Consider the following 72,089-nt stretch of genomic DNA (forward strand, 5'->3'; position numbering starts at 1 on the left):
GCCTTTACTGCGACAACCATCGGCATCTTCAGTGGCCATGGTAGTCTCTGCTGGTTACCCAGCGGGTCTTTAACCGCAGACGGCAAAAATTCCAAATCAGTCTCCCCTGCTATTTCGTGAGCGATAGCTGTGTGCAGTCACTGCACACGAATCAAAGATTTTAGCAGTGTTAACATAAGGGAGACACTTTCACTGTTAAGAAAGGGCAGATGAACTCAATGTTCAACCTAGTAATGTGCATGCTTTACATTCCTGCCAGACTATTTAAGTTTTTCCTAATTAGAGGGTGCTCATGATGTGTGAGCAACACTTGCAAATAAGGACGAAGCGAAAAAACTTCATATAGCCGACGCACATGCTCCCGTCACTGCCTATGAGTACCCGATATACAACCATTTATTTTGATACTATCCATGGCTGCTCATATCACTACCTTGTAATTTAGCAGCAAAACTGTCACTGTATTCAAGGCTATAATGCAGATCGAAGTTTTTCGATAAAGGATTAACCTGAAAACTTTTGGTAAAATATCCTTACTTTACGTAGGCTCACGTAGCCCTGTATTTGTTCTGAAGTTTATAATTACTGGCTGTATTCAGTAAGTAATTAATTTCAATTGCTGTTCTGCCAGCGGATTCTATTCTACAATTTTTAGTTCAGGTATACTCTTGTTGAACATATGTGCGAGCTTCGGCTCGTTCTCTTACTCAGAGAGAAAAAGCGACTGTATTGCCGGAAGTAATTCCGAGAGGATTGCGATGATCATTGTTTTATGCTGGTTTTAACAGCGCTTCACAAGGTGATAGAGTGTTTTTACCAGAGCTCGCTTTTGTTTAATGGCGGCGGTTTCTGCAAAATACCAAGGTAGTTAGTTTGGTGTAGGATACCAGACGTGTTATTACCCTTGTGGTGTCAACGATATCGCATCTTAGGCGCGCACCCAGACAGTTAGAGATCAGAAAAGTCACGTTCACGTCCTAGACCAAGCTATGCCAGGACCAATCTACTACTTCAAAAGAGGTCGCTCATCAAAGGCTTCCTTCGCCACGAGGGGAGAGGAAGGCCTGTAACATCTCCAGCGACGGGAGGACTTTTCTCGCACAATTTTTATGAAGGCTATGATCATCGGTTTCTTTAGAAGACAATATCGTAGAGACAATAACTCCAGGGGGTGACCGGTACTTATCGACTTACTGGAGCCTGGTAGTTGTATTTAAAACGAAACCATAATATCTGGTTGAAAAGTCCTAATGGTAAGTGTCCATGGTGTCTCCATTGGTTGTTTGGCTCACAGGTAGCGGGTTTCTCGTCTATGTGAACGCATACAGGGCTCTATTTACTGGAAGTACTGACTTATCGATCACACTCTCCATGCGCGGCACACTGCATACGAGATCATCACGCTAGTCAACGTGAAAAAAAGCTGCGGCAATAAATAGTACCCTGCCCATTATATGTCCCACGTAGACAGGGAAACCCGCTACCTGTGAGCCAATAAACAACTCATGGAGACACATCCGGCAATGATCATTACGAGTTTCCAGACATATATTATGGCTTCTTCATAAATCTAGCTTAAAGTGGTTCAGTCAGTTTATAAATACCGACCGTGTGTTTGCGACATTGAATTTGCGATATTCATGCATTTCAATCAATACATGTGACAAAAATAGTCTCGAGAACAATTTTCGGTAAGCGAACTTGAGCGGCAGCGAGAGTGCGATTCGTAAGGGTGCGTTGAGCGACCGTCTCGCTTTCTTTTTCCTGCAGCAGCGTCACATGTCGGACCAGAGGCGTCGCCTGCTGAACATCAGGCCCGTAGGAGAGGACACCATACACTGGTGCTGGCTCTGCGACAGGAGATTCCACCTTCCGAGCCGTCTAATTGTCCACCAGATATACCAGCATGACTTTGACGGCGAGCCCCGGCCCATCAAAGTGCCATGTCCCATCTGCTACCGCTTGTGCAGGATTGAGACCATTATAGGCCTGCACTTGAGAACCCACATTGGCGAGCGGCGCTGAGTTCGCCAGCGGCACCACTGCCCATGCCCACAAGCGCCTCCACCGCAACCGCGGTAATTTCCAGTGCGGTTTTTGTAGGAAGCTCTTCGCGCTCAAGAGCAAGAGGGACGACCACTGCCGCCTGGAACACCTCCGCCAGCTGAAGCGTCAGCGCTCTTAGACCAGCTTCTAGGCCTGCAATGGCCAGACACAAAACCGCGTCCAACAGCCTTCGATGCTTGGGGCATTAAGGAAAAGGAGCGGGTTTAAATAAAAAAGTGGGCTTCTTTGCATAAATATGCCTCCGTTGGTTTTGCATGGCTTTTCAGCCATTGGTTTTTTTACGTTCAGGCATGAGAAGGTAAACAGTGGGTAGTCATTAGGATACCAACGGACAGGAAATTGTCTGTTCGCTTGCAAAGGCATGAAAGGTGAGCATTGTGAATGTTACCTGTCTCTTAGGGAGATGTAGTCAACGACCAAATGAGCTCGGGATTAGGATATCTGCGCGGAGTAAAAATTATAGTGCCTAAAAAGGGATAGGTGACTTATACGGAACGCGAGGGTTGCTCCTCCGTTTCATGCCTCTCGTAGGTGGCGCTGTTCTCTGCAGTGCAAAGTAGTGAGCGCGCCAGGCGCTGGCCCAGGCTGGCCGCATGGCAGATTCAGGCTAGGCCGCGCGTGATAAAGGTTTGTATTAAACAAAGCTCCTGGTGTGTGTTTCAGCGCCAATTATTATTAAGTGTGAGGGAGAACTTGTTGCCCCAAAGTTAACGCAACACAATCGTTCGGAAGGAATGTCGCATTCGCTTGCGATGGCCCAGCTTTTTGAAGCTGCAGAACAAGCTCTGATCTCCTGTCGCTGCTTCAACGGTAGGACCCTGATTGCGACCTGAAGCACTGATGATTCGATCGTTATTTTAAGAGCGCAAGCACTAATGCGATGGGTGACACTTTTTAGCAAAACCATCCATTGGCCAATCTTGAGGTCGTTCGCAACTGGCCTAGTGCGAGAGCTCCGTCCCGCGCCAATGCCCGATCATCGTCGCCTTCTATGTGGCACTAATCCGGTGGTTCTGACCCGATCAAAACCGTTTGTTTCTAGCCCGCAGCTGGCGTAGGGCGATTGCTCCGTCACTTTTGTTGTTGGACTCTGGTGGAATGGCACATACCCAGAGTGGGTAATCGGCGATCGTATTTTGCAGATTCAAACATTAGGAACGCATCGATGCACTTAAGTTTGACGTAGGAGAAAGTTTCAGTAGGTAGGGGAAAAAACTTAGGAAATTTTTACTAAGAAAAGAATCTCCCTGACGTAATTATGTAACTATGAACATAATTGCACACTGGTTTTTGAACCTATCTCCTGGCGCTAGTCCCACATGAGAGAATAACCGGAATAGAATGTGGAATTCCTAATCGGGCGAGGGGAATCTCTAGATCACACTTCGTAGGAAAGCAAACCGCAGACAGGAGAGAAGTTGATCAAGTGAATCAATTTCACCACGTGATTCACAGTCGTTCCAGCGTGAGTCCCGATCAGCACAAATACAGATTTAATTCTGGTATTCTGGACCCCAAGAGGGTCATGGGCACCCCGCATTGCCTTCACCGGCATAAGCGGACACTCCTAGGGAATGCCAAGTGCAGAAAGTCCGCTGTAACAAAAAGAGGCTGATGACTCAAGGAATGCAGTTGCAGAAAACATTGAAATCGGGTTCCTGCCAAATGCTCAGTGTTTCTATTTAATGGCACAACATGCTCGCAAACGGCAGAGTTTGCTAAAAAAAACCGACATCACAATAGCGTAAATGCCGCAATGAGTAGATGCCATTGAAGAGGCACTTCTTTAATATGTGGTGGAATGAAAAATCATAGGGAACGGATCAGCAGAGCGGCCCCACGAGCCGCAGAGCGCAGTCAAGACAGGAAGGCAATCAGAAAGCATAATGATGTGATGTAATGCCCGCTCATCGTCGCCTTCTATGCAGCACAACTCCATGCCTTCGTACTGATTCGAATGTAGCAATTATTCTCAGTATTTCAAACTTTTAAGCGTGCATTTAACCTAGAGCGTCACCAGCCACGCTTAAGTTGTGCCCTCCGTATACTATAGCTTGAGCTTGCAGGAAGTGTTACATCTCTGGTTTCCGCAGCTCTCCTTTCGCAAGACGCCTGATTAATTTCTAGCTTGCTGAGGAACCTACGCTTTGGACGCGCTGTTGCGTGTGCCTCTTTTCCAGTACAGGATGCACTGAAACTTTTCATGCCGCAGTTTTTCTCAGGACGCTTCCAGTTTCCTTAGATCCCTCCATTTTTCCCAAAATCCTTTGTAAGGAAGAAGAGACTCTACCTCTGGAAGGTCTTCAAAAATTTTTTTCACTGGTTAAGCTCGATCGATCGATTCTTTTGATTTGGATCGCTTGCACAAAAACCATCGCAGAAATCCGCGTGTCCTCGACACATTGATGGCTATTTTTTCAAGCCAGAGATTATGCTACTACAACGGACACACAGTAAAGGATGTGATGTAATCATACGCAACGATTCGTTTTCTGGACCAATAGCCGCTTAGAAATTCCCAACTGTGAACATAACAAACAACAGAAAGGTCAGACAGAAGAGGCAAAGTTGTCTGAAACAGCGCCTACGTCCTGTGTGGTCTGTAAGATCATCACGTGAAGAGGCACTGAGTTCGCAACGCTCCAGTTTCAGGGGGCGGCCGCATATCTGCGTTTAATTTAGACTGCCTTTTCTAGGGTGCTTTATATTGTAGTGGTTCGCCGAAACATTTCCGTAAACTGCTGACACCGCGTCGCTGATAAGCGCAGGTCTATCACGGAGAATACTGACTGTTGCGCCGCTGATCACAGGTCCCTGAAGTGCCGGACAATATACGTCAAAATGAAGCGCACAAAGAGCTGATTTCCCGTTGAGAACTTTGTCTGCCTGTAGGACGGCTCGACCACGTTTCAAAACGTTTGGCTTACTTTGGAACAGAAAAGAAACTAGCACGCTGATATGGCTTCCTTCACGATATTCAACCCGGCGTACGGTCGCGGACAGAATATGGACCACGCTTCGGCGGCCAAATTCCTCTGATGCGTTACCTAATAAAAAGAAATTTATTTTTCATGCATATGTAAGTAAAATTAACTTTTATCTTTCCACATTAAGGCTGCAAGCATATACATTTCTGTTGTACAACGCGACTGAAAAGTCTGAACGCGGAAGCGTGGTCTATATGTTATCCTGTGTGCACTTGTACGAAGAACGGGGCGTAATGTAGAGAGTCTGCCTCGCATTATTTACCCGAGGATCTATTTTACTTGTGCATTGTCCGGAACTCAATCATGCGTGGTTACAAGCACTCCTCCACCACACAACAAACGCCACAAAAAGCACATACGTAAAACGTCGAGCCGAGCAGACGACAGGCACACACGCGCACGCATGCGGACCGCGGTGTGGAAAGCTATCGAATTAATTATTTATTTATTAATTCATTAATAATAATTGCCTGATTGACAGACGGACGATCAGGTGGGCGGGCGGACGTACGGACGGATGGACGGATAGACGGATGGATCGGTAGATGGCCTCAATCGAAATACGGCCGCCTCCATCGACATAGACCCGCGATTCTGTCCTGCGTTCCGCGGGCATCGCCAGCTGGGGAGGGAGCTTGACAAAAAAATGGCTTTTGTGGAATGGAAATTACGAATTAATTTTCTCACACCCCGGTCGACACCCGAACCACACTGTTCGGCTTTTCGATAAGAGAGAATGAGGTGCCGTAGTGCAGGGCTCCGGAGTAATTTCGACCACCTGTAAATCTTTAGCCTGCACTGACATCGCACAGCACACAAGAGCCTTTGCATTTCGCCTCTATCGAAACGCGGCCACCGCGGCTGATATTCGAACAAGGCACCTCTGGCTCAGTAGCCGAGCACCCTTACCACTGAGCCACGGCAGCGGGTGCCAGCCTGGACACATACTCCGCTTTGTGACAAACTGCTTTTATCTGAAGGAAAGGCACAATAGCTGTCACGCTTCTTAGTCACCACCTAATCCGCGTCTTGTCAGAAAAACAAAATAAAAATTGTAGAGGACACTTAATCTTCGCCTTAAGCGTATGATGCGATAGTAGTTGGTTATGCTTTTCATTCAAAGCCTACAACGTTGTCAACACCAACGTCAATGAGCCCTACGAACACAGGCGGCCTATCACTCCAGTGCGGCGTTTCTGCCGCAACATTGTCAGCGCCAATGCAGGCAGCGCGCATCTCTCTTTCCGCCCCAGATACCTCAAAGTGCGATTGAGTTAACTGACCCTGGGAGGCAGATATGCGCCTCTCCCTTCCTCAGACCACAAATTACCCCGACGCAAATTTTTTACTCACTCCCCGCGTACACGGTGCTGGTTCGAGTCCCTTTCGCAAGCTAGGCCCTAACCTGACTAATAAGTTTATGGTGCACGAAACGCTGAATCGTATGACACATACACTATGCGGAAAACGGTTAGCACGATACGATTTTTTTACGCAGCCGCAGGTTATTTTCGACATGTGGCGCCGACTACACTGATGGTTTTTCCACCGAACGAGTTGTATACGCTGTCGCGTAAAATTTATCTCAGTTCTGAGTGGAGGAAAGGCGCATAGCTAGTTCACTTTGTCGCTGGGCGCCTGAAGCGAGCCGCAAACGGCGAATGAAACACTTCAGTTATCAAGCTTTTAATCGGCGTATGACACGCTTGGCAGACGGTTGCCTTGTTCGCTCCTGTGCTGCGCGATATCAGTGCATGGTAAATATTCCCATTTGGCCGAAATTATCCCGGAGACCTCTACTAAGGCACATCTATCTTCCTTTTTTTTTCTCTCTCCTTAATTTCTTTCCTTACGGCGTGGTTTTGGAGTCCTCCTAGGTAAGTAATCACTTACTGCGTCATTTCCTTTCCTCAAAAACCAATTTTCAGTTTTCATTTAAACCGCCCGGCCTAGGCTTCTGACTGCATCGGCAAAGTCCGTGATTGTGGCTAAAAGCGCTGCGCATAAAAAGTTTTTTTGGTGAAGGGAACGACATAAAACAGGCAACAAAGCGGAGGCTGTGAAACTAGCGCGTCCGCGAATCCACACTAGTCCGCTACGTGTCATTCATTCTTCTTGAAACTCCGGTGTGTGTTTGGATGAAAAAAGTTAGTCTGTATTAGCTCAATAATCCAAGATAAAACGTGGCAGCGACTGTGTCTCAGCTTGAGCCAGTGGGCAGGGTCGTGCACAGCCTTTTCATTCTTCCTTCAGTCGCAACAACAGCAGCAACAGGGGCGATTCAACCGTGTTTCAGAGCTTTCTGTAGGGCTCTTTCATTTCACTAGTCAATGGGTGTGCTACTTCTGCCTTTCGTGCCTTCAGAATGCAGGTGGCAAACGAAGTCTTCATCATCATAAAACTTCATTATCATTGCGAGACAGCGTTAGAAAAACTTTATTAGAACGAACGTTTCATTTGGTTTATCCGGGTTTAACGTCCCAAAGCGCTCAGGATATGAGGGGTGCTGTAGTGAAGGGCTCTGGTAATTTTGAAAACCTAAGACTTCGGGGCGCTCAGGGCCTTGGGTCCCTACACAACGCCACTGCATTAAAGTGTTTATGTTCCTTCGAACCCCAATACGGGCATCCCGGTCGGTATAGCGATGGTTTCCACGACCGGGTCAGCGCAGCGCAACAGAATTTCTCAGTCCTCCCAGGTTTACCATGCTCTGGGCCTCGCGGCGAAGGGTCCTGCGAGGAAAAAGGAGATGTAGAGTAGAAAAAAATAGGTTAGCGACGGAGTACACAGCACGAATTGAGGAAAAGGCGTTGATAGTGAGAAAATAGGAAAGTAGAGGGGAGGTAGATAGGTAGGTGAAAACTTTTCTGATGAGCCTTATGGATGAGTAACTGCCTAGAGTTGGTCTGGCTCTTGATCCCGGGAGGTGGCCAACAGTCGATGACGTGCGGCGACCTCTCCAGCCCACTCTACCAGCCGCCTTTGTGAGGCTGGTTCGGAGCTGGAGACCGCGATCTCCCAACCCTCTTTGTCCGGGAGATTCCAGCGAGATGGTGGTTGGAATTCTTGGCAGCGATATAAAATGTGGTCAAAGTTGGCTCTCGGAGCCCCACAAAGAGAGAATTCGGGTCTATATTGGCCTGGGTGGATAAGTGCTAAAAGAGCCGGTGGAGGGAATGTGCGAGCCTGGAGCTGTCTCCCGGTAGTTTGTTGTTCTTTCGAGAGGGAGATGTGTGGTGGGGGATAGAAGTCCTTGCTCCCTATAATGGAGGGTTATTTCATGATAGGTGACGAGCCGGTCCCTAGCGCTACCCCGGTCTACAGTGTACCCTACTAGGTTGATGTACGCTCGAGCAAGAGAGTGGGCCACTTCGTTGCCGGGGTTGCCTGCGTGGGCTGGCACCCAAACAATTTGAACTTATCGGGATTCTGTGGAGCGAGAATTCAGAATTTTTGGGTGGTAGAATGAATCTGTCCCCGTGAAAAATTCGTGATTGCTGTTTTAGTGTCACTCAGAATGAGTGTGGCAGCAGAGGAGAAAATGGCAAACGCTATGGCTGCTTCTTCGGCTTCAAGTGAGGTTGTTGCCTTAATCCAGCACAAGGCTATGTGTTTGAGGTCCTGCGATGCTACAGTGATGGCGTAGGCCGAATTGTTGGTGCACTCTGCCACGTCCACATAGACCGCGTCTTTGTCGTTTGCATGAGCTTTGTGTAAAGCCTTGGCACGAGCTTCGCGTCTGGCCTGATTGTGAACTGGGTGTACGTTTTTGGGTAGAGAGTGAACTATGAGTCTGTCCCTGAGGTGTGTTGGAATGGCATGGGTGTTGTTGCGGGGTGGACCTGTTGGCTGAATGTTTAGAGAGGAGAGAATGTGTCTACCTGTGTTTGTGGAGGAGAGTCTGTCAATCGGAGCCGTGCGATGAGCTTCAGTTAGTTCTTGTAGTGCATTGCGTACTCCCCGCGATGGCGTAGAGGTAGAGCATCCGCCTCGCGTGCAAGAGGACCGGGGTTCGACTCCTGGTGCCGCGCAATTCTCCACCGGGTTTCAAAAAAAATGGAATTGCATACCAAGGCCTGGAGTGCAGCCTGATCTCGGTGACCAGAACCGACAACGCCCTCTCTTACCAGAGCAGGATTTGGCCACCCTGGTGTAGTACTTGGCCACAACCTTCTACGATCAAACCAATTAACCCTCGGCCCTCAGTCCCCAGCGGCTGCGGAGAAATTGACCACGGCGGCGGTCAGACCTGTGACGCAGCGGAGGGTGCTAAGAATCTCTGGCTCTGGCGCCGTTGGAATCTGAACCTGGCAACGTTTAACGCTAGAACTTTACCTAGTGAGGCTAGCCTAGCAGTGCTGTTCGAGGAACTAGCGAGAATTAAATGGGATGTGATAGAGCTTAGCGAAGTTATAGGAGGACAGGTGAGGCGCATACAGTACTAAAGGACGGACACATACTGTGCTATCGCGGATTAGAGGATAGACGAGAACTAGGAGTGGGATTCCTCATTAATAAGGATATAGCTGGCAACGCAGAGGAGCTCTATAGTATTAACGAGAGGATAGCAGCTATAGTAACTAGGCTGAATAGGAGGCACAAGCTGAAAGTGGTGCAGGCCTACGCACCCACATCTAGCCATGATGACCAGACCGTTGAAACTTTCTATGAGAACTTAGAATCGGCAATGAATAAAGTAAAATCCCAGTACAGATGGGCGACTTCAATGCGAAGGTGGCAATAAGCAGGCTGACGACCACGCGGTAGGTGACTATGGGATAGAATCTAGAAATAGCAGGGGAGAGTTAGTCGAATTCGCGGATAGAAATAATTTACGGATCATGAATACCTTCTTCCGCAAACGAGAAAACAGGAAGTGGACCTGGAAGAGCCCCAATGGTGAAACTAAAAATGAAATCGACTTCATACTATGCGCTAAACCTCGCATCATTCAGGATGTGGCCGTCCTCGGAAAAGTGCGTTGTAGCGACCACAGAATGGTAAGGTCTAGAATTAGCTTAGACCTCGCGCTGCAAAACAGATATTCGGCTTCAACTGAGGAAGTCGATCTCGCTGTTCATACAATGCAGGATAATCTGACATCAATAATTACGGAGTGCGCAGTAGAAGTAGGCGGCAGGACAGTTCGACAGGATACCGGGAAGCTATCTCAGGTGACGAAAGATCTGATTAAGAAGCGCCAAAGCATGAGGGCGTCTTCTAACCCTACCGACCGAATAGAACTGACAGAGCTATCGAAATTAATAAATAAGCGCAAGGTAGCCGACATAAGGAAGTTTAATATGGAGAGACTCGAGCATGCTATAAAGAACGGAGGTAGCCTAAAAGCAGTGAAGATGAAACTAGCCATAGGTAAAAACCAGAGGTACGCATTAAGAGACAAGCAGGGCAATATCATTAGCAATATGGATAAAATAGTTAACGTAGCCGAAGAGTTCTACACAGCTCTGCACAGTAGCCAATGTAATCAGAGCGTTAATGAGAAAGACAGCAGTGCACAGCAATGCGTCATCCCGCCAGTAACGAAAGATGAAGTAAAGAAAGCCTTAGAAGCAATGAAAAGGGGAAAGCAGCTGGGGAGGATCAGGTAACAGCAGATCTGTTGAAGGAGGGAGGAGACATCGTGCTAGAAAAACTAGCCACCCTGTATACGCAATGCCTTATGACCTCGACTGTACCAGAAGCTTGAAAAAAAGCAAACATTATCTTAATTCATAAAAAGGAAGACGCCAAGGACTTGAAAAATCACAGGCCGATCAGCTTACTATCCGTTGCCTGCAAAGTATTTACTAAGGTAATCGCTAATAGAGTCAGGGCAACGTTAGACTTTAATCAACCAAATGATCCGGCAGGCTTTCGTAAAGGATATTCAACAATAGATCATATTCACACTATCAATCAGGTGATAGAGAAATGCGCAGAATATACCCAACCTCTATATATAGCTTTCATTGATTACGAGAAAGTATTCGACTCACTGGAAACCTCATACAGTACAGGCATTGTCATACAGGCATTGCGTAATCAGAGGGTAGAAGAGCGTTATGTCAAAATACTGGAAGATATATATATAGCAACTGCACAGCTACTATAGTCCTCCATAAAGTCAGCAATAAAATTCCAATAAGGAAGGGCGTCAGGCAAGGAGACATGATCTCGCCAATGCTGTTCACCGCATGTTTACAGGAGGTATTTCGAGGCCTGAATTTGGAACAGTTGGGAATAAGTATAAATGAAGAATACCTAAATAATCTGCGATTCGCTGATGACATTGCCTTGCTGAGTCACTCAGGAGGTAAACTGCATATCATGATCAATGAGTTAGACAGGCAAAGCAGATCGATGGGTCTAGAAATTAACATGCAGAAAACCAAGGTAATATTCAATAGTCTAGCAAGGGAACAAAAGTTCACAATTGGCAGCGAGAGCCTAGAAGTTGTGACGGAATACGCCTACTTAGGGCAGGTAGTGACAGCTTATCCGGATCATGAGAGGGAGATAACTAGAAGGATAAGAATGGGGTGGAGCGCATATGGCAAATTCTTGCAGATCATGAGTGGCAGTTTACCAATTTCCCTCAAGAGGAAAGTGTACAACAGCTTTGTCTTACCGGTACTCACCTATGGGGAAGAGACGTGGAGGCTAACGAAAAGAGTTCAACTTAAGTTAAGGACAACGCAGCGAGCTATAGAAAGAAAAATGAGTGGTGTAACGTTAAGAGACCAGAAGCGGGCAGAGTGGGTGAGGGAAGAAACGCGAGTTACTGACATCCTAGTCGAAATCAAGAGAAAGTAATGGGCTTGGGCAGGGCATGTAATGCGAAGGCAAGATAACCGCTGGTCCTTAAGGGTGACGGAGTGGATTCCAAGAGAAAGTAAGTGTAGCAGGGGGCGGCAGAAGGTTAGGTGGGCGGATGAGATTAAGAAGTTTGCAGGCAGAGGAGGGATGCAGCCGGCAAAGGATAGGGTTAATTGGAGAGACATGGGAGAGGCCTTTGCCCTGCAGTGGGTGTAGTAAGGCTGATGATGATGATGATGGTGTACTCCCATGCGCTGGAGATAGGTGGTAGGAGCTCGTTGTGGAAGATTTAAGGCTGACTTGTATGCCTGTCTTGTTAGTGCATCAACCTTCTACTCTTCCGCCTTTGTGAGGAAGAGGTAGGGAAGGGAGTAAACCATCCGACTAATCACGAATTCCTGCACTAGCTGCCTCAGGTCATGTTCACACACGTCTCGGTGTTTGTTGGCTATTCATCTAATCAGTCGTATGGTTTGATATGTCCTGATTGTTTGTTTGGAGATGGTCTCCGTGTTGCGTCCATTGTTTTGTGACAACATGCCTAGGATGCGTATCTTCTGAACCTCTGGCACTGGTAGACCATTGATCTCGACGTGTATGGAGGTGTTTTCCTTCCTGTTGAAGTTCAGGGTCGGGTGGAGTAGCAAGAGTTCATACTTAGCAGAGGAGCATGCAAGGACTATAAAGGCTGCGCACTCCGCTACCGCGTCCGCACCTGCTTGAAGGGCTTCTTCCATGGTCCCAACATCGCCCATGGTGGTCCATAAGGCAATGTAGTCTGCATAGAAGTAGTGGGAGAGGTTTGGGATGCGCTCTACCTTGCGAGCCATGGGAATGAGAGTGGTGATGAAAAGAAGGGGAGATGGGAGATGGTGCGTAATTTGCGCCAAAGCGTTGCCTGTCGATTGCTATGGACTTGTTCGAGTGAAGGCATAGTTGACACGGAATTTGAAGATTTATAGCAGGCGCGATGGGGGAGGGCGGAGGTTGGGTTCATGGGAAGAATACAGAGCTCTTCATACTCCTCTGGGTAATAATTAACTCCGAGGCTAACCGCATAAATGTGGCTCAGATTGGCGACTGCTTAGATTTGTAGCTGCACGCGGCCTCATAGCGCGATTAAGGTGGCCACTGAGCCAGTTACTCTAGGTACTCAGAGGGAAGATGCAAAAGAATTTAAGCCTACATCCCACCAAAGAATGGACATTGCTGCCGTGAACTACGCTAGTTTCCTGTCTGGTAGTATATACGCGCGGCGCGAGTGGACCTGATGTAATGCCAACGTTACTCAGCAGATCTTATCTAGCGCGAGGAATTCGCAACACAGTTTGATGTTTTCATAATGGAAAAAGTCGTCTGAATTCGGGACGCACGACTGCCCCGCAGAATTGACGTACAAGACGTTCGTCTAAAAAAAGCTGCGCACATACTCTTCCATCAAGTGGGGAAGATAGAACTTGATACTTTCGGCTAAATCAGACCTGCTGCTGCAGTCGCTCCGCCATCTCAATCTGTAGAAGGCGCAATGCCGCACTGAATTCCAGCGTATGATGAGTGCAACTACAGATGATAATTAAAATAGACATATTATACGGCAGGCTTAACGGAATCGCTTGTAACCGAACGCCTTATTTTCTTTAAAAGGTCCTTAAAAGGAAACAAAATAAAATAAACTATGGCTCCAATCCACGCTGTGAAAGGGGTTCGACAGCGAAGCTCTAAACGGCACTCAATTACCCACTGCGACGTCACTTGAAAACTCACACATGTGGCTCTACAAAGAGAGAAACGAGACACAAGTGAAATGTACTTATATTACCGTTTATTCACGACATTTATGACTGCTTTTGGATCCGTATGATATACACTGAGATTTTCAGTTCTAACTGTAAAGATATTATTTTCTAAGGTTAAATCAATGTATGAACCATGCATGGTAGTTGACTGAGTTGCATTGGTGAAGCGGTGTTCCCATTCTTCTCACCCGATCATCCATCATGTTGTTTTGATGTTTGTTTTACGTTTTTCCATAATGAGAACGAGTACTAAGCTGATGCCATATGCATGTTTTCAAAGGAGATTTACCCTTTCTATGTTTTTAATTTCAGTTTTTCTTTAATGTTCTTTTACATCACGACTGCTTTATGATCAATATGATACACGAGCTCTATGCTGTTGGGTACTTTTCCATTTGGACTAGTATTCCATTTTTAGCCTGGCGTTTTTTGCTAACAACGCCGACGACACGAAAACTTCTTTGCACGGTAGAGGTACCCAGCTTCGCTATAATATAGGCTGTTGTTTTCGCATTACATTGCAGGTAGGCTTTTCAAACAGGCTCCATCTCTTTCCATAGCCCGAGAAAAGTAAAAAAAAGAAAATTAGCTTTCAGGAAAGGTAATTGCGCAGTAACTGTCACACTTTTCGATTGATACTCGAAGCGCGCCATAAGAGAAGGAATAAATTAGGGAGTGAAAAAAGACAGCACGATAGGGGCGCCGTAGTAGAGGGCTGCGAAATTACAATGAAAACCTGGGGATCTTTAACGTGCATTGGCATCGTAGAGCACACGGGCGCCTTTTGCGTTTCGCCTTCATCGAAACTCGGCCGCCTCTATCGACAATAATAATAACAATAATTGGTTTTTGGGGAAAGGAAATGGCGCAGTATCTGTCTCATATATCTTTGGACACCTGAACCGCGCCGTAAGGGAAGGGATAAAGGAGGGAGTGAAAGAAGAAAGGCAGAATAGGTGCCGTAGTGGAGGGCTCCGGAATAATTTCGACCACCTGGGGATCTTTAACGTGCACTGACATCGCACAGCACACGGGTGCCTTAGCGTTTCGCCTCCATCGAAACGCAGCCGCCGCGGTCGGGTTCGAACCCGGGAACTCCGGATCAGTAGTCGAGCGCCCTAACCACTGAGCCACCGCGGCGGGGCCCTCTATGGACACAGACCCGCGATTCGGTAATACGTCCCTCGGGCATCTCCAGGTGGGGAGGGAGCTTATAAAAAAGGCGTTTGAAGAAAGAAAATGGACCATTAATTGTCTCACATCCCGGTCGACACCCGAACCAGGCTGTTCGGCTGTCCGGTAAGAAAGTGAGAAAGAGGTGCCGTAGTGGAGGGCTCCGGAATTACATGATGGTAAATGAACGTGAGGTTTGACGTCCCCTGAACCTGCACAAGCGCTAAGAGAGATGCCGCAGGTGAGAGCACCCAGCTACTCAGACCCGCTAGGGATTTTTATTCTGCACTCACATCGCACACCACAGGGGCGTTTTTGCATTCAACCTGGATGAGATGTGGCGTCCGACCACATGGGGATCTTTAACGTACACTAACATCGTACACCACACAGGGCCTTTTGCGTTTCGCCTCCATCGAAACGCGGACTCCACGGTCAGGTTCCCCGGGTTGAGAGTGCAGCCGCCGAAGACGTGTGCAGCAGGCAGACAAATTGTGTTCGTCGAGAAATTTTTAATTGCTCGTTTAGAGTCACTGAGAATCGTGCGTGTGCGGGGATCTGCGATGGCCAGCGCGATCGCGAACTCTTCGGCAATGGTGGGGAAGTGTGTGCGCACTGTGGGAGCGTTGATGAGGGTGGTGGTTGGCGTGGCTACGCAGGCCATGTAAGTGTTAGAGTTACATTTCGCCACGTCCACATACATGGCGTGTTCCTCGGTGGAGTAAGTGTCCAGAGCCTGGGCCTTGAGTTGGAGGTGCGTATCGTGGCGGCCTGGCAACATGTTCTTGGCCATGGGTTCGACGATCAGCCGATTCTATACTCCAGTTGAAAGAGGACAAGTGGGGTGGGAATCACCAGTAGTTTTGAGGTTAAATCGGTCGAGAATGTAACGACCGCGTTGGATGCGAGAAAGGAGGTGTATCTGGGCAGTAATGCGTGCTTCGATAAGCTCTATGAGGGTGTTTAAAACCCCGAGCTGGAGCAGACGCTGCGTGCTTGCGAGCTGGAGCAGACCCATTGCCGCATTGTGCGCCGAGCGGATGACGCTGTTTACCGCCTCTTCATATTGGTGGCGCAGGTGGTAATAGGGGAATCAGTAGATAATCCTACTAAGAAGGAAGGATCGTGTGAGCCGGCAGAGGTCGTCTCCCGCATGCCTCTGCGGCGAGTGGCGATGCGGCGGATGAGGCCGTTGATAGGGTGGGCGGTGGTTCGTGCGCGTTGGATGGCTTCAAAGTTCTTGGTGTGTTTCTGCACCAGCATACTTAACACGCGGATGGTCTCCATGGGTGGCTGCACTTTCGAACGCACTGCAAGACAAGTGTGGGTACCTGCGCTCGCGGGAAACTGGGAACGAAGGGTCCGTCCGTTTGCAGACAACCCCTCGAACCCAGATTCTCGCACCGAGGCCCCCCTATCCTATGCGGGAATCACCAACTTCTACAAGGAGACAAGGCGCGTGTACCCGCCTCCCAACCCCGACCTCGACCGAGAGCAAGCCACCATGCTTCGCAGACTGCACACGAATTCGATTCTCAGTCATTCTAGACTATATCTCATCACTAACGGGTAATATGACGCCGTCTGTCCTAATTGCGACCTCGCACTGTTCGCCACTCAGGCACACATCCTCTGGGGATGTGAGGGTAACCCAACTCCACAAACAGTACTGCCAGTTCCCTTCTTACAGGGTTGCATCCAGCTTTTTGCAAGACCAGACAAGACACAACTCCCACTCATCTCGTCGGCTCAAAACGCCGCCCCCCCTGGGGCCACACTTAGCCCACCTTCTCTAACTCCCAACCCCAAAGTGGCCAATAAAGTTGTACTCTCCCTCGCTCTCTCGAACCCAGGTTCTCCGGCTCATTAGCCGACGCGCTAACCACTCAGCCACCACGCCGGGGTGGTCCGTCGAGCGGAGTAGGGTATCCCATTCTCGCAGCTGATCGGCAGCTCCGCGGGCCCCGCGGGGGAGGGTCCGTCGACCATTCAATGAGAATGTGGGTGACCGTAGAGATCGGCGTGCATGCATTGTATACAGGAAGATGTGTATTATCCCGGGCGGGTGTGGAAGATTAAATAGGGGAGGGAAAGGTGCGTGTGTGGTGGCGGTGAAAATAATAATTTTTGGGGGGGAAAGGCAATGGCGCAGTATCTACCTCGTATATCGTTGGGCACCTGAACCGCACCCTAAGGGAAGGGATAAAAGAGGGAGTGCAAGAAGAAAGGAAAAAAGAGGTGCCGTAGTGGAGGGCTCCGGAATAATTTCGACCACCTGGGGATCTTTAACGTGCAGGGACATCGCACAGCACACGGGCGCCTTAGCGTTTTGCCTTCATAAAAACGCAGCCGCCACGGTGGGGTTCGAACCCGGGAACTCCGGATCAGTAGCCGAGCGCTCTAACTACTGAGCCACCGCGACGGGTTGGTGGCGGTGAAAAACTTAATTTCTTGCGGAGCCCTTATAGTTAAAAATTTCAGAGGTAGGCTGGCTCCTGGTTATGTGTGGTGGCTGGCAGCCCGTGCCTGACGGTGACCTTCTCCGCCCGCTGCACCAGCCTCAGCTTCGAGACCGGGTAGGAGCTAGAGACCACGTCCTCCCACCGATCCGAGTCGGCGAGGGCCCATTGGGCCGGTGTTGGTGGTGGTGAAATCTTTTATTAAAGTGAAGGCCTAATGAGGAAAAATACGCAGCAGCATTGCGGGCGTCCTTCAGGCTGCTGGTTGTGGCATCCAGGCGGTGCCTTGTCGTGGCTTCTGTCAAGGTCAACAGCCGAAGTTGGAGATCCGGCTAGGTGCTGGACAAAGCAGCCTCCCACTGCTGCGGGTTGGTTAGGCACGAAGAGACAGGGGGCAAGTGTGCTGGGCAGGAGAATAAGATATGGGCGCAGTCAGTTCTTGGGCTGTCACATAAGCAGCAGGCAGGCAAGTACGTTCCGGGGGGAGGAGGTCAAGACGTGCGCGAGTACGAAAGGTGTGTGCCTGAAAGTGGCGCCACAAGCGTTGGCGGTGTTGGCAAACGGATTTGTGCGGAGCGGGAAAAGTGAACCGAGAGAGGCGGTTGTGCAAGGTAGTTTCATGCTATGTGAGGAGCGCGTATCCATTCCCGGCGGGGCGGGCTTGTTTGGTCACTCGATTCGCGAGTGATGGAATAAGCCGCCTCGTTGCCGGTGGTTGCCGTTGTCGGCAGATCAGCAAGTGTTGGAATGGGGCTCTCGGGGCTCCACAGACGGAACATTGGGAGTGTGAGTAGAAGGGGGAAAAAGCGCGATTATCGCTGGCGAGAGGAATGTGTGAGCCTGGAGCTGTCGCCAGGTCGTCTGTTGTTTTGTCAGCGATGTATGTGGCTGGGGGTAAAGTCGATGTTTTTTACAGTAGTGTAGCGTGATGTCGCGATATGTGATCAACCGGTCTCTCGCGCTCCCTGTCTTCGGTAGGCGCCGCTCTGTTCAAGTACGCTCAATGAGCGTAATGGCCCGCTTCGTTACCGAGATTATCCGAATGGACCGGTACCCAGGCTATTTGGATGGGGCGAGGTGCTTGGGGGTTGGAGAAGAGAATTTTATAGGCGGCAGCATGTACCTCCCTGCGTGCAAAATTTTGAAGAGAGGTTTTCGAATCGCTCAGTATAAAACTGGCAGTGGAAAGCGATATCGCTAAAGCTTCTTCGGCTTCTATTGAGGTGTTTGCCTTGATCGAGCCTGATGTCGTGTGTTGTAGGTTTCTGGAGAGTACGCAGAGGGTTGGGAGTAGGGTCCGTGCGTCACGTCTTTTTTATGCGTCCTCGCCTGTTTGTGCGCTTCAAATTTTTGGATATGACTGCGTCAGCTCGCAGAATAAGTGCATGCCGTCCCGGAAGAGCCTACTGCCGATTCCGCCGCCGCCGATTGATGGGAACGAGGGCGTGCTCAGGGGCGTCTTTGCTGACTAGGTTCCAAGAGTGCGAAGGCACCCAGATCAGCTCCAGATGGCGGGCTCCCTCACAGCGTATCGAATGTTTCGCAGCACGGTACTGTACTGAGATCCTACGCTCCGCTACGTAGTGTGGTCTCCGGGCCACCAAGGCCTACCAGGAAATGAGGCTGCAGACGCGGGCACCCGCGCACTCACTTCCCGGGCCCCTGGCGGCGACCTAACCAATTCGCATCTGGACAACAAACCCATTATAAAACGTTGTGGTAGAAATACGGCAGTGGGGCATTGGCTACAGCAGGACTTCATTGGCTTCATTGGCGTTGGTGTTGACAATGTTCTAGAGTCCGTTGATTTCGTGGAAAGAAAAGGCGAATAACTGGCTACCTGGGTCAGTGGATGCCGCAGTCGTGCTTTGAGGTACGTGGTTGTCATTTCCTACTGCAAACATTTGTGCTTGCGCAAAATAATCCGTGCCGAGCAATGCTAAATCGTCTGCCAATTTTACTACACGATTTGCTTTCCAGAATAACCATATATTTCGTCATTCGGCCGCTGACTACTACAACGCTCTATCCCATCCCGGCTCAGGGTGGTGGTGGTGGTGAAAACATTTATTCAGAACGGACAGGAGGTGTTTGGATCAGCCCGGAAGGGACCGATCCTTACAGGCTGCGTATCAGGGGAGCTTAAAGGGGCTCTGAAACGCCTTCCGAGGAGAGCACATTAACTCACTTAATCACTGCTCTGTGTTGCCATGAAAACCAGAGCCAAATATTACTCTTCTGCACGCAGCAGACGACCCACAATAACACGTCAAAGTTGGCGAGCCCTTCCCGGCGACTTTTTTATGCTCGCACCCTCCTCCGTCCCCCGCATCTGCGTAGACAGGATGAGAGGTGGCCATTGGTTAGATGATTCTTTCAGACTTCAGGCAGCTACCGTGACCGCGGCCTATAAGCCGCTTATCTCCGGCGAGACGAGAAGCTCCGCTCCCAGAGGGGTTGGCGAAGGAGCGCCTTCCTTCCAGCGTGTAAAAAGTGACGAGAGGAGAGGGAAAAGCGCGAAGACGCTGAAATTCAAATTTTAACTACACATAACTAAGCTTCTACAAATCGCATTTAAAAAATTCTTGCTGGACACTATTCGTGAAGCGGCGTGCTTCAGTATAGCAGGCATATCGCAACTTTATTAGAGCCCCCTTCACGGCCCCTTTAAATACAAACAATGCCCGTGCGGTGTGCGATGTCAGTGCACGTTCTTCCTTCTAGGACTCTTTCTTTCATCTCTTCACAAAGCGGCTACAACTCGCCGCGGTTTCCCATTGGCTGGCGCTCGGCTGCCGCGGCGGCCACGTTTCGCTGAACGAGAAACGCAAATGGCGCCCGAGTGCTTTGCGAACACAGTGCACATTAAAGATTCAAGGGTTGTCGAAATTTGTACCCTTCCACTAAGGCCCCTTTTGCTCTTTGTCATCTCTTCATTGAGAGCCTGGTTGAGATGTACATGGAGAAGTGAGACAATAACTGCGCCATTTCCTTTCCTATAAAACTACAAATCTTTCATGTCACAACCACTTCAAGATAGATGAAGAGGAGGATAGAAAGGCAGGGATTTTAACCAGAAAGGGGTTCTGGTTGGCTACCCTGCACTGGAGAAGAGGAATTAGGGGACTAAAACGAGGAAGAAAGAACGAGAAAAAGGCATAACACACTTCAAACTGGGAGTTTAACACAATAGCTAAGGCAGGCAACACTGTCTAAGGACACGGCGTATGTACCTCTGATGCACTTGGCCTCGACACTGTATTGTGGCAGCTAATCATAAGCCTGCACGCTGCAGGTGTACCTCCCGACCCAGTCTGGAACAGGTGCGGACAGAAGTAACTTGGGTGCCTAGATGCCAGCACCGCCCTTCAGGGTGGAGACAACTTCAACGGCGCCGCCACATTGAATAACACGGAGTGAACGGCGCTAGCGTTTGTAACGGTGCCGTTCATACTCTGGGAGCGCTTCAGAGTGCTTTGACTAGAACAGTCTCTTTGATCCCTATCGCACTGAGCATTTTTTTACTCATAATAGCCATTTTCACATCCGATGGTCGAAGAGGTATTTGTACGTCTCAATTTTAGGGCCCCGTGGTCGAGGCTGAACAATAATTATGTCGTCTGTTGGTTCGAAAAATGCGCTATTATTTTAAAGATCCATTGCCCAGCAGGTGGCTCCGCTCCAGGCGAGTGGAAAACATTTTCTTTTTTTAATGAAAATTGAGTAATTGAAATAATAATTGGGTTTTGGCCACAGGAAATGGCGCAGTACCTGTCTCATGTCGTTGGACACCTGAACCGCGCCGTAAGAGAAGGAATAAAGGAGGGAGTAAAAGAAGAAAGGCAGAAAAAGGTGCCGTAGTGGAGCGATTCGGGATAATTTCGACCACCTGGGGATCTTTAAAGTGCACTGACATCGCACAACACACGGGTGCCTTAGCGTTTCGCCTCCATCGAAACGGAGCAGCCGCGGTCGGGTTCGAACCCGGGAACTCCGGATCAGTAGCCGACCGCTCTAACAACTGAGCCACAGCGTGCTTTTTGGTTTCTATGTCCTCCGCTTTAATAAAAGCCGCGCGTGATGAGCGGCTCGCGCGCTGCGGTTGTTCTCGGTTTCGTCGTTCAGGCTGGTTCCGTTTGTTGTGCTCGCAAAGACTGACATCGGTCTTCCTTTTTAATCTTTAAAAGGGTAACTGTGAGTTGCTCGCCTGTTTATTGCTCACAGGGGTGCATGATATCTGTTTACAGGCAGGGAACTGTTATATAAAAACGATGCCACCGTATACCAGCATTGCCACTCCGCCTGCATTTTCTTTTTCGAGGCCCGCGAAAACTGATTGCCCATCGTTGGCGATAGGATAAAGGATTACTGCAAGTTTTTCTCTCATTTCATTTTTCTGACAGGCGCACAAGCACCGAGCTAGTGCTCTTGCGTGCGCTCATATGTAGACTTCGCTTGTGCCATGAACATGCCCACCGGTTGCTCTGCTGCGATTCCTCAGTTTGTGAACCCCAATTCTGCATATAGTTTTCATTGTATTAATGCTATTCAAGCCCATGTGCGCTCAGAAATAAACCATTCATATATACCTGCACAAAAAAGGTGAGTTTGAGGTCATTAAATAGCTACAGTAATTCTATTCTTAAAATTTCAAGACTGAAATAAAAGTAATCGACATTGATAACAATTGGTTTTGGAGGGAAAGGAAATGGCGCAGTACCTGTCTCATATATCGTTGGACACCTGAACCGCGCCGTAAGGGAAGGGTAAAGGAGGGAGTGAAAGAAGAAAGGAAGAGAGAGGTGCCGTACGTAGTGGAGGGCTCCGGAATAATTTCGACCACCTGGGGATCTTTAACGTGCACTGACATCGCACAGCACACGGGCGCCTTAGCGTTTTTCCTCCATAAAAACGCAGCCGCCGCGGTCGGGTTCGAAAAGTCATGTTTTGTGAAAAGAATCGGTCAGAAACGGCTTAGTTATAAAAACTGCACTTTTGAAAGATGCCTGTGAAAATTTAAAAAAAAATTCAAATTGGTTTTTGGGGAAAGGAAATAGCGCAGTATCTGTCTCATATATCGTTGGACACTTGAACCGCGCCGTAAGCGGAGGGATAAAGGAGGGACTGAGAGACGAAAGGAAAAAAGAGGTGCCGTAGTGGAGGGCTATGGGACAATTTCGACCACCTGGGGACCTTTAACGTGCACTGACTTCGCATAGCGCACGGGTGCGTTTGCGTTTCGACTGCATCGAAACGCTGCCGCCGCGGTCGGGTTCGGACCCGAGTACTCCGGATCAGCGTGCAATTCCTATTCTGCCTGAAAAATTGGGTGGTGATGGGATTGGCCTTTGGAATAATAACTGCTACCTAAAAATTGAGATTAATTACTGCTCCGAGTGCCGGGGGAGGAGAAGACAACGCATGCCTGTAAGCGTTGACCAGGAGCACATTGCGACAAACAGCCCGACATGATTCGGTGGACATGACAAGCTCGTCAGTCATGAGGTCGAACACTCTCAAACAAGTAGACCTACCAGTGAGTCGTCCGCAGCAACTGTGCCTCGAACAACGCAAGCACAGCTGCTTGCACCGAGCAACGGCACCCGCCCGCCGTGATTCAAAATGGCATCGCAGCGAGAAAGAGGCGGCGTGTGTGCAGTCAAAGGATGGCAACTCCCTGACCGGCAGCGCTGGCACCGAGGCACCCTAGCGCTATCTGTTGGTGCATTGGCGTACATTGCGAGGAGGAGGGAGTGGTTTTAGTGGGCGCCGCCTGATGGCCCTACGTGGCAGAGTGTTTAGTGTGCTCGTCTCCCACTACAGACCCCCTGGTTCGATTACCCAACTCGACCAATTTTTTTACTCTGCTTTATTTATTAATGCTTCATGGATTTTTCGCTCATGGCCAACGCCGCCGACGACGACACCGGCTTTTCTGCGACACAGGGCCCTGAACGTTGTCACGTTAAAATTTTTTTTGTTTTTAGGAAAGGCACAACTGCCACGCTTCTCTGTCGTTATTTGAACCGCGTCGGGACAGAAAAATGAAATAAAAAAACGCTTAAGCTTCGCCTTTAGGAGTGAAACGCCACAGCGCGTTGATACGCTGCCACGGAATGCCATCGCCCGTACCGGTGTTCCGGAGTTTGGATAACTGTCGCGGCGGCCACGTTTTGATGTAGGCGAAAGGCGAAGGCGGCCGTGTGCTGTGCGATGTCAGGGAACGTTAAAGATCCCCAGACGCCTCCACTACGACCCCTGTTAAGGCGTAAGCCTGTAATGGCTCATACTGTCGTCCATTCGCGCAGTGTCACACGTTTAACTCGGGAACTTAGAGAGATAGCAGAAAAAACGCTTGGTTCAGATAGAGGAGGAAAAAATGAACCTAGAAGCCAATTTTGGTGACGGCAGAGAAATGTTTAAACAATTATAGGCAGAGATGCCCATATTGCGTCGAAATAGCGCGGACGTCGATATAGCCACAGGAACGGTGTGACGTCACATCCACGGAAAGTCGTCACGGCATACTGAAAGTTGTCACAGAATGGTCGGTAAAACGTCGGATTTGTGTCAAATTAGAAGGAAATATGTGTAATTAAGTGCAGTAATACTTAAGATCTCCGAAGGATGTATAATTTGGGTATCGATCTAGCCACGAGAACGGTGTGACGTCCCATCTACTGAAAGTCGTCATGGCATAGTGAAAATTGTTACAGAACGGCCGGAACAACGTCGTATATTTGTGTCAAATTAGATGTAAAAATGTGTAATTAAGCGTAATTGACACTTAATATCCCCTAAAGATGTATAATTTGGGTATCGATATAGCCACGGGAACGCTGTGACATGCGACAAGCGGTGGAACTATCTGGAAATCTGACATTGATTGACACGTGCTGCAGTGTGCGTAATCGAGAGTCGGAGAAAAAAAGGGCAAAGACCATCTATGGCCACGCATCGTGCTATGCAAAAACGACAGCAGTTGCCCTTGGGCTGGCGTTGTCTCAAGATGCCCCCTCGCCACGCTGTATTTTCAGTGGAATATTCTGTGTCTTTCGGCTCTCAACACTTTAGTTGGCAAAATGTCTCACAAATTTTTTACTCTCTTTTTTTCATGGACGGCCGAACGGTGCGTTTCGGGTGTCGACCGAGATGTGAGACAAATACAGCACCATTTGTTTCCTCGAAATCCATTTTTTTTTCTCTTAAGCTTCCTCCCCACTTCGTGATTTCTCAGGGGAGCGCAAAACATTGATGCACACCCGCGATTCGGTCCTGCGTCCCGCGGGCATAATAATAATAATAATTGGTTTTTGGGGAAAGGAAATGGCGCAGTACCTGTCTCATATATCGTTGGACACCTGAACCGCGCCGTAAGGGAAGGGATAAAGGAGGGAGTGAAAGAAGAAAGGTTGAGAGAGGTGCCGTAGTGGAGGGCTCCGGAATAATTTCGACCACCTGGGGATCTTTAACGTGCGCTGACATCGCACAGCACACGGGCACCTTAGCGTTTTTCCTCCATAAAAACGCAGCCGCTGCGGCCGGAGTTCCCGGGTTCGAACCCGACCGCGGCGGCTGCGTTTTTATGGAGGAAAAACGCTAAGGCGCCCGTGTGCTGTGCGATGTCAGCGCACGTTAAAGATCCCCAGGTGGTCGAAATTATTCCGGAGCCCTCCACTACGGCACCTCTATCATCCTTTCTTCGTTCACTCCCTCCTTAATCCCTTCCCTTACGGCGCGGTTCAGGTGTCCAACGATATATGAGACAGATACTGCATCATTCCGGGCGTCCTCGCCGTCCGGGTAAACATGCGGCGGAATGTGGTGGCAGTGGACGCGGGGAGCAGCGATGCTCTCCAGGACCTGCTAGCCACAGCCGTCATTCGCGGCGTGCCGGTCTGCGCCAAGGAGCCTCCTCCTCGGAACCGAAGCTCCGGCCTGGTCTTCGGTGTGGACGGGCGCAGGACGGCGGAGGAGCTGCTAGCGGCGTCGGAGTGAACGGTGCCGATGGTATCGGCGTCTCTGTCGGGCAGCACACTCGCTCTACGTTTTGCGGCGCCGACACCATCGGCGTTCATCACCATATTCAAGCGCAGGCTCATGGTCCGCCTTTGCGGCCCCCGGCCACTCCAGTGTGCCAAGTGCGCCAGCCTGGGACATGCCACTGAGGTGTGCCGCGGTCCTGCCCGATTCACGCGCTGCGGCGGGCCGCACGAACCTGGTACCTGCGCGAGCAAGCCCCGCTGCATTAACTGCGGGGGGCGGCAGCAGCCATTGACCCAGCGTGCCCGCACTGGCAGCGAGAGCGTCACGTGGCCACTTTAATGGCAATTCCATGGCGCCGATGCCCAGGCGGGTTGTCCGAGCCGTCGTCCAGGCTGAAATAGCGGCCCCAGCACAGCAACATCAGCAGACGCCGCGCGTGCTTTCTCACGCGCAGGCCGTCAGGTGAGCACCCCAGCAGCAGCAGCAGCAGCCACCGAAGCAACGGCAGCGCCGGCAGCGGCAGCAGCGATCCGGTTGCCCGGTGTCCTGTACAGCGCGGCCCGAGCCTGCGGCCGCTGCTCATGGCCAGCCCCCTGACGCACGGGACGCGGAGATCGCGCGCCTGAAGCTGGCGTTGCGCGGCCTCAGCGCACTTTTCCTGGAGGGCACCGATGGACACCGGGCTTGCTTAGAATCAGTGGGTGCTCCCGCACAGATAAGCCAGCACGATGGCTAGCCGCCGGACTCCCTCCCGCATACCATCCATCCTGCAGAAGAACGTGCGCTCACTTGCGGCGCGGTACGCCGAAATGCGAGTTTGCTTGCACAGGATTCGCCGGAAGTTATCGCGCTGCATGAGACGTACGCACGTTCACATGACGGGGAGCCCCAGATGCGGCTACCTGGCTACATTGGCGACCACTCAGCCACCCCGTGCGAGGAACCCACCTGTGCCGCAGTGCCCTGCTCTGACACATCTCATCGCCTCGGGAAATCAAGGTGCGCGATATACGTGCGGCAGGACGTCCAGCACACCCTCGTCGGCTCGGCGGCGGCGACATCTGACGCCCAGGAGTGCGTGGTGGTGACAGGGCGCGTCGGTGGTGTTGACACGTCGGTGGCCAGTGTTTATGTGCGTCCAGCTGTCGCGTGGAACGGGCTGTGTTTTCGTGCTGTGTCTTCGTGCTGTGCCCCGCGCCAAATCATCTGTGGTGATTTTAACGCCCACCATAGTGCGTGGGGCAGTGTGCGCCACTCCGCGCGTGGAGACGACCTGCACGACGCAGGAACGCAGCTGGGACTCACCCCCTTGAACACCGGCGAGCCCACCTTTCGACGAGGCGGAACAACCGGCTCCTGCATCTACGTTGTCTTCGCATCCAGAGGCATCGAGGCGACATGGCGCCGATCACCATCTCTCTAGGGCTCGGATCATTAGTCCTTGCTAATCGAACCCACTGCGTTGGAGGCGCGCCCCAAACGTGACAACTCCATTACCAAGTGGAGTGCGTTCAGGCGGCCGGTCGACGAGGCGGCGGCAACTGGCGCAGATTTCTTTTCAAGTCTAGCCCGAAGCGCTCTCGCTGCCACCCAACGAGCAGAGGTAAGGGCAGTGCAGCCCAAACCTGATACACTCTAAAAAAAGAGGTGTAAAAAAGGGGTAACAAAGGGGTAACTTCGAATTTTACCCCTTCTCGGCAGGCATGGAATAACTTTGCACCCTTGAAATACCTGCTGCGAGACGTTTAGTCTGTTTCGTGAAAGTTGCACCTTTATCATCCCTTTTTTTTCAGAACTGTGTTTCGTTTTTTATGCCAAATATGGCGGAAAAAAATGCTTCTTGGGATTTCTCCTAGAGGGCACTTTGGGTATAGTGACTGAAATATTGGAGGTCAAAGGAATACTGCGGCATTGTTTGCACTTGCGCAGTATCTCCATGTTAGCGGGTTCTTTTTACTGAAAAGCGCAGTTTTCTTTTTTCTTAAGAAGTATAAACTTTGAAGCACGGATGTTCTAGTTGATCAAAAAGACATCTTTTATCTATGTTGAAGTTAGAGCAAGATGTCTTATAAGAAGGAAAAGCTTTGTATAGAAGCTTTGCTGTTTTTTCTCCTCCAAGAGTTGCTCATCATAACTTACCACTCTAGGTGTAATTTTCCCTTTAGCAACAAAACTGAAAACATTGACAATGACGAATCTTTTTTTATGGTGCAATGCTCAAAGAGGCAGCCAGAAGAAATACATGTATGTGATGTCAGGATTGATTTCCGCACCTTCGTTTTTTAAACTTGCATGGATCAAGGTTTTTGTAATTCTTCATTTCTCAAATACGAGGTAGCACATTTTTTTTGCTTATAGCTTTAAGATGGTGCCGTGACCAACGTTGTTTGTAAATCACGTCGGATGAGGGCAGTTGCATGAATGCGTCCTTGAAGCAAGTTGTTCTTAAGCGGTGAGCACCCTCAGCGATGTAAAGCTGGACCCTCGTGGTAGTACGCGGGACGCGTTTTTACTCCGACGTAAGCGCGCGCGGCACGGCGACGTCACGCTGGCCACAGCGAGACCCGGCCTGACCGCCGACGCATTCGGCGGGTTCGGCGCACCTCGACCACACCAGCGGCAACTTGGAGTGTGTTTCGATTTCGGTCCGAGCGCGTCAGTATCCGCCGGCCCGGCCAGACCGGTTCCGCCTCTCGTCGAGGCGGCATTTTCCCGTTTTCCAAAAATGATGGGAACCGTCTGGAGTTCAAGTTTGCACAGATTAAGGTGAATACCCCTCTCCATTTATGAAAAGTTACAATGGAGGGCGACTGACTCATCTCTCTTCACACTACCCCGGTTCTGGGTAGAGTAGGAAGTGAAAACCAGTCTGTGAACGAGGGTGTCTGTCGGAGAGCAACTTCTTTTAAGTCCGTTTTTCTGGAATTTTGAAAGTTGAAACCGAAAATTCTTCTTCACGTGAATACAACCTTTTAATTTCCTGCTCTGCCAACAGAGGGAATGTGAGTCAATCGCCTTCCATTTTATTCTTTTTATAAAAGGAGAGAGAGTGACGGCCCTTAATCTCAGTGAACCTGAAGCCCCACAGGTTACCACCAACTTTCGAGATCGAGTGTAAAGGGTGGTTCACATGCAAGCGATTCGGCGAATAGAGCAAACAGCGGCGCGGCGCTACGAAGCGTTTCGCGAGCTTTCGGTTCACATTCGTCGCCACTGCGCGTTTCCCACCGCTGCAGTGGCTAGAATTCTAGCCACAGCACACCTACAGTGAACTAGAAGTTTAACTGTTGTACAACCGCTGCGAAAACCAATGTTGCTGGCAAAAGATATGCGCTTGCAACCGGTTTTGGTGCCCTGCAAACACAAAAAATCATAATATATCAGCACAAATTTTTTGTTTATTATCGTTGTTTATTTGAATAAATATAAATCTTTCGTTTTAAGCATTCAACACCACTTTATATAATTTCTTTTTTTAAACAGCACAAACACTGGCCTATGCGCATGCTTTCTTTCACGACGTCTTTACTGGTCACGTGGCAACGCCGAGCCGTCAATGGTTGAGATGCGGTGCTGCCGCGTCGCCGCCGCGGAAATTTCCAACTTGCCCGAACCTCGCCGCTCCAGCCGCTGGAGCTTCCTACGCCACTTGAGAGAGGGTGTATGCGCCGCGGCGGCGGGTTTCGCGAGCGGTTCGCTTACATGTGAAAAGGGCAGTCGCTGAAGGGTACTCTGTTGCACCGTTGTACCTGTTTCGACCTGCTCCTCGCGTTCGTAGCCGTGCTTTGCACACAAAAGAAGAGAGAGCGAGTATTGTGGATAAGCTAGAGACTAGTGCTGGTACAGGAACGGAACTTGTCGCCCTATAGAGTCAGTGGAAATTTTGGATTCACTGGAATATTTGGCTACTGATTGTGTCCTTTCAACAACTCGCCTCTCATACAGATAAATATAGCATCTTCCCTCTTCCTTTTCGAATAATAATGCGGAAATGTGAACAAGGGTTTTCGTTTGAAAAATGTGTGCTATATTGCAGAGGGTGTTACTATGTATTCTGCAAGTTGTCAACTGACCACTTGTGGATACCAGTAAATCTTTTCCGGAAAGCATGTTTTCCAACTAAAAGGTCTCGAACCCAAACGACACACTCACATTCTTCTTGAGAAGTAAAACTCCGGATGGTCGCGCGATGTCTGCGGCAGAGGGTAGGCAGGGAGAGGAAAATGCCTTCGTCGCCGTTCCGTGGTGTGTGGCTTGTTCATTGTTCGGGCTACAGGTGCCGAGGGGTGAATGGAGGAAGTTAGAGCTCCGGAAGTTAAAGCGCAGGCGCGATGAATTTTAGCGCCAGGTACAAAAAGCAGTCCAGCCAGCAATATGGCGGTGCGTGCAAACGTGCATAGCAAGAAGGAAAAGAGAAAGAAGGGCTTTAGGAGGAAAGAAAAATCATGAATGAGAAGTGCACCCTTCCTTGCCTCTGAAAAACACAGCTCCTATTGCTGACATGCTGACTTGGAATCCCCTTGAGAATGCAGCCCCTTTGAAAGGTGTTGCTTTTATGGAAGCTCCTTTTCACACCGCACTCCTCTCTGGGGGGTAACAGACGAGTTGGTACCTGCTTATAGTGGCTTTGTCCTGTGTCTCGCTGCATGTTTCACTGGCTTCCAGTTCCTACATCCCTATTATTCTTCACAATACAGTTTTAAGCAACGTCCTAGCGGCCGCCCCCTCTGGGGCTAGATTACGGCGGTGAAAGGCAATCCGTTTTCCGTAATCCGCTTATCGCCAACCTTTTTCCGCGTACGCAGCGGAAGGTAGCCTGTGCGAAAAAAATGACTCCCGTGACGTCACGGCTTCTTAGAAAAACAAAATGAGGCACTTTTTTCTCGTGTAATTGACTGCTTTCCGTCTTTTAACACCTGTAGTCTTTTAACGATTATTTCTACTAATAGTGAGGCATATTTTCTTGCTTTTCATAATCTCGTCCAAGCTGATTTCAGTGGAAACCACTTTACAAGGAACTACATCACGAGAGCGTCCCCAACACACTGAGTCGCTGTTCAAGAGTATCAAAACGTAGTTCAACAAAGCTGGCCCTCGTTGCAGAAACTGCTTTCTTTTTATAAAAGTGGTGAATACGAATTAATAGTAGATCGACGCGACGCAATTTTTTTCGTTGCTGTCCATCGCGTTTGCGAGACGCCTTCAGAGCGATGGATTCGGATAAGGGCAGGAGATAGAGCTCAATCGTGGCATTGAGTAGCCTCCGATTTGCTGAGGACATAACTCAGGGCCTAGGGAAGAATGGGCCATGGTGTAACGACAGTATAAGCACTGAGCACAGAAGATTCGGAGCAAAACTAGATGAGAATAAAAGTTATTATCATCTGGCCGGGAATCGCAAAATAGTTGCACGACCCCAGGTTCGGACCACAGGCATGAAATCTGAAATTGCTAGGAGAATATGAATGCGGGAGATGGAGAGCACTGACATACACTCTAAGGTTATGTCCAGACTTGAAACAAATCTTGCCGCACATCGATCAAAAACTTCAACGTTAACAAAAAGGCTTCAAATTTAAATATGGAAAACAAAGATGTCCATTTGAGTGTTTTAAATAACGCGGCAATCTGGACACCTTTACCAGACATACAGTATCCACTATGCATACTTTCAGGTTTTGCACAATGGCATGCAGCTGGTTAGAACAGCCACGCATTTTTTTTAGCACAGCTGCGTCAAACCTTCACTCTGAGAACGCTTTGTGGGTCGTCACGCGTAACATTGGTGCACTGTTTTGAAGCAAGGCAGCCGGAATCGAGACGGGCTCCCTAGGCACCGTTATATCACGTTCAAACACGCACGGACCGTTTCCAGTAATGGCAGTGTTATTACGTGAAAGCACGCGGGTGCGTTTTCTGACTGCATAAAATTTAGGGCTGATGTCTTTGTATTTAAAACAGCGTTTTAAACACCAGTTCTCGAATCCCCACATGCATTTTCCCAGCTGAAGCACAAGCCATGAAATAACATGGAATCAATTTTAACGCAGCAGCACCTCTCCCAACTTCGGCACACGCAACCAGCTTCCAGGCGCCCTCTGCAATATGCTGGGCGATAACTAATTTCGATAAAAATAAATCGGAAACCATTTTCAGCAATGATGAGCCAGACCGTCACGTAGTACTATTTTAAATGATATATTTCAGGGTACTTAAAAATGATGAGCACTTTTCTGCACGTATTTATATTACGAAGCTATATAGTATAATGTCCGAAAATGGCAATATTTAAGCCATTTCCCTGGCGCTGCTATCTTTATTGGCTGGAGCACGCTGTGAACATCGTAGGTTAATGGTGCAAAGCTGAAGCAGTTAATAGCGAAGATTGGTAGATTTCTCGTGGTGGAGCGTTAAAAGCCAGTTCCGACCGTGGCTTTGTGGCGCCAGTTAATTCCGGAAGTATACCTTGGACATCGTTTCGTCGAATCACATATATATCACAGAATTCGGATATCGAACCGAACTTCATTTACTGAAACGATAGCAACTACACCAAATAAATCTATTTGCTACTTTTGTCACAAAACACAGAACGGTGGCAGAGAGCCTAAGCCATGTTAGATTATTCAAGATTATGGCAGGCTAATATGCGAAATAAACTGAAAAACTAACTTAGTTAGACTCGAGCTAGCTAGCTTCCACGCAGTTTCACTCGCCCACGTGATCAGTGCATATAAGCGTTGCGTTATTTGCTTTAGAACCTCGGGCCCCCTATGGCTCTGCAATTGAACTGCAGTGGTTGTAATTGCTTTTAACCTGTGTTTCTCGTTTTCTGGTCCATGTTCCTTTTGTGGATGTTCAGTCGGGGACAGAAGTCTGGAGACCACATGTTCCTCAAACGAAGCCAATAGCTCTGCTATTAGCCGGCGGCTGGAGACCACACTTGTGGAGGTGAATGTCAAAATTTTGTTCGTTCATCTCCACAAAAAATAAGTGCGGTCTCCAGCCGCTGGCTAATAATAGAACTATAGGCTTCGTTTCAGGCACACGTGGTCTCCAGACTTTTTTCCCCCGGCTGTATGTTCTGTACATATGTATTTAGTGGGCGGTGGGGGGGAGTATGCATGCGTTTTTCAATAAGAATAAAATTGTCGCTTAAATTTTGTTTCACTGTAATTCCTCATATGACATCGAGCCGGCGCTTTCCTAGAAGTAGTACCAAGCCACCAGTGTCGCTCACTTATTCAAAAACAACATAAGCAGCGCACCGTTGCACAGAGGCAAAGTTTGAAGCAAAGGAAGGTAGGAGTCGGAGGAAGAGTGATTAATTAATAGAGGTAGTAAGCCCATCGCAGCGCGAAGCGCTAGGACCGAAATGGCCCGCTTTCAGCACCGAGATGAAGAGAATTATGGAGACTGCTATTTTCAGAAGAAAACGGAAATACAAAATGAGCGCTAGAAGCCAAGAACCAGTAATGGGAGCCCTCCTGTTCGTGATTATTTTGTTGTGCTCATTAAAAAAAATTATTTTAGGCTATTCTGTGATACATGTCATTTTCACATTTGGCTACATTTCGGCTACTTTTTCTCTCTCTTTGGCGTTTAGTGCTAGGACCCATTTGACAGCTCTGCTTGAGGCGCATCCACATGCTTAGCCGCATGCGCCTCGGGCTGAAAATTCTCTCGGGACTATGCCACCGCCTGTGTCGAACAACAAACGCGGACTCCCTATTCTTGCCCTGTGGGTGTTGCGCAACGGAAGTGCAACCTTTTCTCTCGGAGCAACCTCGATGCCAGTATTTGGGTTTGAAGGTGACTTGCAAGCAAGTGTTTATTTTTTCTTTTTCAGGCACACACACAGCACACGCACACTGACCCTTAACACCACTACCACCCCCCACCCCCCCCCCCCCAAAAAAAAAACAAGACCGGAGCTGCTTGAGTCTCTTAAACACGTAAGCATGGTTTAGCCTTCACGTGGTTTGAGTAAAGCTGCGTTTACCTGAAAAATACAATTCAGCCGAAACATGTGAAGAAAAGAAGTCGTGACTCGTTTATACGACCCCCGTTGATATGGACGACTCGAATTAGGGACAATGTAAAAAAGGTAGCCGTGGCGGCAAAAAAATTTCGACATCTGACGCGAAGGCAGCCAAGGGCCTGTGCTCAGTTGCTGGCGGAATTTACTAAATCGCACACACAAAATAATTAGGCATATTTGGCGCCGTTCCTTTCTACCCCTGTGCAAAGACTGCGGGAGGGAGCACCGATGTGCCGACATGGCCTTGAAAACAACCCGGCATGCCGGACCGAACCGCGTTTCCTTCTCCTCTCTTTTTCTTTCGCCACGTGCGCGCGGACAGCTGCGGGCACTGCTAGAAAAAAAAGGAAGAAAATAAAACATTTTCTCGTCACGTGACCGAAGAAGCTGGATTTTAGCGGCATTGGAAGCCGAAGCCGAAGCCGAAGGCAATCTTTGCCGGCGGCATGGCCTGCATGGCCGCGGTAGCCGCGGTACGTAAGGATGTTGGGCACAATTCGGCGTTTGCACGGACGTTTGTCTGCTGCCTGTAGCTGCTTCGAGTCCTATCGTGTCTTTTTCCACTGTTCCCTCTGTGGCGAACGAGTTCAGTTCAGGATGCTTGCTACAAAGACAGATTTGGGTTGCAACGACTTGGCGTGTGCGACTTCGTGAGGCCACCAGCGAGGGCGGATCGAGCACGCGAGAAGAGTGGAGAGTTGCTTCCATCTTGACTGCGTCGATACATGTAAGTCATCAAGCAGTGCATGCACAAGCGTAGGAAGTTGGGCTTGTTGACGTGAGTTCGTCTTGAAAACAGCGCTAAGATGGACAACACGAGCGCCTCCGTCTTTCTCGTCCCGTTCAGCAAGGCGGAACTTTGGGCAAGTTGGTAAGTATTCATCATTCTAGCTCACAGCGCAACAAGAACGGGACACGAGGCTAAAGACAAACACAAACAAGCGCTGACTATCAACAGTTTTTTTTTTAATGAACGAAATGCGTATGAAGCCGCCGCGGTGGCTGAGTGGTTATGGCGCTCGGCTGCTGGCCCGAAAGACGCGGGTTCGATCCCGGCCGCGGCGGTCGAATTTCGGTGGAGGCGAAATTCTAGAGGCCCGTGTACTGTGCGATGTCAGTGCACGTTAAAGAACCCCAGGTGGTCGAAATTCCCGGAGGCCTTCACTACGTGGCGTCTCTCATAGCCTGAGTCGCTTTGGGACGTTAAACCCCCGGAAACCATGAAATGCGTATATATACAGACAATGAAAGACTTATCCAGACAAGAAAAGTTATCTGGAAGGCATGTGGGAGGTCAGATAACTCAATTCCCTTCGGATAATGTATATATGTACGCCTTTTGTTTCTTCATTAAAAAACCAGCGAATAGTCAGCGCTTGTTTGTGGTTGTCTTTCGTCTCGTGCCCGTTCTTGTTGTGCTGCGAGCAAAAATGATGAATATTTTTCGTCCCGTCTTTCCCGCAGTTATCAAGACGAAGCTGGGTGATTCCACGCAAGATCAAACTGCCTAAATATTTCATATTTTAAGTTTTCTTGATTCAGTAGGCCAACAGTGAATTTCGTTTTGTGAAAGTGCTAATATTTCAGAAGAAAAAAATTATAAACGACGCCGTGGCAGAGGCAGCGTTTTCAAACACAGCTCATTTTCGCAATATTGTTATGACGTAAAAATGTAGATGTGAAACCCATAGTGGATATATTTCTCGTGCTAAATTTACAGGTGAGAAGGAATATGTCAGGCTTATTTCCGCATTTTTGAGGAAGTTGTTTGCTGGAAAATATTTCGAAAACGAGACTATTTTCAGGAATTTTTTTCGGCACAAATATTAAGCACGTTTCCTTCAAATTTGTACAATAGATAAACATTGAGGTGCTAAAAGGGTGTACCGGCTTTCATTGTTATATAATATAGGGAAGTGCAATAAATATTGTCCTAAATTTGGCATTTCTGAACATAGTAGTGTTTTTCAAAAATGTTTTCAACAAAAAACTGCATCCCCAATTTTTCTTAAAACTCTGGAAACAAGTCTCGAGGAGGAGGTGAAAAAACGTATGAAAGAACATGTTGCATTATTTTGTTTCCAACAATGTTATCCTACCTCAAACTTGTAATTTTTTTAGCGTCAGCAGGAGCGCCTAAATAAGGGGACGGAAGCTGCAAACACGCCCTCCGCTGCTCTAAATTTTCTCCAGATCCCAACACTGAGACCTTTTCCATCAAGAGAGAGCATACCTAATACTTTTTGAGGACAGACACTGATCTGTGATGTAAGAAGGATTCGGTAGTGCCGTTATGGCCGGGTGCAGGTAACAGCTTGGAGTGCAGCCCATAGGAATGCATCTAAAGAAAAGTTTTGTATGTAATTCTATTGCTGCACAGTGCACCTATGAAGCTGTGTGTGTCCCGAGGCCCTCGCTTTGTCGTTTGACTGCAGGCATAATGTGGCTAATTTTCTTTTCTAATTCGAGTTTGATTTAAAAATACATTTTGGTTTCTTTTTTAGCCGCTGTTAATTCGTTTGGATTGGCTATGCTGGTATATCCTAGATTGGTGATAGCTATGCTGCAGTAGGCATTCGTTCAACTTATATACAATTTTCTTTAAGCTTTTCCTTATCACAGAGACTCCAAAATGCCTATGGTAAAAGCTATGGTGCAGAATGTGGATTTGTAAAGCACCTCTGGCAAGCACATATTGGGATGTTTTTTAAAAAAATACATTGACTTTGAAATGATGCTGTTTACTTCCGCGTTCATTTCTACTGTTTAGTTGGCTTTTTTAATGAAAGGCAACCTTATAGGGGCACTGTGCAGTCAGAAAATTACATTGAGAACGTTTGTTTACCTGCACTCAGCGATAGCAGTGCTACTGAATTCTGTTTGTTACAGATCGGTGTCAATCCACAAAAAGTATTAGGTATGCTCTCTCTTGATGGAAAAGGTATCTTTGGGATATGGGGAAAATTTAGAGAAGCGAAGAGCGTTTGCTGCTTCCGTCCCCCTCATTTAGGCGCTCGGGGTGATGCTCAAAAAACTACAATTTTGAGCTTCGATAACATTGTTGGAAACAAAATAATGCAACACGTTCTTTCATACACTTTTTTCCTTCTAGAGGCTTGTTTCATGAGTTTTAAGAAAAATTAAAGATGAGGTGTTTTTTCCTTTGATTTTTGAAAAACACTACTGTATTCAAAAATGCCAGATTTACGGCAATACTTTTTGCACTTCTCAATTTTATGTAACAATGAAAGCTGGTGGACTTTTTTAGCACCTCAATGGTTATTGATTGTGGAAATTTGAAATATACGTGTTATATATTTGTGGAGAAAAAAATGAAAATAACGTCGTTTCAGACGTGTCGTTTTCGAAACTTTTTCCAGCACGCGACAACTTCCTCAAAATAGCGGAAATAAGCCCACATATTCCTTCTCACCTGCACATTTAGCACAAATATTATACACATCATGCTTTCATATCTAGATACTTACGTCATGGCAAATTAGCGAAATTGAGCTCTGCGTGAAAATGCTGCCTCTGCCTTGATATCGTTTATAACTTTTTTCTCTCAAATATTAGCATTTTCACAACGCAAAATTCACATTTGGCCTACAGAATAATGTGCACATAATAAGTAAAATAAATAAGAAAATTAAGAACGAAATATTTAGGCAGTTTGATCTCATGGAATCACCCAGCTGTCAGAAGCGATAAGTGTGCATCTATTAAGTTATAAATATAAGACCCTTACAGCGCAGTGATTAAGCATCGACCGTACTCGCTGCCATAACCTGGAACCGAGAAAGCGTGAGTACTGCCTCTCATGTTTATTTGGCATCATGTACACTTGCAATCAGCCATGTTTTTTTGTGAAGTTAAAAGTTTGTTCTTTGTTTTGTACAGTTAGTTTTACTATCGGAACCATTTTTCTTTTATTTGAACCTTATGGTTTATGCTTCATGGGGCTTGATTTTCTAAAGTGACTCGGGTTATGAGGGACACCGTAGTGGAAGGCTCTGGAAATTTCGACCACCTCAGGTTCTTTAACGTGCACGGACATCACACAGTACACGCACACACCACTCAGCACTGAGTGCATATATATTTTTAGAAGTCTGCAAAACTAAATTCTGAACACTCTGCATATAAAAATTTATGCCTGATGATGCACAGTCTGTCTTTCCAAATGTGGGCCATTAGGTAAATTTAGCACCTTTTGCTGCTAAAGCAGTGCTAGCATCACTCCCCCCGCGGCAATTATATGTTGTGTGTGATGCCTCAACATGTAGTAAAAACATTCATTAGACTAAAAGCATCTAAGTAATCATCGAGGGTAAATCCAACTGATTTCGCTTAATTGTCGAATCAGATGTCTGATTGTACCATAATTTTTCACATGCAGTTCAATTTAAATGCAGTGCTCTACACGTGGTACGTCCAAGAAATCAGGGAAATAAAGAAAGGGTTGAATTCTGGTTTATTAAAAGTGCACTAAGCAGTGTTTAACACTGGCAAAATTTAAGCTATGCATCTTCACTACTTTGGGTGCTAGCGTGGCTTATGCTTTTCGTAAAAAATACAAGCGTGCTGTGGCATTAAATGCTGCAACCCCAGCTGTAACTTGCTCGCAGTGTTCTTGGCATCCAGGCTCTATCCGCTACTCTCTTTTAATGTGGCCCAGGATATGAAGTACACTGTTAGAATGCATTTCCAACAGGCGAAAGCATTCATTAAAGACTATTGCCTATCTGTGCTCTGTGATGCCTAGTGGGCTCAGCTGCCGCGCTGTAGTATGAAAGAGAGCAGCAGCGCTTCTGGTGGCTTTCCAGAGCATAACGGGCTGCCGGAAAGGTAGGTGTGCTCTCCCGGTCGAGCCACTGTAATATATTCTAGTTCACCATAATAATATCATTCTAACTGTTACAATGCTGCCTGTGAAATAAAATGCTGCGGCTTCATAGACAGTAGTTCTGTGCAGTAAATTTATATGAGCAGGCCTGTTTGCATTAAATTGTTACATATTTATGGTGATAAAAAGATGGTATGCATTTTTCGGAGGATGACCTACATCATCGTGTTCATATTCAATGCAGGTCGCCAGCAGCTGGTTTTGCTGCTTGCCCTACAAGCAGTGCCGCTGCCACCACTGGTCCAGGCCCTGCCCTTTTTTGCGCTTTGAAAAGCTGGGAAAGCTGGGATTTCTTCAGTGAGTGCATCCTTTGAAACTTTCTTACGTATTTCTTCTTACGTATTTCTGAACTTGTTAGATGTCATTAACACATTCAACACTTTGCTTTTGAAATGAGCAATGTTCAGATGTTTGTATGTGAAGACTTCTGATTGCTGATTTATTGTAGAAGATGCCTTTGTGAAATGCTCATTAAACTACACAGCCCAGCAGTCCTTCCCTTTGGTCAGAGTGACTGAAAAACTATTGTTACTGTTGTTACTATGTCAGCAGAATATGCATTAGAGCACAGGCTTGCGTTGCCAGCTTGAAACAGCTGATGGAAAGTTTGCAGTAGCAGTACCAGTTACTTATTCCCTGTAATTTTTTCGGTCCTGTACTGTACTCCCATAATACCGTGGTCTGATGGAGGATATGAACTCATAGCAGTGTGAACTAATATTCTGCACATAGAGACTAAAACTGTTTGTGTTCTGTCATTCACAGTTTATGAATATTGGATCCTTCTGCTTTTTATGCCTTTGTGATTGTGAAAATGTTCACTTAAGCATTATAGGGACACTTACAATGGATTAAAGTTTACGTGTATCAAGTCTATGTAATTCTAAACACGAGACCACTCTCACCAAAAGTGAAGCTTTTGTAAACTAGCGATGACCAAACAACAAAATACAAGTGTTACCATGGCCAGCCAGGTTAGCAACTGCGCGTGTCTACAGTTAATTTTTGGCAGGGATAGCAGAGGCTTTGCTACACTGTTATTCACTTGAGAATGGTGGCATCCTGTCTTTGGGTGTGTATGTCAGGAGTTTTAATCGAGTATTTGGATCACGAGTTTGAATCAAGCATTAGGAAATATTAAAATTCAATTACCTCAGTCCTAAATTGGTTCTGGTCGGCATACAAACATTAATGTACCAAGAAAGAGCCAGAGAGTGTACCAAGAACACTATTTAGATTATAATTACCATAACTAGGTAGAAGTGAGATTTATGAATTCGTCACTCCACTCCAAATGCCCCACATATTGCGCTCAACCATGTCCAGTTTGTTGATGAAAATTTATTCAAGCTGGTCCCAGCATGCATTATCTAAGCTAAATAATTTTGCCAAAAAAATTTGTGAGGTGATATCGTTTTCAACATTTCTGAAAGGTGTGAGAAACCAGCCACTCCTCAATAATGATCAAAAATCTAAATTCTTAGAAAACACTGCACAAATGTATTAATGAAATTTGCACATATTCTGGTTTTTGATGATTCAGATCGTTAAAGTTTAAATAAAATGAAAATTTTTACTATTTCTACATTTTAAAAAAATTTCAACTTCCTCTCAGAATGGAGTGCTTGCCTACCTAGATTTCTATTACCAATAAAAAATGTTACAGCTGATGAAACTGAATGCGTAGAAGTGTATTAAAATACTGAAGTTGCAGAAAAGTGTGTTTCGGAACATAAGTAAAAACTTTTCTTATTTCACCCTGAGGTGCTCCAAATCAAAATACAGACGATGGCGGGTTTAGTAGCGCAATTTATTGGCTTTCATTTCGTAAGTTTTAATTGAGGTGGTTTTTGTTCGAAGCGAGAAAAAGATTTTTAAAAATCGAGCTCTCGTGCTGCAAGTTGTGCATCTCTTAACGCTTCGAGTAACACAGCACCTCTCATGACTTATTTATGGCCACATAACCGTTTTCGTTTACCCTCACTCACTGTAGTGCATGGTTACGGCTGTGGCGAAAGAAGGTATCGCATGACATTCGGTGGGTGGTATGCGATAAGCAAGTTTATTTTCGCTATTGAAGTTCAAACGAACCCGCTATGGCATAAGGCATTTTTCGTGATAAAAAGATGGTATGCATTTTTTCAGAGGATGACCTACATCACCATGCTCTTATTTAATGCAGGTTGCCAGCAGTTGGTTTTGCTGCTTGCCCTACAAGCAGTGCCACTGCCACCACTGGTCCAGGCACTGCCCTTTTTTGCGCTTTGAAAAGCTGCGAAAGCTGGAATTTCTTCAGTGAGTGCATCATTTAGAACTTTCTTACAGATTTCTGAACATGTAAGATGTCATTAACACATTCAACAGTTTGCTTTTGAAATGAGCAGTGTTCAGATGTTTGTATGTAGAGACTTGTGTTTGCACATTTATTGTAGAAGATGCCTCTGTGAAATGCTCATTGGACTACACAACCCTACACTCCTGCTTCCCTTTTGTCGGAGTTACTGAAAAACTATTGTTTCTGTTGTGGCTGTGTTAGCAGAATAAGCATTAGAGCATGGTCTTGCATTACCAGCTTGTAACTGCATATGGAAAGTTCGCAGTAGCAGTACCAGTTACTTATTCCCTGTAATTTTTTCGGTCCTGTACTGTACTCCCATAATACCGTGGTCTGATGGAGGATATGAACTCATAGCAGTGTGAACTAATATTCTGCACATAGAGACTAAAACTGTTTGTGTTCTGTCATTCACAGTTTATGAATATTGGATCCTTCTGCTTTTTATGCCTTTGTGATTGTGAAAATGTTCACTTAAGCATTATAGGGACACTTACAATGGATTGAAGTTTACGTGTATCAAGTCTATGTAATTCTAAACACGAGACCACTCTCACCAAAAGTGAAGCTTTTGTAAACTTGCGATGACCAAACAACAAAATACAATTGTTACCATGGCCAGCCGGGTTAGCAACTGCACGTGTCTATAGTTAATTTTTGGCAGGGATAGCAGAGGCTTTGCTACACTGTTATTCACTTGAGAATGGTGGCATCCAGTCTTTGGGTGTGTATGTCAGGAGCTTGAATCGACTATTTGGATCACAAGTTTGAATCAAGCTTTAAGAAATATCAAAATTCAATTAAATTCCCTCAATCCTAAATTGGTTCTGGCTGCCATAAAATCATTAATGTGCCAAGAAAGAGCCAGAGAGTGTACCAAGAACACTAATTAGATTCTAATTAGCATGACTGGGTAGAATTGAGATTTATGAATCCGTCATTGCACTCCAAATGCCCCACATATTGCGCTCTACCATCTCCAGTTTGTTGATGAAAATTCATTCAAGCTGGTCCCAGCGTGCGTTATCTAAGCTAAAATAATTTTGCCAAAAAAAGTTTGAGAGGTGATGTCAGTTTGAACATTTCTGAAAGGCGTGAAACCAGGCACTGCTCAATGATGAACAATCCAAATTTTTATAAAACACTGCACAAATTTTCTAATGACATTGGCACATATTCTGGTTTTTGATATGATTCAGATCGTGTATTTTTGTACGGTATAAGTAGTTTTAAGTTTAAATAAAATATAAAAATTTACTAATTTGACATTTAAAAAAATATCAACTTCCTCTCAGAATGGCCTTCTTGCCTACCTAGATTTCTATTACTAATAAAAGTTGTTACAGCTGATGAGACTGAACGCGTGGAAGTGAATTAAAATACTGAAGTTGGAGAAGAGTGTTTCGGAACATAAGTAAACACTTTTTTTATTTCACCTTGAGGTGGTCGAAGTCAAAATACAGACGATGGCGGGTTTAGTTGAACAATTTATTGGCTTTCATTTCGGAAGTTTTAATTGAGGTGGTTTTTGTTCAAAGCGAGAAAAAGATTTTTAAATCGAGCTCTCGTGCTGCAAGTTGCGTCATCTCTTAACGCTTCATCGAGTAACACGGCACCTGTCATGACACATTTATGGCCATATCACCACATCAGTTTACCCTCACTCACTGTAGTGCATGTTTAGGGCTGGAGCAAAAGCAGGTATCGCATGACATTCGGCGGGTGGTATACAATATGCGAATTTGTTTTCCCTTTTGAAGTTCAAACGAACCCGCTATGGCATAAGGCAGCCAAGAGCAGCAAAACTATGGCTTTCAGTGTGCTGTCTCGCTTGAGCCACAAGGAACGAACGACCGCCTGGCACTATCGTAACACCAGTCCTTTTAATATCTGAATAAGGTCATGGAAAGCATGTGCCCCGGAGCGCACGTGATGGTACGAAGTCCTCACCATGGCTTCTGGTAACGCGAGACACGCTGGCGCTGGCACGGTCCGATCGAGTGAAGCTGCCTTGCTCTCGAGTGGTCAAACATACTGCAACCATGGCACTGGCATGCAGTCGCCTCCTCCTTGAATTCTGTATACTCTTTTTCTTGCATAGCAAGCAACGCTGCCAAAGCTAGCACGCCTTTTTGCGAATGTCAAGTCCGTGGCCAAAATGTAGTTCACCATACAAGCACAGTGACACCATGCATATTTTATGCATTAAATCTCAATTACCGTGAGTTACTGCCTCCTGCCCTTCGTTTTACTTCTTGCTACATTTTTGTCCTGCGGCTCGAGACTTCGAGCAGTAAGAATGACATGTGCCGATATGATATGCATCTCATAGGGCGAATCGCATATGCACCATCTGTACCTAAAAAGTAGTCCCCACTCAGTGAAAATTATATCCATAAGTGCAGAACACTAAGCGCCTCACTGCTTTTATCGCGGTTTTCAGTGATGCCAGTTCATTTTATACCGCTTTGTTTTCATTCAAACACTCAGCGAGGCTTTGAGAAGAACAGATGATATGTGGTGGAGTAAAATGGTTTTGCGAACACACTACATCCGCAGCGTTGCCTGTTATGTCTGTCATGTCTCTGACAACAGTGACTTAGTGTGGCGTGAACAAACTGAATAACAATCTCACTGGTGCAACTGCCACCCCGGCAGCACAAAGAAAATCTTTTCCCACAATTATCAGTTCGTGTACACAATGTTCTGAGGGCTGTGCTGTCGTTTGTGTTGAAGAGGCGCAAAGAGACGACGCAGCTCGCGGCGGACGAGCTCTACTTCAAAAATTTTATTCTCGCTTTAAACAAAAATCACCTCGATTTAAACTTCAGAAATGAAATGCAATAAATTGTTCTACTAAACATGCCATCGCTGGTAGTATTTTTATTTTGACAACCTCAGAGTGAAATGAACATGTTTTTATGGTCCCAAACGCACTTTTCTGCAAATTCAGCATTTTATTTCACTTCGACTCATTCAGTTGCATGAGCTGTAACATTTCTTGTGGGTAATAGACATCTAGGGAAGCAAGATGGCTTTTTCTTCATTTCCAAAAAGGAGTTGATATTTTTATAAGTGTCATAGTGAAATTTTTGCATTTTATTTAAATTAAAAAAAATAATTATACCGTTCAAAAATACAAGATCTGAATCATATCAAAAGCCAGAATCTTTGCAAATCTCATTAAAACATTTGTCGTGTATCTTCTAAAAATCTGGATTTTCGGTCGATCATAGAGCGATGCAGGTGTCACACGTTTTCTAATTGTTCAAACTGCGCTCACCTCATGATCAATTTTTTTTGGCATCTGGCTTAGATTTCACGCAATGCAAAAATTTTAAATTAATCTTTTTGAACAAATCGGATATTGTTGAAATTAACTCTGGGATGTTTGGCTTCGAATGACGCATCATTGACAGAGTCAAGGGACGACGTTTTGGGTGAACTGTGACTTCTTTCACACTTAGCTTTCCTGATAGTGACCAATGTTCCCACAGTGCTTCTATCTCTTGACGTTGTTATTTTGGTTTGAATTTTATTTCTGCTCAGTCATAATACCAGTCAAATTTTTTTCCCCAAAAGGCCCTGTGTTTCTGGTTAACCAAAGCTTTCGCACTGTTACTCTAAAGTCATCACTGTAAGGAGACACAGTACCTTGGTTGTGACAGTGACAAGTGTGACTGACTGCAAGTGACAGAGAATAATAAATATTGCAGTCAAAGTTACAAAAAAAATAAAAAGTGAGAGAAGTAGCTTTGTATAGCCAGCCCACATTGAGTGCACCCACCCTATCACATTTGCTAAAGCTCCCGCCCGGCTGCATATAGCTTAGGCCGACGTGCTTTGTACTAACATTGAACAGTAGGTCAGTGCAGGCATTATCAACTGAAGGCCTTAACCCTCGTTGAGGTGGAGTTCCAAGTGTGGGCTCACTGAGCAAGAAAGTGCACTACAAAAAATTTATCATAATGCTGATTTTTTGTGTGGTGTACAAAACTGGAGTAACACGGCACTGCAACATCAAAGTAAACTAGGTACGTGGTGGCACTAAGACGGGGTAAAACCTCTTGTGCAGTCATTTCACTGTTGATGGCGGCCCAGCCTTATGCACATGTTCTTTAGTGTGGCAAGCACACCAAAAGAAGGCCGCTGATTGCCATTTGATGCTGATTTATCGTGATCTGGCTCGTCACTACCTTCTTTTTTTGCAGCCTCTAGTTGGATATAACCCGAGAACGAGGAGGCAAATGCTCGTTAAAGAATGCCCTCCAATCAATGGCTTCGATCGATTCTCACAGTGTTCTGGTTAATCTCCTTAGACCTGCTAGTGTGACACCGCCATGGGATGGCAGATGAAGCGGGATAAACCAGGGCTTAAATCAGACTAACCATGACATCAGAAGCGGTCAGTGCCATTGGTTGAAGGGCCTTTTTTGAGAGGCATCTGCTGCTTTGTTCTTGAGTTGTTTCTGACTGTAGCATGCTCTGATCGAACGCATATCACTTTTGTATTATCATGGCACACATGCTCATGCACCATATTATATTTGTAATGCAGAAGCCCCATTTAGCTGTCATCTTAAATGATTAAATTAAATTCTGTGTAGCTATTGCAAGGAGGTTATGGTATATAGAGGCATCGGAAAATGCTCTTCTCGAGACAGTGCCATTGCTACATTATATAGCCCTAGGTAAGGTTTTGGTTCACACATCTAGTAGCCTCAGAGCATGAAATGATTTTCACCTACTTGTAGCGGTTGATGCCATTTTGTGATGGAACCTTAATTTGGCACAATGCTGTGGCACATGGACCTATCTGCCTTACTTTTTCTGGAAACAAGGAATTGTGAGAACTAAATTTTTTGCGCCGGTTTATTTCTTTCTTGTTTTCATGTAAACACTTGAGCACAGCTTGTTTCATGAATTTTGTAACTGAAAAAACTTCAGTACATTTAAGTTACTGTACAACAAAATCTCTCGTCCTTCTATGCCTCTTCATGTGTTGTCTAAATGTATTAAGTGCATGTGTATTTTTATCTGCTGCCCAGGTCTCTCCTGCTGTCTGGTCCTCCAGGATAAGAAATAGGTGGACTTGTGAGCTGTTTGGCTGTAACCTTATTTAAAATAAAGGCCATATGTGGTATGTTTTCTTTTAAGTTGTGAAAAATCTTGTTCTGTTATTGCACTGTGCCTAAACCAAAACACGCAACTTCTACACATTATACATGCCTGCTTCTTGTGTACACATTGCACCACTACTCAGCATGATTAGAAGGCCAGCCATTGCATTCTGGAGAGAAATATTAACCCATAGCAGCAAAGCTTTATGCTGCTGTGGAAGTAAGTTATGCTGTCTGGAATAAAACATACTCGTTCTCAAAAAATGTATCAATACTCCTAGACAGCCTTACGTCGCACTGGTATTGATGGCATAAATTTACGCTGCTGTGGGAGTAGGAGTTAACCCATTTGGACTAAAATATAGTCTTCCTGAAAAGATGTAACTATAACCTTGGGCAGCATAAACTTACACTGCCTTTCAAGACGTTACTTTACACTAAAGAGAGTGTAACGTTTACACTGTCGTAGACTATATCATAGTCTTCCTGAAAAGGTGCAACTATAGTCTTCGGCAGCGTAAACTTGCACTGCCTTTCAAGGTGTAACTTTACGCTAGAGAGAGTGTAACGTTTACACTGTCGTAGACTAAAACATAGTCTTCCTAAAAAGGTGCAACTATAGTCTTCGGCAGCGTAAACTTGCACTGCCCTTCAAAGTGTAACTTTACGCTAGAGGGAGTGTAACGTTTATACTGTTTGTCGTGGACTAAAACTTTAGTCCGGAGCAAATAGCGTAACATTACCCTCATAAAGGTGTTAGCTCAGCGACAAGTAGTTTACCCCCAAAATGACTAAAATTACACTCTTTTTTTCTAGAGTGTATGAACCTGCTCAATCTGCGTGAGAAGAGAGATCGCGCAGACCGATGGGCGTGACGGGTTGACAAAGCTGCCGACTGGACTGTCTACAACCACTTATACTCGGCAGCACGCCGCCACGCCAACAAACTATACCGTCGGCAGTGGGCTTCACTACGCCAAAGGATGAAGGAAGATGTCAGCTCGCGGAGGCAGTTTGACACCCTGCGGCGCATCACCGAACCACAGGCAAACCGTCAACCGCTGGCCGCCCTCGCAATCTTCAGCGGGCTCAGCTTTGAAGAGTTGGCAGAGCGGTTTGCCGATCGGTTCGCGCCGCCCAGTCCCGGAAACGCAGCTAACATAGCTGCTCCTGAGAGCCCTAGAAGCGATGGCAGCCCCTCGCCCGTCGCCTCGGAAGGTCCATGTGATGCGCAGTTCACTGCGGCGGAACTGAACAAAGCGCTGCAGCGCTGCCGCCGCCGCTCGGCGCTCGGACTGGACGGGGCGACATACCAAATGCTGCGAAACCTAAATGCGCAGCAACGACAGATCCTCCTGCAGCAGATCAGCCTGGTGTGGGAACGCGGGGAGCTACCGGAGGATTGGCGAACCGCGGTCGTTTGTCCCATCCGAATGGCAGGGCGCCCACCTACGGAGCTGAGCGGATACCGGCCAGTGGCATTAACATCGGCGGCAGGTAATCTCATGGAGCATATGGCATTGCAGCGTCTGAACGAGCGGGCTACGAAGGCTGATTTGTTTGACGAGCGGCAGACGGGTTTCCGTAAGATGCGGTGCACGGCTGATTCTATATCGGACGTTGTTACAGCGCTGGAGCATGCCAGGGCGGCAGGCCAGGTTGCGCTTCTGCTGCTACTGGACGTCTCGGGCGCTCTTGACAACGTTCACCGCGCACCAATTCTCGCGGTGCTTGAGGGGGCCGATGTGAGCGGGCGATTTTTGCGATACGTTCATGGCTTCCTGAGCGGGCGCACCATGCGCGTACGAGTAGGGGGTAAGCTCTCCAAGCCTCGCCCGGTGGACATGGGCTTGCCGCAGGGCTCTGTCTTGTCACCATTTCTGTTTAATGTGGCCATGTCGGTGGTGCCGGCCTCCCTCCCCACGAGCGGTCGACACCTTGTGTACATGTCCATATATGCAGACGACATAGCTCTGTGGTGCCGGGGACCACCCGGCGAGGCGTTCCGCGTGCGGCGGTGCCTTCAGGGAGCCCTGACCGCAATCGGTGCCAGCTTGCGCGGCCTTGGTCTGTCGCTGAGCGCGGACAAACCGGTGGCCATGGCCTGCGTTTCGTGCTCGCGCGCGCACCTTGCGCCACTGTCACTGGACGGGACTCGGATTTTTTGGCGTAAATCGGTGCGGTACCTTGGCCTGGACATCGACTGGCGCCTTTCCTTCCGCCCTGCGGCGACAAAGGTCTGTCTGCAGATGAAGAGGATCACCGCCGCCGTGCACAAGCTCGCCGCTCGAGGCCAGGGCATCTCCCAGCAAGCCGCGCTGCGGCTACACAATGCCGCAGCTTTGGGGGCGGTGCTCTATGCGCTGTCGCTCGTCACGGTGCGCAAGCCGTGCTGGAAGAAACTCGAGCTCCAGCACCGCAAGTCCCTGCGCGTGTGCCTAGGCCTACCCAAAAACTCGCAGTGCGCCGCAACGTTGGCCGAGGCAGGAGCGTAGCCACTTGAGCTCCAAGCAGCGCGCAGGGCACTGAATCACATCGACCGACTTCACCGCGCACCGGACGGCGGCTCGCTGCTGCAGCGTATGCGCTCGCACCCGCGCTCACGAATGGGTGCGGCGCTGCTTGAGTATGAGCAATTGACACAAGGCCCACCCCCTACGGCTCCTGCGCGCCCTGGCCTGCTGCCTCGGAGGTACAGCGAGAGATCGTCGGCATTGCGGGAAAGGGGAGCACACCCCTCTGTACTGTGCAGCAGCTGGCCAGAGCCGTCATACACGAGTAGCTCCAGGACCATCTCCTCGGGTACACAGACGGCTCAGTGGCCCGCGACCGCTGCTCCCTTGCAGCGGCGGCTTCCATCCCCGCCCTGCGACTGCACAGCCAGCAACACGCAACCTTCCTGGGCTCCTCCACCACGGCAGAGTTGATGGAGATCCGGCTCGGGCTGGACCTACTGCTCACCCTCGGCCCTCCGCCGCCCAGGAGTGCTCTGCGGTGCGACTCCCGCGCCGCCCTCAGGCGCCTGCAATCTAACGGCCTCGGTACCCCACTAGTGCGGGAAATTCACTCGCGCATCGAGCGCATCGCGCAGAGAGGATGTGCCGTGCGTGCACAGTGGGTGCCCGGTCACTGCAACATCGCCGGCAACGAAGAAGCTGACGACCTCACGACCGCTGCACACCAACTACCTGCCAGCGATCTGCCCCTTGCGCTGGAGGACGTGCGTGCGGCCATCCACGACCATCTCCGAAAGCAGCCCCCGACCCACGCATCGCAGGGGGTGAGCGCATCGACAGTATCACCGGCTGCCGCGCACTTACATGGTCACAACGTGTAATAATCCTCCGCGCGCGCATTGGCTGCGTGTGGCCCGGGGAACGACGCGAGCGTCACGGAATCGCGACGAGTGATGTGTGTGACGGATGCGATGCAGTGGAAACACTACAACACCTGCTCCTTCACTGTGCCGCGTTCGCCGATGCTCGTCGAGATATGCTTGAGGCCTATAGGGCGCAGGGCATATTACCGGACTCCATCAAGACGCTATTGTGGCCGCAGGGCAGTGCGCGCACTCGTGAGCAAACTTTGGTGAGCCTGTGTGCATTCCTCGAACACAGGGTCTTCACGTCCCGTCGGTTCTCCGTCAGGTAGTTACACGCAGTGACCGAACGCTCCGCGAGTTCTACCTTGAACGATTAATAACTGGACGCCTCACTCCAGTTGTAGCCAATACAGTGCTGTGCGCGTGTGTTTTAATTCCTATAAAATGGACTAATCACGCGCACAACCTGGACACATTTCTTGTTGCGTAAATAGTTTGTTTATATTACTTCTCCCTCTATCCTCTCTTCCTGTCCCCTCACCTCTTTCATTTAATTTCTCCATTCTGCCTGCTATCCTTTATTTCCACTGCCCCAGCTCAGGTGCTTCAGTATCGATGGCAGATGCCTGGGCTAGCAAAAATCTTTTCCTTCCTTTTTACTATTATTTTAATAAAAACCACTGCCACCACCCACGCTCGCGTGCATATTCGGCCTTTCTCTGGCGGTCTTCGCTTCGATCGCGTTCCCGGCACTCTCCACGGACTCCAGGGGTGCACGAATTAAATTATTCTATAGTCGGGTACAACTTTAGAAGACAGGAGAGGCCCCGCCCAGATGACTGAAGCGCAGCGGCATTTTTCCTCTGCGACTAAAGAAATAGTCCCGCTCAAAAAATTTTAACTGCTTCTAAAACGCGTATTTCTCGGTATAAATAAGGTTTTTGCATCTTTATGAGTTGGTTCGTCAAACTATCATGATGGAAATGCTAGAGCACATGCCGGATCGCGAGAGATAACTCCGCGCCTTCTACAAAGCTGTGCGTCGTCGGCTACGGAGCAAGATCGACGGCAACGAACGACACTCGAACGACGCCCTGCTAGACGCTCAGCTATCTTATCATACTGCTGCCAACGATCGATCATTTCCGCGCTGAGTTGTTTCCTGGGATCCTGTTTCCAGACGTAGCGCAGCGCAGCATCACCGATGTTCGCTGTAACCTTTTTCGTCCGCTCACGGCTCAGAACGAACTCACGTGGCACAAATTGTGTATCGTAAGCTCGCAATATTTCGGGCATGACAGACGCCCATGAACAATTCGAATTCCCTCTGACGAAGTGAGACGCACACAGCTGACGCGACTCGGTCCAGGTCGAAGCGAGGGCGGTCATGTTAGGCATGTTCTCTGTCGGCGGGGTAACCGGCCGTCCTGCTCATGAAGTCACCTGAAGTGCGCGCCTATTGGAGGCGGCTGGGGTCCATCCGCCTGCTAAACTTGTACCCGACTTCTACAGTTGTACCCGCCTTCTAAACTAGTACCCAGTGTTGTTTTTTCGCAGTGAAACTACGGTGCGTTTTGCAAAGGAAAGGCTCATAGCTGTCTCACTGGATAGGTGCGCTTGAGTCACTGGAAGCTTTGCCAGCTTTGGAAGCTTTGAAATTTTTTTTCACTGTCTCTGAATCCACGACTACGTCAAAGCCTTCCTGTTCGATAGAACTGCCACCATCGGCATGGGAGACCTGCGTTGGGACAAAATTCCCACTCCAAACAAGGCAACACCCCAAGTGTTAGTGACCTCACTCATACTCTTCAACATAGCTATGATAGGCCTAGCTCGAAAACTAGAGAAGATAGAAGGCACTGGCATGCTTTGTATGCCGACGACATTACAGCCTGGACAAACACGGGCTTTCTCAGGAAGAAGGAATACAGGCTACAGGATGTGGCCTCCTGTGGAGCGCAATACCTCGGAGAAAGAGGACTCGCAGGCTCGACCGAGAAATCTGAGCTGCTGCGAGTTAGGAGAGCCAAGCAGAATCGGACCGTCCCAACCAGTGAGGAGCTGAAACCCAAGGTCTACCTGGAAGGAATGCCTATACCGGAAAAGCCAACAATACGAATCTTGGGCATGTGGGTGGAATTGAACCAACTTAGTACTCACACTTTCACCAAGCAACAACGCTACAAGTCGCACGCATAATCACCAGCATCACCAACAGGCGGCACACCATGCACGAAGAGGACACACTAAATCTAGTCAGACAATTGGTCGTTAGCCGAATCACGTAAAGCGTACCCTGCATCATCTTGTAGGCTTATATTAACGCCAGCGTAGCCGGAAGTGACCACTCTGGTACGGGGAGTATAAAAAGGGCTGCAACAATAAAGCTTCCTTTTTGCTGCTCATCACAGTGGGTGTGCCGTGTTGTGACTCTGTCGGCTGATACGTGGCGCAGCCCAACGTTACTAGAACAAGCCTAGTAACATTGGCGCAGCCTGCAGAAAACTATCGACATAACTTGTGGACTTTGAACGCGCTTCGAAACGATGGACGCCCTTCCACAGCCGCCACCCCTCATGTGCTCAGCAACCTGGAAGTAAATTAAATCGACTCCGGCAGCGCCTCGACATCTTCATGCTAGCTGCCGGATAATCCGCAAAGGGCTCTGCCGAGAAAGTCGCCCTGCTCCTGCATGTCACAGGCGAGGAAGTGCTGGAAGTGCAAAACACCTTCAACTACGCCGAAGGCGAGTCACGCGACGAATACGACGTGGTCGTCGGAAAGTTCGAGGAGTACTGCGTTCCGATAAAAAAAGAGATTTATGAGCGCTACGTGTTCTGAACACGACAACAAGAAGAAGGTGAGCCATTTGAGCAGTTTCTTCGTGACTTGAAGATCAGTCTAGTCTTGTTGGTTTTCAACTATGGCTTAGTCCATGTTGACGACCAGATTGTTTTTGGCATCCGAAACAAAAACTACGAGCTAAGCTGCTCAGGGAAACGGATCTGACGTTGGAGACAGCAGTTCGACTTTTTCAGGCAACGGAAGCCGCGGACAAGCAGAACCGGGTCTGGGACGACCAAGAGAAGCTTGTTGATGCCGTGTGGCCGGAGAAGCATCGGGCCCAGCGTGCAAGATGGACAAGATGTAATACACTTCACGATGGCCGCGCCTGCCCAGCTTTCGGGAAAACGTGCCATTACGACGTCGGGTCAAGAGCATGGGGCAACAGCCAAGCCACATCAGGAGTATATCACCAGTGACGCGTCGTCAGGGGTTTTTGATATCCTGGATGGCACACGTGTGCAAGGTTGCGTCGCGTCCCGAATGGCTTTTTAAGGCTGATGAGGCAGCAACGGGAAACTTAACTTGAAAGTCAACACCGGGTCTCGGGCTAACTTGCTGCCCTACTCTCTTTACAAGAACGTCAGTAAGGATGCTTCTGTCCGTCCCAGCCCAGCAACTCTCGCGATGCTACACGGGAGGCATCACCAAGCATATAGGCCTGGTCAATCTCCCGCTGAAGGTAAACGACACCCCCAGCGTCAGCAGATTTCTGTGTAGCCAAGAGCAGCCAACAAGTCCTGCTACTTCTGGAAACGAGCAAAAAAGCTGGGTTTAGTGTCAAGAGTCGACGCTGTCCAGGAGAAAGACATAGTGAGCCAGTTTGCAGACGTTCTCGGGAACTGGGTGTGTGAGCTGTCGTCCCTACCGCTTAACTCTGCCCGATGGTGCCCAACTGACCATTCAGCCAGCGCGACGCGTGTCCCAGGCCCTGACGGCAGCACTGAAATCGGAGCTGGATCGCATGTAAAAGGAGGGCATCATATGCAAGGTTGACGACCCCAGCGAATGGGTAAGCCTACTTGTGCTATTACGGAAAAAGGATGGCTCGCCGAGAATGTGCATGGATCCGCGGGACGCAACCAAGAACCTCAAGTGAGAACATTATCAGCTCCCCAGGCGCGAAGATATCGAATCGGAACTTGTGGGAGCCACTGTGCTCACTAACCTTGAAGCTAAAGCCGGATTTCACCAAGTGCCGCTGCATCCCAGTTCAACTGAGATATGTACTTTCGGAACACCGTTTGGTCGGTACTGTTTTCTAATGCTACCATTTGACATATCCTAAGTGGCCGAAATATTTCAGAGGGTTCTGTCAAAGATATTTGAAAGCATCGAGGATGCACGCGTCTACATTGACGATATCCTTATCTGGGGCAGAAACCAAGAGGAACATGACAATGTATCGCGTCCTCGAAGCGGCACGCAGAGCAGGGTTAACCCTTAATCAGAAGAAGTGTTTAGTTGCCCAAAGTACTGTCTGTTATCTGGGAGATGCCATCAGTGCACAAGGCATCACATCCAACACAGTCTTGGTCGGTGGGTTGACTCATATGCCTGCTCCTGGAGAAAAGAAATCCCTTCGTCGCTTAATGGGCATGATCAATTACTTTCGGAAGTATGTCCCAAACGTAGCTCAGAAAACAATGTACCTTCGTAGCCTTAAGCCTGTTTCACATGCAAGTGAAAATGCTAGCGAATCCTACCGACGCGGCGGAAAAACATGTTTGAGTCGTCTCTGCGATGAGCGGCGAGGTTCAAACAAGTTGGAAATTCTCGCTGCGATGCGCCACTCAATCGCTAAGTCGCTTGCATATAAGCCAACCATTTCACGCGAGAGGACGCAGCGTTTGAATGGCTTCCTCTGCATGAAAAGAAACTTGTCGACTTGAAGGACATACTCTCGCAACCACCAGTGTTCGCAGCATTCTACCCTCAGAGAGCTACAAAGATATCTACCGATGCCTCACCCACAGTCCTCGGAGCAGTGCTCTTGCAGTTGCATGGAGACATCTGGCGACCAGTGGCCTATGCATCACGGATGCTCTCAGACTCACAAACCCGCTACGCACAAATAGAGAAGGCGGCGCTGGGGCTAGGTTGGCTGTGAAAGGTTTCATCATTTTGTGTACGCTGCCGATTTTACCGTTGAACAGACCACCGGCCATTAATTGCAATTCAAAAAAGGGCTTGAATGACATGCAACCCAGGCTTCAGAGATTCTTCATGCGATTGTTGAAGTGAACCTTCACTTTGCAGTATGTTCCTGGCCCGCAGCTCGTTCTGGCTGACACACTGTCCAGGAAGACTACTCATATCACGGGAGATCAGGACCACCGAGCAGACGACATTCAGGTACATGCCACGCGTGTCCTCTTTGACCTGGTATCACCAAAGGCGCTCGAGAATCTCGTCACAGAAACCCAGCGAGACCCGATTCTCCACCAGGTGACAACATCGTTGTCAAACAATAGCCCACTTGATGGTGTGTACCGGTCATTCCACTCTGAACTGACAGTTGTCAGTGGGGTACTGTTTAAAGGCAGCGGTGTCGTCGTGGCTACATCAATGCCAGCAGACATTTAGCGCGACTGCATGAAGGTCATTTATGCATTACCGAATGTAAAGCGACAGCAAGAAAACTCATATTCTGGCCTTTGCCAGCAGATGCTCAGCTTGCAAAACAATCGCTCATAACCAGCCTAAGAGTCACTTCTAATGCGTGAAATATCCAAACATCCTTCGAGCAGGGTGGGTGTCAAACTATTTGAGTACGCCCATCAGACCTATCTACTGGCATATGATGCACATGCCAGTTTTTTTTACCTCGAGCAGTTGCAGAATGCAACTGCGGCAGAAGTAGTAGATAGACTGACTGCAATTTTTTTCTCGTCACGGTATTGCTGAAGAAGTGGATTCGGACAATGACCCTCACTTCACCTCTCGTTAGTTCAGTCAGTTTGTGGCCAAATATGGCATCTGTCATGATACGTCAAATCCACTTTACCCGCCTTCTAATGGCCTTGGAGAAAAGGGTGTTAAGTGGCAATACGCATCTTGCAGAAATGTACAAAGACTGGTGAGGATCCCTGGCTGGGACTGTTGAACTATAGAACAATGCCCTCGGAGGGCGGGAGGTCTCCCGGCTAAATACTTATGGGAAGGAAGCTAAGGACAACGCTACCAGACTTTGGAAACGCAAGGTAGGTGCAAGTGAAAAACCACAAACAGATGATGCGGGGCCGTAGCCTCACCCAATTAATACCTGGTGAGGTAGTTCGCTTGCAGAATGACTCGGGATGGAATCTCAAAGCACAGGCTTTGGAGGAATGCTCACTCCTCGCCTACCTCTTGGTGACTGATACTGGTCATTGCTTTCGCAGGAACAGGAGACATCTGCTCCGTACAGCAGAATGCCTAGACGGCGAGGATGCTTTGAGTGGCGTTGACCCCAGCAGCAGCCTTCCACAGCAGGAAAGCCACCAGCTGTTGGAATCCAGCCGGCAAGCGCCAAGCCCAGGGAACACAAGCCACATTGGCCAAAACCTTGACAGCGGTCACCATGCCTCAAGAACCATCACAGCCAGCACCAAGAACACCGACCAGACCTCGAATGGCTCGCATCAGACTTGACTATGATGAACAATTCCGACAAATTCTTTCATTCGTCTGAGGAAGATGTATCGACATTCGGCATATATTAACGGCAGCATAGCCGGAAGTGGCGACTTTGGTTCAAAGGGTATTAAAAGGGCTGCAACAATAAGGCTTCCTCATGGCTGCTCATCACAGCGGGTGTGCCATGTCATGACTCTGTCGGCTGATACATACCTTACCAGTGCCTCAACAAGAGCGAAATACAAGTAGATGCCCTGCTATGCAAATTGTATAAGACAGCACTCCGACTACTACTGAACACGTCTACAGAACTCGTGGCCCTGGGAGTGCAAAACACCTTCGAGGTGCTACGGGAGGCGCAGCTTGAGTCGCAAAAACGCAGGCTGCTGCAGACAACGACTGGAAGAGCAGCGACTTGACTACCGCGAGCAGATGCAAGGAATGGCGAGGGCAGAAACGATCCCCGACGAGCTTCAAAAATACCTCAAGGTAGAGCCAATACCAAGGAGTATGGACCGTAACCTCCAGCAAGGGCCGAATAGAAAATATACGCTCCTCACATGACCGTGTATGCAGACGCCTCCTCGAGAGGAGGAGACACCAAAATTGCAGTGGCCACGAAGTCGATTCGTCACTACGCGAAGTGACCAGCGCGTCTATGCTTCCAGAGGCCGAGGAACTAACCGTTGCTCTAGCGGTGCCGGAGGCCCTTAGAGCCGGGCGGTCGCTAACAATACCCACGGACTGTCAAACAGCCTGCCGAAATTACATGAATGGCAGGTTAGGTCATCACGCCCTCCGTATATTTCTCTCAGCGAGCGACAGAATTAAAAACCACGAAGACAACGACCGCACACAAAATTGTGTGTGTGGCGGGATACACGGGGATAGCGGGGATACCGGGAAATCAAGAGGCCGACAGGATAGCTCGGGGACTTTCCTAGCATCCGAGGAGAACGCGGAACTTGTGCCAGCACCCAAGGAATACTCGGCCATTCTACAGAACTATAGAGGCAGAAGAATCCGATATCCCCCGCCGCACAAATCTCCTAACAGACAGGAAGCTGTCACTTGGAGACAATTACAGACAGGTTCTTGTCCAAACCTACACATACTCAACAAATACATGCTTTGATATACGCGGACAAATGTTCCTGGTGCGACGAAAAACCCACACGAAAAACATAGACGTGATCCTCAAATACAAAACCCGAGTTCGGAACAATGGGAGACTCTGCTGTCCAGCGACCGCTTTGAAAACCAACAACCTCTCGTACAGCGAGCTCAACGGGCAGTGCCAGCGAAGGCCTGGACTGAGGGAACCGACCATTGATTAAAATTGGACGAGCCCGACAGAGAAGACTCCTGGGAATACAACAAGGATAGAACGTCTCTGAGGATGCCCAAAACCGCAGAGTACAATAGTTTTCTCCTGCTCCTGCAGTAGCTCTACAGAGCACACCTCAATCGCTCTGAAAGGTGGCAGCAGTGCCCACCTGAAAACACGAGGCGCGTTACTCGGCTGCCATTGTACCCCTAAATGGCATGTAGAAAGGTACTGCACTGTGATGACCCCCATAATGCGCAGGTCCACACGGGACGGAGAGGCAAAGAGACACCGTATGGCTCAGTTTAAACAAACAGATATATTCAATAATTACACATGATTAAGATTATACATCAGAGGCTGGGGCGTCCGAGCTTACGTGCCGACGACTTCATGGGGGCGATGGAGTGGCTCCGGAGTTGGGCTCGAGCGGTTGCTGGCAGAAGCTGCACGCCGTCGGGCTTCGGCGCTGAAGGCCCTCTTGGCGAACGATGTCGTCCTGAGCGTCCCCCTTCCGTACTGCCCCTCGATTTTTATATCCTCTTCTCCACACCCCCTAGGGTGAGGACGCCCACGCCGGAGGGGAAGGAGGGGGGCTAGGGCTTTCACTTGGGCGCACAAACATACCACCGCACTTATTGTCTCGCCCCCCTCACGTGTTGAGTCCGAGGGAAAGAATGTTGTCTTCGAGGTAGCGCATAGCGTCGGCTGTGGTAAGGCGCGCTCTGGCCCGCTGACAGTTCCCTTGTCCTGGAATGTGCTCGCGAGGGCCGCCCCTGGAACCGCCACGCCAATTGGGGAGGATAAGCCCGTTTCCCCGCGGCGACGGCGGCGGGTCCTTTCGTTCTGGTCGTCACTCAAAGAGCATGGCTGGGTAATTGATGATGCCGCTGTCACGGGTCTCCCTCTACGCCGCGCCGTCGAACGTGGAACCTCGTAGCACACACAAGGAATGTACCTCGTAGCACACACAAGGAATGTCACACTCTCGCTGTAAAAATTAGAAGGTTAACGTATGCTAACCTAGAGCAAATGCACGGCCGTCAATACGAACACCAGCAGATAAGTTCGATCACATTTGGCTTTAAAACGCGCCTGCCGCGGCCAGGATTGACCTAGCTTTGTCAGCGGGTGGAGTGAATAATAATAGTAATTGGTTTGGGGGGAAAAGAAATGGCGCAGTATCTGTCTCATATATCGGTGGACACCTTAACCGCGCCCTAAGGCAAGGTATAAAGGAGGGAGTGAAAGAAGACAGGAAGAAAGAAGTGCCGTAGTGGAGGACTCTGGAATAATTAGAACGCAACTTTAAAGCGCTGTGCACGACGAGAGACGCACGCCTGATTCATATCATTGTTCTTCATAACAAACTGCAACTTTCAACCCCCTAATTCTCGGCACAGTCCAGGCACCCCTTCTACGAAGCAAATTAGACAGCCTGGTTCCAAGTCTACCATTATTCGTAGTTTAGAACTCGGTGCTAGAAGGGGTCTAGATCGTCCGCTACATATGCAAAAAGGAAATCTGCATATATAACTCGCCTTCTTTCTCGGTGGACACCTCAACCACAACATGAGAGAAAAATCGAACACTTGTTGGAAACAGGGTTTTAGTTGGCGTTCGTTTGTTTTTTCTCACGGCGTCGGAGAGGTGCGCCGGAAAAGTGAGCCAGTTATGTGTATTTTCTTCATTCAAATCAAATGAAACAATTGCTGCGCCATTTCTTGTTCTCAAAAAATTAGGCGGACGTTTAAGCTTCACCTTTAAGACTGCAATGCGACAGCGTGTTGCAGCGCTGTCATCGATTCCACGGAACGCCATCGCCTTGCCCGTTGGACAAATCTGTCGAAGTTTCTAGGAGGCCTCTGAAAACTACAAAGACGCTGCTCAGCACTTGCACTCGTTGATAGCTGCGGTTTCATCACACCTGTTTAGAAACGAACGACCCTACTCCGACGCAGAAATTTCGCCTACGCGTGCCATGCATGCGAAATGGGGGGAGGGGGGGTCAGTGGGTGCCGAAGGATGGCGCTAGAACTGCACGCCAAGCACGGAGTAAATTTACCGGAAACGCATGGTACTCGCTTAATTCCTACATCTGGGAGTTACATACTCATAATTCCTCATATGCGCCTCAGTACAGATCTCGAAGATACGTTTCTGAGAAAAGCGTGCATTCTCTAGACACGCCTTTATTCATATTCGAGCGCCGAGCCGTCGTGGTGGGGGAAGAGGAAGCCGTTATGAACGGCTATGTGTTAAAATGCTTCTAGCTGGAAACAGCGCATCGGCCGTTGGCCGAGGACTCCTGACACCTGAAGTTGCCACGGGCTCGTGCAAAGTTTTCCTTCCACGACTTCCTACCGGTAGAGTTGTCGTAAACACCGTCTTTTTGCATGCTGACCTCAAGGGTCGCCCATACTGTGCCCCCGACCTCCGAGACGCTCTCGAGCAGATTGTGGATCTCCGTGAGATTCTATGCATTGGCCAGTACCAAATGAGCCACGTTTGGATGGTTACGTGCGAGAGCAGTTGCTCAAAACAGAAGCTTATTAGAAAAACAGAGTTCACGTCAAAGGTCTAAAATGTATCGTGTTTGACCAACAAGAACACCAAAAACGTGACACCAAACACGTGAAGCTTAAGCTTGTTTGGCTCCTGCGCTATATGGAGCACCGGAGGATTGTGGAAGCTTTGGAGCCTTTTGGAACTGTACAAATTACCGAGCGTGAGAAGTGGCGGTGCCCCGGAATGGAGCACATGGAAACAGCGAACAGTGAAATCTCGCTCACGTTTATGGACGGAGTGTCACCAAGTACAATTCCTCAAACGCTCAGCGTTTTCGGGGTACAAGCTTTAGTTATGATCCCAGGCAGGCATCCGTTGTGTCTTTGTTGTAGCCGTGTGGGCCATGTAGGCCGTCAGAGTCGTGCGCCTCGATGCACCCAATGCCGACGCTTTGGGCGCAGAGTAGGCAATTGTGTCATAACTTATGCTGACAGGTTACGCCAGAGCAACTGCGCACATGCGAATTAAGTGGTGTCAGAGCACATTATAGATTTGTCGGATGTTGCAGAAGCGTCGGGTGAACTGAGCCATAAGCTCCTAACAGAATATGGACCAAAGGCTTCTGCACCGAATAACGGCATGGGTCCGCCTGCAAGTACGGACCAACAGGAATCCCGTCTCCAGACCCAAAGCCACCGGACCCGGGTCTGCCTGGGCCTGCTACTTTGAGTCCTGTGCTTGCTGCTCAGGAGCCATCTGTCAACCAGCGATCACGTGAGCTGAAAACCCCTTCTGTAAAGTCAGTGGAGGTACTACACCCAGTGAATTGCGACGTGCCTTCTTCGCCGGTGATGCCGCTTCGTCGCCGGAGTGCAGCGGTGCGTCGTCTGAAGTTTCAGCCTCTAGTGTGTTCGGTGCCCCGTCGGCTCTCAGCGTGGTTCCGAGAGACGTGGTACATTCGGCTTCATAGGCCGAAGCCTTGGCTGTCTCGGAAGAGGTCCTGCAGATGATGAGGTGTCTGTCGGTGGCGATGAGCAGAAGTCATCTGGTGGGATGACATTGGGAAGGGTAAGCTCAAAACGAAGGGCGATGTCTGCCCTACAGGCCGCCGATTTGCAGGCGGCTCAGTACAAGGGATGGCGTTCAATAAGACAAGCACAGAAAATGGTGGGCGCTGCAGCACCCTTATCATTAGGAGTTTGCGTAACCGTGGAAGGCAACATCAGTTACGCCATCTTTTAAAAAAATCGGGCGTGGGTGTGGCAGCCATCCAGGAAACCGAGTTGTCTTCTGATCAGAAGACTGAAGCTGCTCTTGAGCCCGTTTTGTCAGAATTCAGCGTTATCTTTAGCCACTCGAGAGGCTTATCAGGAAGGTGTATGCTATTCCTGGCCAAAACACTGCGGATTACAGCCGTGCGTTTCGCACAGATGATGGCAGGTGACTTATCTGCTGTGACCTCGAAATTTCTGGTGTACATTGGCGAATTAATTGTGTTTATGCCCCTGTAAAGCAGCGTGATAGAAGAATATATTTTTCTTGTCACTAGTTCACCATTTGTGCACGAATCGTGAAATTATACTGCTGGGTGATTTCAACTCCTCCTAGGGATGAAGACTGAGCAGTTTAAGCAAGCGTTATTATGCTAGTGCTGCTTTACTTACTAATTTGGGGCATAAAGGGGCATAATATTGATTTCACTCATTTTCAGTGCTCCCCTAGTGCTCGGCTTGACCGGATTTACGTTTCAGCAGACATGTTAGCCAGCGTTTTGGTTACTGGTGCGGCCCATATTCTTCAGTGATCACTTCATGTTGCCTCTTCAGATAGGGAGGTACAGTCGGCGCATACTCCAACTTCGATAGGAGCTGCAGATTTTTAACAGCTGTGTGCTCTCAAATGAAATCTTCAAACGTGCTGTATCTATTTGCTTGAAGGACACATGGCCACGCGGTGATCTCACAGTTTTACAAAAATGGGACTTATTTAAACAAGATACAAAAAGTTGGCTATTGAGTCCTCAGCCAGAATCGCGTTTTTGAACAGACATCATCTTCGAGAGCTCGGCCGTACTTTGGTTGAGCTACATGTGTTAGAGACGATTAGCCCAGGTCCTTATGTAGAAGATATATCACTGCCGTAAAAGCAGAGCATTATCAGTCTGAAACCGAAAGATACAAGGGGGCCCTGATAAGGTTTAGGTCCCGTAGGTTTCTGGAAAGCAACCATCTCGTCGGGCCCTGAGTGATGAAAAGCTGACTTCTTTTGCTTAAGAAATGTTGGAAATTCAGTATGGTGGTTGCACATAGAGCGATAGCCCTGGTATTACAGGCCCTTCCTTTGACTCTTATCGGAAGCTGTTGGGGGGTTGTGCGGGCATAAATGCGAGATCAGATTACAGTCGCTTATTTGAAGCCTTTCCTCGACTTGACGATGAGCAGCGGGCTGTAGCAGGGGCCTATCACTTTGGAAGAAATTATATCTGCCATTTCTGACCTGAAGGCTCAGAAATCTCCGGGGCCAGATGATATTACTAACGAGTTCTAAGAACATTTTTCACTTGCCTAGCACCTGTTATAATGGAGGCTTTCCACACTTCATACGATGTTGGTTTTTGCCCCCCCCCCCCCACTTTCTATTCTGGGCATATTATATTAATTCCAAAAAGCACTGATACCAATCGATTGAAAGCATTTGAGGGATATCGTCCAATTTCCCGCTGTAATTTAGATTACAAAATTTTTGCAACGGTTCTTTGCAATCGTCTGCAGCTAGTTGTCGCTGACTTAATAGGCACGCGTATCAGGTCTTCGGTATCAGAGGCAGCAGCATCTAAACCCATATTCATATTGCGCAGGAATTTGATAAAGTTCGTCATGATTTTTTTGCTGTCTTAGAGCATGCAGATATTGGAGATGTATGGCTTAGGGGCATAAGACTGTGCTATAAGGAGTCCTATACAAGGCTAATTGTTAACCAAGAGCTAACCAAACCTATTCTGTGGAAATTATCTGTTCTCCAAGGCTGGCCATTATCGCCTGTGTTGTTTGCCCTATATCTTGAACCCCTTTGTCTCAGTATTATTAACAGCGCAACTATGCGTGGTTTCTAACAGGCGCAATATTAAATTAGGATGTTCGCCTAGGCAGACGATGTCGCCCTCTTTTGTTCTGGCAAAACGAGCGTGCTTGAGGCACTGCATTTGACTGAGTTTTGTGAAGTTTCAGGTGTGAATCTTAATTTAGATAAATCCAAGGTGTTTGGTTGCGTTATTGCGGGACAAACCCACCTCATTTTGGTGGCATAGGCTGGAACTGCAGGACCCATCAGTACCGTGGGATTCATCTTAACCATATTCGCAACAGTGGAGCCTACTGGTATTCACAAATAATCGCCATGAGGCGGCGAACCTAGGCTTGGATGGATAGGGACCTGTCAGTATTTGCTCGGGCTCACGTCTGCCACATTTTTTCATTTGCAAAACTTGCCTATGTGCTGCAGATTCTCCGCTTTTTCTCCAGCATGTAAGATTCAGAAACAATTATGTACATAATATCTTAACTACACATGAGTGACACAAGCAGCAACACCGCGGTAGAGACTTTCGCCTCACCGCACGTTAGGTCAAAAAGTGCCGCCTGAATTTTTTTCCATGCAATAAAAAAAGAGCCGTCATGTCAGAGTGGAAGCGTCCCCGTCTCGAACGACAAACGCCCTAGTTCAATTGCCAGCCTAGACCCCGGTTTATTTAATGCGAAACCATTAGATGGCCATGGTGGAGGTGGTAGGAGTTGTTTATTAAAATAATAGTAAAAAGGAAGGAAAAGATTTTTGCTAGCCCCGGCATCTGCCATCGATACTGAAGCACCTGAGCTGGGACAGCGGAAATAAAGGATAGCAGGCAGAATTGAGAAATGAAATGAAAGAGGTGAGAGGACAGGAAGAGAGGATAGAGGGCGAAGTAGTATGAACAAACTATTTACACGATAATAAATGTGTCCAGGTTGTGCGCGTGATTAGTTCCTTTTAGAGGAATTAAATCACACACGTGCACAGCACTGTAGACGGGTTTCCGTGGGATGCGGTGCCCGGCTGATTCTATATCGGACATTGTTACAGCGCTGGAGCATGCCAGGGTGGCAGGCCAGGTTGTGCTGCTGCTACTACTGGATGTCTCGGGCGCTTCTGACAACGTTCACCGCGCACCAATTCTCGCGGTGCTTGAGGAGGCCGGTGAGAGCGGGCGCCTTTTGCGATACGTTCATTGCTTCCTGGGCGGGCGCACCATGCGCGTACGAGTAGGGGTAAGCTCTCCAAGCCTCGCCCGGTGGACATGGGCGTGCCGCAGGGTTCTGTCTTATCACCATTTCTGTTTAATGTGGCCATGTCGGTGGTGCCGGCCTCCCTCCCCACGAGCTGCCGACCCCATGTGTACATGTCCATATATGCAGACGACATAGCTCTGTGGTGCCGGGGACCACCGGTCGAGGCGTTCCGCGTGCGGGGGTGCCTTCAGGGAGCCCTGACCGCGATCGATGTAAGCTTGCGCGGCCTTGGTCTGTCCCTCAGCGCGGGCAAATCAATGGCCATGGCCTGAGCTTCGCGCTCGCGCGCGCACCTTGCGCCACTGTCACTGGACGGGACTCCAATTCCTTGGAGATGGCCATGTTCCGAGTTTCGTTTCAGCACAACTTTCTCCGCACTGTTCCGTCATTCTGTGAAGATAAATGTGAAAACGTTTGGTGTGTTAGATAGTGTGTGATGAGAGCTCGCGGTGTAAAAAATTTGGTCGATATGGTGTGATTACTTAATAAAACGCGAAAATTACACTTTTACGTCACATTAGCCGCTATATGTTTCTTTTCCTTTTTACTCTTGAAATTCACAAATTAATAACATCATTTAAAACAAAATACGCAGCTTTAGTAACATGATTCCATCTGTAACTTTTATATTCATTATACACAAAAAAAGCATTAATTAAGGAAGAACTTATGCACCATTACTCGCCTCTAAAAGCTTGTTCACAATAAAAGTCTGATATCTAGGGTTGAAATGAGCAGTTTTTAGAAGCGGTGTAACAATATGGGAAGGTTAGCTCGTGTGCGAAGAGCGCAGACGTCTCACCTGCTTGTGCTTGAGAGGGATTACTTGGTTCAGTCCATCTTCATAATCATTGGTTGCTGGGGAAAGGAAAGGGGAAAGGAAACATCTCGACAGACACCTGAACAGCGCCATAAGGGAAGGGATAAAGAAGGGAATCAGAGAAGAAAGGAGGAAAACGATGCCATAGTGGAGGGCTCCGAAATAATTTCGACCACCTGGGGATCTTCAACGTGCACTGACATCGCACAGCACACGGGCGCCTTTGCGTTTCACTCCGCCATACTGGGTTCCTTTTGATACTTTTTTCACTGTTGCCCCGCGGCGGTGGCTCAGTGGTTATGGCAATCGGCTGCTGGCCCGAAAGATGCGGGTTCGATCCCGGCCGCGGCGGTCGAATTTTGATGGAGGTGAAATTCTAGAGGCCCGTTTACTGTGTGATGTCAGTGCCCGTTAAAGAACTCCAGGTGGTCAAAATTTCCGGAGCCCCTCATTTCGGCGTCCCTCATAACCTGAGTCGCTTCGGGACGTTAAACCCCAATAAACCAAACCAAACCTTTGTCACTCTTAAGCCGCCCTATCCCACCCCACCGCTCCATAGATAACAAACGCGCTACACAGTGGCAGTCCGTCATACTGGGTTCGTTTTCGTATCTTTGTCACTGATAAGCCGCCCTATCTCCTACTCCACCACTCCATAGGTTACAAACACACGACACAGTGGCGCACGATTACGTCGTTCTGTGAAGATAACTGTGCAAAAGTTTGGTATGTTAGATAGTGTGTGCTGAGAGCTCGCGGTGGGAAAAAATTTGGTCGATATGGTGTAATTAGTCATTAAAACGCGAAAATTACAATTTTACTTCACGTTAGCCGCTATATGTTTCTTTTTCTTTTTACTCTTGAAATGCATAAATAAACAAGATCAATAAAAAATATTCGCACCTTCTCCACTTCCCCACTCATGCCTGCACGTTGTGCTTTTCTTCTCTCTACATCGTTCTTTCCAACTGGCGTACCCTCCCTCGAGGGGCCTAGAATGCCTCAAGACCTGGGAGGACTGGGAGACCCTGCTGCACTCGGAGGACCTGGTCATGCAGACCATCGCCTCCGGCCTGGCCGCTAGTGCAATGAACCTTAGGAATATAAACACATGAGTACAGTGGAGTCATGCTGAGACCCAGGGGCCTACGTGCCCCGACAAAGAGAGAGATTGAAATTTGAGTCTTTGAAGAGGAAAGCTCCCTTCTGGCGCAAGTGCGCTACTGTCGCTTCGTAGCCATGATCTCTTCGATTTCGGCGACCTGAACCGCTCTCTCTCAGCGAGCAACATCAGTTGCCAGAGGTCCGAGCTGCGCAGCGCGGGCTCCCACTGTTGTTCTGCGGTTATTTGGCGGAAAGGGTTCTTACTGCAGGCCCACGTGATGTGGTTGATGTTGGCATATTCTCCGCAGCTTTTGCAGTCTGCGGAGTATATATCTGGCTGAATTTTGGCTAATGTTGCGGGGCATGGGATTGTGTGCGTTTGGAGCTGCCTGAAAGTGGTTGCTTGCTCTTGCGTGAGTGTGAAGCTGCCTGAAAGTGGTTGCTTGCTCTTGCGTGAACGTCGAGCTGGGAGGGGATATACCATTCTGCTTATTTGACAGGAAGTCGTGATTTTACTAAAGGTCAGTAGGTGGTCCCTCGTGATCTGGCCCCGTGGTTTCGGAACGCGCCTGGTCCTGCCCGTATAGTTAGTTCTCGGGCTATATTGTTCACCTTTTCGTTTCCTGGGTTGTCTGAGAGTGCGGGGGTCCATATTAGTTTGATTCGAGTTTCTTGGCGGTATTTGCTAATTATTTTCGCGGCCCGGGGCTGTACGCTGCATTTAATGAAGTTATTTTGAGTTTTTGAGTCCCTTATTATGGTTCTTTTTTTCCTGCGAGACGTTTATGCACATGGCATATGCTATTGTTGTTGCTTCCGGACTTTTCGCGGGTATGGTCGCATCTGCTATGCATTCTCTTTTTTGGTCACTTAAAGGCACAACATATGCGTCTTCGTGCCTATAGGCAGCGTCGACATACCGCACTGACTTGTCGTGTAAGTTTATTGTGCATATTTGCCGCGCGGGCTTTCCTTCTGCTGATGTTGTGAGAGGGGTGCATGTTTTTGTAGCGTAAGCTACACTGGCCGAGGTTGACCAGTTTCGCGTGCATCCTAGAAGGCCGTACTGCGCATGCGCGAGGAGCCGTGACGCCACAAATGTGAATAAAAAACCCTGTGTGTCCAAGCTGGGAATCGAACCAGAGCCCTTCGCGTTTGAGGCGGAAGCGCTACCATTCCGCCACGACGGCTCTTTTTTATATTGCATGGAAATGATGCCGAAAATAAAAGTCTAAGCACGCTTACGCCACAAAACACCATGCCACCTTACCTCTGCATGAACCCTCCTTCCAAAACAACAAAAGTCTTGGAGGCACACAAATGCATCCAGATAGGGGAGCCAGCTAGGCGGCTCTTTCAGGGCAACATATACTCCCCGCATATATTTCTTTCTCTAGAGTCTGGTGGAATCGGCCTTGTTCACTTAATCGTGCATCAGCTTGTCTCGCGTTTTTTTTTCTTTTTCAATTCTTCAAACCACCTTTTTTTAGTAGCCGTGCACATTAGGCGTCTCAGTTCTCATTTGTCTTTCCTATTCCGACCGACGGGACACACTCGTGAGGGGCCTTTATGGGGATTCCTTAAGGAATTGGCTGACACCTTCAATTTCCTCACTGTGCGCTTTTCTTTAGACTACCTGTGTAGCCTCTCCAGAATGCAGATAACTCAGACACTTACAGAGTATTTGTTTCCTGTACCGTTGTATCGGCAAACTTTTCTGGAGCTCCTCGACACCACTGTTTTAAAACGTGTTAGGCAAATGTGCATTTCTTCTGCCACGAAAACTTTTTTTTTAAGTTGTACACATCAATGCTGCCTGTGAAGGCATGGCTTCATGCTAAGGAGATGCTTGCGCAATTGACGGTGAATTGTCGCCTGTGCAATACACCTGAGACAATTGACCATTGTTTTGTTCTGTGCATTGATTCTTCTTCTGGGACATTTTACAACGAACAATTAAAAAGGACATTGACATCACACCCTACAGTATTCGTTTTTCCCCGCGGAGAAAAACAGCGCTGTGCCACATGATCTATTTATGTTGCTGGGACTATTTAGTCTCTGGAAGAGCCGCATTATGGACCGCCACGCCGAATCACCATGGTCGTCGAAATCTTTGTTTCGTGAACAATGCGCTTTGGTCCGCCATGACGGATCGATGTTTAACCGTGAATAAAGGCGCAAAATAAATAATCGCAAGGTATCCGACATAAGGAAGTTTAATATGGAGAGAATCGAGCATGCTCTAAAGAACTGAGGTAGTCTAAATGCGATGAAGAGAAAACTAGGCATAGGTAAAAACCAGATGTATGCATTAAGAGACAAGCAGGGCAATGTCATTAGCAATATGGATAAGGTAGTTAAAGTAGCCGAAGTAGCCGAATGGGGGGATCGCATATGGCAGGTTCTCTGAGATCATGAATAGCAGGTTACCAATATCCCTCAAGAGAAAACTGTACAGGGTCGTGCTAAATATGTACGAACACGGTGAAACGTGGCCCCGCTCCGCGGAGCGTCAGCGCATCCGGCGCGACCGCGCATCGAAGCTATGCGGCGCAGGCGCACAGGAGACTGGAGGCGGTGCTTCGTGTCGTCTGCTACAGCGCGGAAGCGCACCGGGCTTGCTTTCTGCTGGCAGCGCCCAAACGCGCCGAGATGGCATTGTCGCATTTCACCGACCGCACCGCGTTGTTGTTGGTTCCGCATACGGGAACTCTGCAGCGTGTGTTCGCATTGCAGCGCAGTGCAAATGCATGTGTTGTTTCAAATTTGTCAGCTAAAGTCTGGATTGGTTTATGCTGCTAAATGTCCAAAAGCGACTCACGCTATTTGAGACGCCGACGTAGTAGAGGGCTCTGGATCATTTCGACCCCTGGCGATTCTTACCCTGCACGGATATAGCGCATTAAATGATCATCTTTCCTATCGCCTCCATCAAAACGGGGCCGCAACGGCCGACATAGACCTTGGTTCCCCCGACTCAGAAGTCAGGCGCTCCCCAAAGAGCAGGCGCAGCGAGACATTCTCAGCACTTGACCGCACGCGGCAGGCGACGTGGGGTAACGGATCACAGCTTTGTTTACAGCAGGAGCTGCTAAACCGTGTGCACGGAGATGGCTTCAGCCTTGCTCTTTTTGGTCCACAATCAGCCTAGTGCGAAAAAGCCCGCAGATTGCTTGATGGCACTTGGAATTTTACTAGAGAAATGAAAGAAATCACCGACACTTGCACGATTCTTTAAAAGGTATCACGGTAAATTTGTTTAATCGTGTGACTTTTTTTTAAAATTCAGATATCCTTACTTGCAGCAGTAAGAAAGCTGGACAACATTGTAATTGATTGGAAGCTCATGCAATAAGTCGAAGGACACTGATCGTAGCACTGCAATGCTTTTTTTATAGTTATTTCTTTTCTTTTGCTACGCCACTCGCGTATTTTTCCTGTCTGCTGAGGCTTTCTGCCAGCATCGCTTTCTTCGAACATGGTGCACCGTAGCGTAATAGCAAGGAAACAGGCGTATGTAACTGCGAGGAGAGGGCCTAATCAGGAAAAAATATTAATTGCAGGAAACATTTGCTCCAGCCTTCCAGTCGAAAAGTCTCAGGTGGTGACGGTGGCAATGAATAGGACACGGCGCTTGGGCTTTATGCCAGTTAAACGCTCCTTGCAGCTATATAATTGGGGCCGGAGACCTCATAATAAATGGTTGTATGAATGAAAGCGACAAAATGAAGCGTGTGCACCTACGTTGATTGAAGGCTTCAGCTGGGATCACATTCAAGGTCGGCACACAAAATTCATTCAGAACAGAAAAATCTGAAACAAAATAATTAGCTTTAAAATTCCAATGCTGCTCTGGTCATTGTTGTTGTCAAACATGAAAAGCTTATTTCATTTACTGTTGTTATTGCTCATGGAACACGGCCCACAGCTACATACTGTTAGTTGTTTTTTTGCACTCTTTCACAGTCAAGTTCATCGCGTCGAAAAAAAGTATTTTTTTTAGTTCTCAGCAACGAATTTGGTTTGTTTTGCGGACAAAAATACCAGCTGCTAATATTTTTTGGCGATGTGAAAATGTACAAAATGCCAGAACACATATAAATAGCAACTCCCAAATGCCAGGAATTATTAAGTAAACACTCGAAGGAGCGTGAAATGAATTGAAATTAGAAAGAAGCTCATTACGCATCGTAATACAAAAACGATGCTCTACCTTACTTGGCAGAATATTGCTGCACAAAAATGTAAACAACGAAAAACCCTACACGCAACCATATTCGGCATAGCGAACTAAGGCTCCCACTCAGGCATTGTACCGGTTCCCTTTGACTTTCAGCTGCAATCTTCCTTTTTCACTTAGTTTACCCTGAACTCTACGCAGTGTGTCCGAAATATTATCTACTACTTTCGTCCAGAGATAGAAAAAGCTCCTACGTGCCGCACACTCCCAGAACAATGTTCGCCTTCAATGTGTGCAGAATTGCGTTCATAGCGCGTCAATAGTATCGGTTGTATCCTGCTGTATACGTCGAAGGTGTCAGTGCTCCTCTACGGACATTTTACACATGTTAGGAATACAGTACGCGTTTAAAAATCGCCAACATGACGAAACAAGCAACAATCTATCAGAATGGACAATTGGCGGGAAAATTACAACCCCGCACATCAGGTATCCTTTCATGGACAAAAACAGTTTGACATCAAGATAAAGCATCTAATTGAGAACGCAGAACTGATTGTAGGAAATAAAATTCATTATCCACCCAGCTTGTTGACGGTTTCCTCAGTCATGGAGTTTTATTTTCTCGTATCTGGTGCTCTTCAACGAGTTCCATGACCAAGGTCAGTAGCGGGTTGGTTCGCCTCCTGCGTCTATAACGGCCTTCATCGTGTTCTGGAGGGAGCTGTACCTACAAAGGCCGGCACTAGACCTCAGCCGCTCCCACTCCTCTTCCACAACAGTCCATAGTGCGTCAGCTGAGAGGCCGTGCACCTGTCGGCCGGTAATAGCCCCAAACGTTCATTATGCCCCAAACGTTCTCAGTAACATTTAGGTCAGGGGATTGCGGAGGCCATTCCGGCACTACGATGTCGTGGAGCTCAAGAAATGCAGCCACTCTTTTCGATTTGTGTATTGGGGAGTTATCATGCTGCAAAATGAAGTTGCTCTCTGGAAATGGTCCTCCTAGAAGGTATGGGAAGAGCGCATTGTCCAGGATTGAGCAGTAGGCCTCTCCATTGATGCGGTTCTCTAGGCGAACCAGGCGTCCCAGGCCTTCGCCGGTCACAGCGCCCCAAACATTCACAGCGGACCGGCCGCTGGCAGTGACTTGCTGCACGTACACAGAAAGAGAAAAAGTACATGCAGAAAAAGAAAAAAGTTTTGTTAGCGTTGCTAAAAAATGCAGGTGCAACCGGCAAGCAAGAAGGAATAAAAATAACATTAACTATATTTTATTATTGTTTAAAGGTTATTACCGGGCTACCTAACACATTCAAACAAAAAATGGCGGAGGCCATTCTTTAATGAATTCAATTGTTTTGAGAGATCATCAAATATTCCGAGACTCGGGCAAAGCATGATTCCTACGTATGCCACAGTGCAAAAAATTGGCTCTCTATCTGCACCTATTTCTTGGGAAACAAGGTGTTCTCCGCGATTTAAAAGTACGCACCAGCTTATTACATTGCATGTCAATAAGTTTCAGCCGTAACTGATACAAACTCTGAAACTCCAGTTTTTGTGGTAGCACCGTTCGTGACTGATCATGATTGTGCCGTTATTTTAGAGAATTTCTTTATTTTTGTCGAAGTTTGCATGACATTTTGCTTAATGTACGCACTTTGCGAAACTACAGCTGTTAAGCCACTGCGAAAATTATTCTTGATACTTGTTCGAACCACCCGCCGCGGTGGCTCAGTGGTTAGGGCGCTCGACTACTGATCCGGAGTTCCCGGGTTCGAACCCTACCGCGGCGGCTGCGTTTTTATGGAGGAAAAACGCTAAGGCGCCCGTGTGCTGTGCGATGTCAGTGCACGTTAAAGATCCCCAGGTGGTCGAAATTATTCCGGAGCCCTCCACTACGGCACCTCTCTCTTCCTTTCTTCTTTCACTCCCTCTCTTATCTTTTCCCTTACGGCGCGGTTCAGGTGTCCAACGATATATGAGACAGATACTGCGCCATTTCCTTTCCCCCAAAACCAATTATTATTATTATTATTCGAACCAGCTTATTAAAGTTTAAAGCTTAATAACAGCCAATAGTAGTGCATAAAATGATCCTTCATTTTAGGACACAGTAGCTTAAATGATTACACTTACCGGCAGTTTTCAGGCCGCCAGACTCGCTGACGCTGGTCCCACTTGGTCGTGAAAGCAGATTCGTCCGTAAAGATGACCTTTCCCCACTGCTCCTCTGTCCATTGCTCATGATTTCGGGAAAATGTCAGGAGCTTCTGCTTGTTCTTCTCGCTCACAGGTGGCTTCTGTGCAACTATTCTTGACTTGAGGCCAGCCGCGCGCAGGCGA

The 72,089-nt window shown here is 48.1% G+C and overlaps 1 protein-coding gene and 1 long non-coding RNA gene across 3 annotated transcripts in view; both read left to right on the plus strand.

The window, feature by feature from the left end:
• The window catches only part of LOC144106576 (uncharacterized), a 2,546-nt gene extending 245 nt beyond the window's left edge, over positions 1 to 2,301 (plus strand). Inside the window, exon 2 of one of the 2 annotated variants that reach the window (XM_077639425.1) lies at positions 1,771 to 2,301. In XM_077639425.1, coding sequence (XP_077495551.1) covers positions 1,771 to 2,025 — 255 coding nt within the window. In that variant the 3' untranslated portion in view covers positions 2,026 to 2,301. The remainder of the gene's footprint in view (positions 1 to 1,770) is intronic. The other variant, XM_077639430.1, reaches the window with a different exon arrangement.
• Positions 2,302 to 33,814: 31,513 nt separating this feature from the next.
• On the plus strand, positions 33,815 to 40,513 carry LOC144106589 (uncharacterized). Its single transcript, XR_013309057.1, has 4 exons — positions 33,815 to 34,055; positions 37,079 to 37,132; positions 38,419 to 38,531; positions 40,417 to 40,513. It is a non-coding gene; the product is annotated as an uncharacterized LOC144106589 (long non-coding RNA).
• Positions 40,514 to 72,089: the final 31,576 nt, after the last annotated feature.

The sequence above is a fragment of the Amblyomma americanum genome, chromosome 1 (genome assembly GCF_052857255.1).
Source record: "Amblyomma americanum isolate KBUSLIRL-KWMA chromosome 1, ASM5285725v1, whole genome shotgun sequence".
NCBI classification, from domain to species: Eukaryota; Metazoa; Arthropoda; class Arachnida; order Ixodida; family Ixodidae; genus Amblyomma; species Amblyomma americanum.